This window comes from Uloborus diversus, unplaced genomic scaffold (assembly GCF_026930045.1).
Source record: "Uloborus diversus isolate 005 unplaced genomic scaffold, Udiv.v.3.1 scaffold_1101, whole genome shotgun sequence".
NCBI classification, from domain to species: Eukaryota; Metazoa; Arthropoda; class Arachnida; order Araneae; family Uloboridae; genus Uloborus; species Uloborus diversus.
In genome coordinates this window covers 1-64511 of record NW_026557768.1, presented here as the reverse complement: position 1 = coordinate 64511, position 64511 = coordinate 1, and the positions used below count along the sequence as shown (strand labels likewise).

General features: G+C 32.8%; 2 protein-coding genes across 2 annotated transcripts; one reads left to right on the top strand and one right to left on the bottom strand.

The window, feature by feature from the left end:
• Nucleotides 1–12605: 12605 nt before the first annotated feature.
• On the top strand, nt 12606–21230 carry LOC129232229 (glycoprotein-N-acetylgalactosamine 3-beta-galactosyltransferase 1-like; the record flags this gene model as incomplete). Its single annotated transcript, XM_054866444.1, has 3 exons — nt 12606–12921; nt 14599–14956; nt 20767–21230. Coding segments are annotated over 3 exons (908 nt in total), but the record flags the coding sequence as incomplete, so codon positions are not given.
• Nucleotides 21231–33891: 12661 nt separating this feature from the next.
• Nucleotides 33892–64297, bottom strand: LOC129232228 (VWFA and cache domain-containing protein 1-like; the record flags this gene model as incomplete). Its single annotated transcript, XM_054866443.1, has 16 exons — nt 33892–34292; nt 35740–35742; nt 37128–37364; nt 39274–39419; nt 40242–40358; nt 40441–40556; nt 42434–42520; nt 42606–42671; nt 42778–42876; nt 43827–43926; nt 44013–44135; nt 44964–45158; nt 50715–50812; nt 50977–51119; nt 53924–54111; nt 64174–64297. Coding segments are annotated over 16 exons (2243 nt in total), but the record flags the coding sequence as incomplete, so codon positions are not given.
• Between the last annotated feature and the right edge of the window lie 214 nt (nt 64298–64511).

Genomic DNA, 64511 nt, shown 5'->3' with positions numbered 1-64511 from the left:
TTGATTAGAATAGAAACGTGTAGAGGCAGAACTTTTATACTATTTATTTTATTTCTCTTCAGATACATTGCAGTAAGCAGTTAATTATATTGTTACAAATTCTGTAAATAGTAATTATTCTTGTGATTAATTTGTTGTAATCTAGTTAAATTTGGCGTTTATTGCATTACTTTTCTTCGAAAATTATCTTATTTACGTAACCTGTAAATAGTTTCTTGTAATGCAAACACGACCCCTTAACATTCGACTGAAGTATATGGTCCCCGGATAACATTTGTGAATGGAATAAAAAGAAAATACGAGGAACTTTTCGAATTTTGTCGAAACTTCTCTAGGATTTATAAATAGCCTATGCGCGTGATCAAGTTTTAGTTTTGTTTTTATAAACTGTCTGAGCCGTTAGCTTTGTTATTGTGCCTGCACACTGTGTTTTTCGCGTATTTGGACGTAAATACGTGTGTAACCGTTGAGTTTACGGTGTTAATTGATATTTGCCTTATTGGTCATTGCTATGGTTGATTTAGCAGTTGCAACTACATTTCCTGTACATAGCTGTAAATAAATCTCCTGTGCTCTTCTCAAGAACTGTGTCGTCAGTTAAAGAAAGTTTGAAGTTGTATCACGAACTCTTAACAATGTCGTCTTTGCAGCCATTTGTATTATTTACTTTCTCATACTGCCTACTTATTTGAAAATTTTTAAATTTTCTGTCGAAATTCTATACTTTCTTTTCGAGACGTACCGAGTACTCGGTAACTACTCGGCACTCGGCGTATTCGGCCAATTTTTGATCAGATACTCGGCCAATACCGAGTAGTTGCAAAAAATTGAATATTGTCCAAGACAGATATTAAAATTTATTATATTAAGCATATTTAATATGCTGCAATCATTTACAAGTCAAATTTAAATTTTGAGAATAATGCAGTTTTTAATGCTTCAATGGAATAAATCTTTATTTTAATAATGTCCCCTTAGTTAATAAAACTTATTTATTAAAAATTGTGCAAAAAAGGTAAGTATAGAAAATATGGAATTTTTATATTAAAAATAGATTTTTGCTACAAACAAAAACTAGTTATAAGAAATATAAAAATTCCTTTGCTTAAAAAATAAAAGGAAATAAAACAACGTTAAAAGCATAGTGCAGGAACACTGCAGACACGTGTTTTGGCATTACAGGGAATTCCTTTTTCAATGCATAAAATGTGAGCTTGTAGATTTAAAGGCATCCGACAAAAGTCAGATTTTTTTGTCGAATGTCTTTACATTCTTTAGCTTACATTTTATGCACTGATAAAGACGTTCCTTGTAATGCAGAAACACGTGTGTGCAGTGTTCCTGCACATTTGTTTTATTCGCTTTTAAAAATTATTTATGTTTGACGAACTAGAACTAAACTATATTGTTATAGTTTGTCTTAATTCCAACTTGATTAATCATACCTTTTATTTATTTATTTTTAATTTTGAAAATAATTTTTTTGTTAAATGTTTGACATAAACAAAATTTTTTGAATAATGCGAAATTAAATTTCAGCAGGAATTTAGTTTTAAAAACTTTTATATCGACAAAAAGGTCTATACTACTATTCCAATAAGTTCAAAATTAATCACGTGTGTGTCCGTGGTTCTTCTTAAAATATAATTGGTACTCAGTAACTCAGCCGAGTAGTAAAAGGCTGAGTACTCGGTAACTCGGTACTCGGCTACTCGGCCAAAGTGCTACTCGGTACGTCTCTACTTACTTTATTTTTCTATGGTGTTTTCGAATGCTCCACTCAATCTCGCTCTTAAATAATGTAGCCAATCGCCCCCCCCCCCCAGAACTCTTATTTCTCTAATAGTATTTCATTACATTTTTTTTCCTTTTTGAACATCAATCTATTGATTATTCTTATATTTCTATGAAATAGCAAAATGTAACTTTCTCTATTTCTCTCATCTGTTATGTGAACAATTGTTGGTGGCAATGGAATTCATTAGTCAACAATTTACGTCCTTTGACGCATAAAATAACTGTTTTTTGAATCTAATATAAATACATACATCCAATGACATAATTTATGTCTCTTTGTATTCAATGCGTTTCCGTTTGACCTTTACATTCGGGGCGTATTGAAAGCGATCGGACAATCCAAAATTGTAACTGCGAGAAAACCAAGGGCGCGTATTTATTAGACAACTCATGCCGGCATTTCTATCGCACTCCACGACAAATGAGGGTGTAACGCTCGCTTTATTTAGCAAAGAGCCCTTTTTTCGATCTATTAAAATAAATGAAAAGGGAGTGAGTTGTCGATGTGCGTCCGCCCAGAATGGTGAGCAAAACTTCTCGTCCCGGAAAACGGAACTGAAGTTGTCGGATGTCTCTTTCGATGGCGGATAAAAACGAATTGCTGACGAATAGATTTGTGGCCCCAAGGACAGGCGTCAGGTTGTCAGGTGAAATGTCATGAAATAGCAGGAAAAAAATAAAACAATAAAAAAGAGAAAACCTGTGTGTGAGGATACTGCCGTGCATTCCCGAACACGTTCGAAATTTAAAAATTGCTTCCATATTCAGTTTACTTTAATTATTTGGAGGACTTTTTCCTCATTGTAATTTATCTTTTAGTCTTGTTTAGAGTCTTGTTTTGTTTGAAAGTCCATTAAAAAGGTGAAATAATGTGTGCTATCGCCAGACAAGAAGTTTCTATGCAACTTTGATCAAACGTAAAGGTAATGAACAAAATGAAAAATACATGAAATACACCGACAAGCTCAGTCATTCCAGCCGAGGACTGCCGTTTCGTGCTGATTAGCACGTCAGACCCGGTCAGATCTGGTCAGTGCTACAGGCACGTAGCTAGAACTTTGTTAAGGGGGGGGGGGGGTCCAAGGTTGCACGAACTTCAAAAGAGGAGGCATGCTTAAGCAGAATTAGTAGCTGATAATTACACAAGACTAAGATAAATCCAATTAAAAATCATTTAAATATGATAATTAGCTAAAATTAATTAAATAATTGAAATTAATAGAGTCATTAGTTAAAATTAATTAACAAAAAGTTTATGTTAAGTGGTAAATTAATTATTGTCAGTTTGTAAATTAACATTAAACTGAAAGTTATCACATACAAAGTTTCCAAATATTTGTGAACCTCTGTCCTCCTGAAAATAAGTGATATATTTTCTATTAATAAAAAGGGCACAATAAAAGAAAAACGGAAAACGAAAACTGTTCTAGAAATTACTTGGAAAATGCATGCGATAATTTAATAAAATATTAAAGCTTTGTAATATATTTCAACAAAATATGTACATTTGTACTTATGCCATTTTATTTGAAAACTAGAAAGTCGTGTGACTTTCTAATGCAGTCAAGGCATGGCGGGTGAAAATTGCTTCAACTCTTCTTTATTTGAACGAAGCAATTGCCTGTTTGGTGATATTTAGATAGTTGAAATTTTAACTCTAACACCAGTGGATTAACCCTAAACTCCAGTAGATAGCGTTCATTGTTTTCGTTTCTTCATTCCTCTGATATGACACAGTCTTACCAGTAAAGCTGTTCAAGTTACCGGATCGAGTTCAGCCTTGTCACAATAAAGCCTTTCCTTGCATGTTAAACATTACCAAAACATATTATCGAATTACATATCATGCGGTGGTGCGAATTCATTGTTGAAACACGCGGGTTACTTAATCATCGGCGTTATTTATATGAGGATAAGTAAATCTATATCTATGGAGTCGAATGTATAACTATATGAATGTTACATAACGTAATCCTGTCCGATTTGAACAACATTTCAGGCAAAATCCCACAACTCTCTCAACGAAAATATTAACAAGGTTTCATTTAAAAAGCTTGAATTAGTTTTTATTTATTTACATTTATAATATTCTTTTGATAACACAAAATGGAATGATATTTCCAATCTTATCCGTTTTCTAATTATCATTCCTAATCATCAATTAAAAGCTTGAACAAACTATTGACTCTTTGAGTGACGGAGGCTTCCTTTGTTGCAACCATTTTTTATATATATATTTTTTCTTTCTTCAACCAACTGACACAGTGATTTCAGTTAGCTGAAAAAAAAGAGAAGCAAGAAATAAATGGTGTTCTCAAGTAAAGTCGCTATTCCTCAAAGGGTGAAAGCTGTTCGAAAAAATTTTAAATATCAGAAAAGGCATATTGCCGTTTTTTATCATTATTTTTTTCTTTCTAACGGGGCTGTGTTAGAGGCTTTAGCCTTTTGTGGAACAAGTGCGAACCAACGGTATGGCATCCAGTCATTCATATGCCACCATTAAGGCGCGGATGTGAATGTCACAGGAAAATTTGATGCCCAGTTTCCACCAGATGGAGACACCTGAGCTCTGTAAAAGGAATTTAATTTTGTCAAGAGTATTCACAGTCAAACGACCTAAGGAATCTTTTACATGCCGATTAATGGAATGTATACCTAATGAATTAAATTAAGCATCTGTGTAATTTTATTTTAACAACATGTTGTTAATTTTAACAACAATACATGTTACATTTTACGACGCAGGTAATGATTTTTTTTCTTCAATACGATGTTAGCAAAACACTCTATTTCAAGAAATAGTAAATGTCTTTAGCTTGAAGAAAATAAGTGTTTAGAAAAAAAAAGGCAATATATAAAAGAAAAGCTCAAAAACATTTACCTCGTATTCACCTTTTTAGCCTACTTTCCCAGTAAAAGTCAGAAAAAGAAGAAAAAAGCATGAAAGAAGGCTTAATGCATCTTAAAAATATCGTGAAAAACAAAAAAAAGTCAAAAATAAATAAAATAATTAAATAAATATTGAAAAATTAAAAATTGGAAAGTAGGGTATTGAGATGGGGAAAAATGTCTGTCGGTCTGTCTGTCGGTCTGTCTGTCTGTCGGTCTGTCTGTCTGTCTGTCGGTCTGTCTGTCTGTCCCCCCCTAATAACTTTTGAATGAATAGTCCGATTCGAACAAACTTTTTTTTGTTCGAAAGATCTCGGCGAGGACACCTCATTCCCATATTTCACTTTTTGATTTGAACTATTTTTTGTTCAATTTTGAACAGTTCAAAAAAACTTAACATTAGCGCCTACGGGGAAATTCAAAGCAATTCCGAACTGTGAGGCGAATTTGCTTCAAACAAACTTTGTAGGAAAAAGCTTTTGATAAAAAACTTGTATATAAGATATCTTTTTGATTTGAACAATTTTCCGTTCAATTTTGAACAGTTCAAATCCCTTAACATTAGCGCCTACGGGGAAACTGAAAGTCAATGTAGATTCCGTACTTGAAGGCGGATTTACTTCAAACAAACTTTGTTGGAAATAGCTCTTGACGACCTACTCCCGACTCCGACTCCGAGAATTTAGGGGGACCTGACACCGACTCTGACTCCTGTTCCCGACAATTAATCGGACTCCGACTCCCCGACTTCGACTCTGACTTCGTAGCTTTGGCAAACATTTATACACGGAGGACAAATGACTGACTCCGATTCTTGGATATTCGACTCCGACTCTTTTATCCCAAAATGAGATTGACTCCGACTCCGACTCCGCTGCTGTGATTTTAACTGTGAAATAATTATTGTTGATATGATTTGTTTTTATTTTCACGCTAAAGTTTTAATTTAGGTATTTAGTTTTCGGTGAATAAACTCGAAAAATATGCGCAGACGATTTTTTTTTTTTTTTTTTTGATAATGAAAATTATTTCTTTAAGTTGACATTTTATTGTTTTTTTTTATTTTGGTAAGTGCATTAATTCGTTTAAAAAATTATTTTCGGCAACAGGGGAAAAAGAAACGATTTTTTTATATGATGTATTTATTTTAATGAACTTATTATTATTTTTTCGTTTTGAAAGCTGTTAAAAAATGTTTTTAATGGAAAGAAGTGTATTAGCTGCTTTGTTTAAAAGGTGCTGCTATTTTATTTGTTCGTTTTTTTGAAGAAAAGTGAGGAATATTTTATTCCTAGAAATCAGCTTAAAATATTTAAAAAAATATGTTTGAAAAAATTTGCGATTTTAGCTATTTTTGAGAATATTGATCAGGTACTAGAAAGTAGTATGGGTATGCGGGAAAGTAGGCTCGTCTAGTTCTAGACGGAACTTCTTGTTTGTTTCTTTGCTTGTAACGCAGTAAATAGCGGTAATTTTCACCTAGTAATTTATAGTTAAATGCACATGCCTGTTTTTTGTTACGTTTAATGCTACCTTCACAATTTACTAAAGATGGATGCATAGATGCTAATTAAATAACTCCTTAGTACAAAGCCAGTGAATAACAATCAGAAAATGTATTCCAATGATGCAAATACAAATATGTTTTATGGAACAACATCGAATAAGATTTTTTTTCGTCAATTAAAAACTGTTTTTCTTTTGGGATCATAGAATCACAATTCAGTAAGATTTAAAAGTAATAATTTCTAATAAATTACTTATGACATGCGTTAATATGGCCGAACTTGTAATTTCATAAACTGATCACAGTAAAATATTCAAGTAATTCTCAATTTAATTTTTCTATAAAATTTTGATACCGTAAAAAGTTTGTTACATCAACTTCAAGTTTTATTTATTCATTAATTTTATTTATTTTACCTTCAAACACGAATTTATTTATGGGCATTTAATATGTTCCATGATCATGCTTAAATATTGGTGGGAAAACATCAGTAAAAAATCTACGTAATTTGTTACTCAGAAAGAGGAGAGATGTTAAAAGTAATCTAAAAGTTCAAATAAAATTTTTATCAAAATATAAAATGAATCTGAAATGAACCATGCCAAAAATATAAAGTTAAAATGAAAAAAAAAAAAAAAAATCAATAATTATTTTTCTCATCCTCAAACACACGAAATGTGTAGAATTTATTTTTTCGCTGCTGGCTTAGAATCTGAAACTAGTTTTTAAATGAAAAACACATTAACACGTAAAATTGCTCGTATTATCAAGAAAACTTTAAAAGGGAGCACTGCGACTTACCTAGTTCGAGTAAACTTAATTTTCTTTTGCATACAATTTTGTTCAAGATATGTTTCCTATAAGTATGACGTAGATAAAAACTGTGTGTTAAAACAGAAAAGAATCGGAATTCAATTACTGATTCACCAGGAACGCACCTCACTCTGGCTGTCTTTCGTACAACATGCGCCTACGAAATCCACGAAAATCCAAAAAGAAAAGAGAAAGAAATAAAGAAAACCACGCCAATGAAACTGTGGGATACGGCGGAAGTGGCAATAAATGCTTGTTTTTACTTTGCCAATGGCAATTTGATGGACCAAGGAGAGGGGCTGAATTTCAAGGTCACAGGACCCAGCTGGTTTGAAAGTCGAAAGGGACATTTCCCCCGTTTCGGACGGAGTAGGTGACACAGCAAAAAGCAGACGAAAATTGGGAAACTGCAGTTGTTGCACGAGGTTCTCGTGTTCTGAATTGACTCAAGCGCTGAGAGAATTGCCGATTACGGGGAATATTTAAGGATAGAGAATGCTGCGTTTTATAAAATCAGTATCTTTCGGAAAAATTTTGTTGATGCGAGATGCAACAACTGAGAAAGAAGGAGAGGGGTCTTTCGGGAAGGGGGTGGGGGGGTGGGGGGGTTCGGACCCCATGGACCCACCCCTTGGCTACGTCCTTGAGTGCTAGTTCTATATTAGCTACCAGTTTGTTTGGCACTCTTGGCTTCCTTAAGAGGTTTCCCACCTCCAGCTCAATCACTTCCTATGCCAGGCTGATGAGTGCTAATAAGCACGAAAGAGCAATCCTCAGCTGGAATGACTGAGCTGGTGGTGTATTTCATGTATTTCTGCCTTAGCCCTGACTGTAGGGCGGTAACTTACTGAAAATGAAAAATGTTCGCGAAGATTTGAAATGGAACCCTGGAAAAGTACGCTATTCTCTAACTTCATCGTACTTTTATGTGTGTAGAAATTTCTTTCTGAAAAGCTATTGATTTAAGAATCATTGCTTCTGACGTGCTTACCTGAGTACTCTAACTCATTATAATTCGAATTATTTAAATCATCTATTTAATAGACGTAAAAGGAAGTATGTAATGTGTTGTCGTCATCAATTTTTTCTTCTTTTTTTAATTGTGAAATCCATATGCAGTTTTAACTTTTAATACTTAATACATTTTTTCAGAAAGGCAGTTGGCAATTTTAGTACAAAACTGTGCGTCCATCTTTAAAGTAATTATTGCTCTCAGAATTTTACACAAGTGTTCTGTTATAAATATTGAATTGTTATATAATTCCTGCTTCAGACTAATTAACCGACTTCAAAAAGGAGGCGGTTATCAGTTCATACCGTATGTATGTTTTTTTTTTTTTTGTTTGTCCACTCATAGCGTCTCACCTAGTGAACCGATTTTGATGATTCTTTTTTTAATGGATAGAGGATGGCTCAACTTAGGTCCCATTACTTTGTTTGACCATATTTGTTCTTTAGATAAAAAGTTATGGGCAAAAAACAGTAAATTTCCCTATTAAATGATTAAAATCATATTGTAGCGAAGTTCGCACTTTTCATCCGTGGATAACGGTGGCTCAGTGGTAGAATTCTCGTCTCCCGCACGAGCAACCCGGGTTCAAATCCCGACTAGGACAAAGTGATTTTTACTAAAGTTTCGTTTTTACTGTTTCCCGTATTTTCTCGAATGTTCTATTAATTTCTGTATCTTTCCAAGTCTGGAAAGTTCCAGCACTTTTTCAAGTTGTATATAAGGAGATGTAACGTTCATTCGTGATTCTGAATAAAGATCTCGAGTTGAGACTAACGAGTATTCGCTTCATTTGGCTTTCACATTGCCTTCGCTATCTTCATCTACGCGACAATATGAAACTCATTGTTATAAAAGTTTAGTGCCATATAACTGTAACATTAATAGTAATTGTAATGATAATTTTGAATAAAGACTTTTCTAAAGCAATACAGTGATATAGAGCCGCACTTCTTACTAGGTAACTTCTTACTTTTACTGAAATATCTACATTTACACTAAAAAGAATGAAATAAAAAAATTTTGAAAAAAAAAATAGAACCGACTTCAAAATTGCTCTAAAAAGTGAAAAATAATTTTATTCTTTAAACACCTTTGATAATACTTTTAAACATAATTTTTGAAGTTGGCGCAAAAACAAAAAGTAAAATCCATTGTAACCATGCTTCGTTCATATTTTTATCAAAAAATCATCCAAACTTAGGAACGAAACATTTATATCGTTACTCAAATATGCTGTCATCAATGCGTAATGCATGTGGTAGTGAAGAAACTGGACCTGGTTAAATTTATACTTGTAGTTGAGTTATGGCTGTGAATGATTTTATCGATCGTTTTTGCGCCAACTTCAAAAATTATGTTTAAAAGTATTACCGATGGTGTTTAAAGAATAAAATTATTTTTCACTTTTTAGAGCAATTTTGAAGTCGGTTCTATTTTTTTTTTCAAAATGTTTTTATTTTTAGATTTTTTTCCATATTATTTTTAGAAAAATGAATATAATTTTGATTATTATTTTTTAATTTTACTTTTATTATTAAACTACGATTCGTTCCGCGTGCACTTTTTGAAATTTAACAATTTCTTCTCTTGCTCAGATTTTTTTTACAAAACTGCGATTCCTTCCCATGTTCTGAAACTGTCAGTCATGGACCGATGATAGTCTTAATAGCATGATATCTTTCAATTTAATTAGTTCCGTGTTCATATACCGTTACTTCAATCTCAAATTTATCTTCAGTAAACGTGATATGTTTAACTTTGTTTTGACAGTTTTACAACTTGTGAATACAGTCGGATCCCGCTACAGCGTGATCCGACTTACGCGAAGTGGCTGCGCGAGTTTTTTTTTTTAAGTAATGAAATTTTTATTGCTGACGCAAATTACTCGCCTGCGACTTGAATTCCTTTGGGAAGGAGCGGCGGAGAGTTAAAATGTGTTTTGTTGACATTAAAACAATAAATATTTGTTTTGTGAATGGACTTTCATCTTTTTAGCATCACTGAAAGCGGAAGTTCACACACAGTATTATTCTAAACAACGCCTTGCTTTAGTTTATATAAATAACTGCTCCGATTCTAAAAACGCTCCCCCTCCCCCCAAGATTCTCGATATGGTATGATTGAATCGTCAATACGTACAATTAAAATTCAAAAATAGGAAATCCGTAAAAGTTCAGAACTAGTATTAGTACTGAAGCGCGCATAGTAGCGTCTGAACAAAATGCAAACATCATGAAAATGGAAGCTGCTCTTTCATTGTGACTTAGAGGCCAGAAAGAGGGGTCTTCCCACACTGCATAAACCATCATCTTCATCATTATAAAAAATAAAATTAAATTCACGATATCTATTGTTCAGTGCTATTATAACGTAGTAATGTACTTAATGTAAGTACGTACTGTTTTAATTCATGTTTCTCATTGATCATTGATTTTGTGCTTCATAACAGGAATTTGTTAAATAGTAAAGCTTTTTCTTAAATACAGTAAAAAGTCAGTTCTTCATAAAAGATACGGTAATGTATAAGAAAGGGTTTGAAACAATTTGAGGGTTGTTAACACATGTCTGAAATAATTGGATATGTTTATAAAAAAATTTTAAACATGCGTTGTTCCGCAAACGCGAAATTTCAGCTTGCGCGAGGGGTGTTGGAACGCATCCCTCGCGTAAGTCGGGATCCGACTGTACAGTGAAGCACCGTTTACAGGCGACTCGCCTGTACGCGAAATGCGGCTATAACGCGATTTTTCCCCAGTGAAGAATTTTAGATCTAACGTGAATTCCTCGCCCGCAACACGAAAAGTTTCGGAAAGGAATTGCGGTGTGTAAGTATCGGTTTTGTTATTAGCTACTAAAATTTTTTTTCCGTGAATGGACCTTCATTTACGCTTCATCCCTTTAGCATCACTGAGAGCGGAAGTTCCCACTCCATACTAGTCTGAACATCGCTTATACAAATACTCGTCATTTTTCACTTATTTTTTTCCTTTTAAGTGTGAATGTTGATGAAATATAATGAATCCTAAAAGCGCTGTTTCATCTGAAGTTTGTGAAATTAAAAGAAAAAGAGAAAGTTTCTGATAATTCAAGAAAAACGAAAGGTTATGAGCATGAACAGCTATAAAATGCGTTGAAGGTAGCACGACAATTAAGGTAGGAGTATGTACATTTGTACAGTTAATATTTCACCATTTCACTTTATCCCACATTCCACTACATCTTCAATGGATTCCTTTGCTCGTGAACATCAACGGCAACAAAGTGTCTGGCGAAGGCAGGATCTGAGCCTATGGTCTTCTACTTCTTTCCTTCTGCGCCGAAATATACTTCATCAAGTGATCACCGGTGAAAGTCGACATTCTCCAATTTCGGTCTTTCACCCTAACACTTTCCTTTTATTTCTATGTACCACAAAAAACGTAAATACATCTGCATCTAGAGGCAATTAGCTCTTTTCAACGCAATATTCGTGTTTTAAAATTGTATACTTTTCATTAAAAAGTAATTTCGTTACTGTCCAGTGTTATTGTTATTTTACTCTCGTTCGAAATATATTTCCTGCAAAAGCAAAAAAAAGTGCTTGAACTTAAAAAATGCATAAATGTTAGTTTTCAAAATAAAAGCTTTCTTATTATTTAGACATTACAATAATTATTTTCTCTTTTCGAGAATAATTTAAGGAGTTCCTCTCGTTTACTATACATGTTAAACTTGTTTTCCTTTCTCGAAACCTAAAACTTTTGCTTCGTTTGCTCATTGTTGAAAAATAAATCCCCAAAAAGCAAATTTTATTGAAGGAGAAAAATATCATTATCTCAAAGAGAATTCTGAAAAATATTTCTTTCTCCTGCTTAAATGCTAGTTATTTGAGTAACTGCTTCGGTATTGTAAGCGGTTTTTATTTTTTAATTTTTTTGAAGCAATCAACGAAACGTTGATTAAAGCTTGATCGGGCGGATGACCTTGAATAAAAAACATCATGTGTATTATTTGTGATTGGTTGTTTGTTATAATATGTTTTCAATAGATCGGAGCAGCGAGAACGCGTCTCTTACTACTCGGCGCTTTCTGACTGATTCTACCTATCACAAATGATGTTTCCGCTTCAAAGTTATCCACCATCTCTCCGTGGTCAAGTTTTAGTTTCACTTAACCGCAGTTGATGTTCTTTTGATTTTTATAATCCGGGCCTTTGTGAGCACCACTGTCCACCAGCCCTTGCAGGTGCTGGACCACCCCTCTGGTCTTGGGCCTACGCCAGCTCACTCTCCTCCTGTCTCCGCACCTCCTGGGTCCATGTCCTAAGCACACACACACATACGCACAGCACCGTCCAGGAAGAGTTTTTGTGTACTGGATGCTGATTTTGTCTAAAGAGAATTGTGTAAAATCGAGAGGGTCGGGAAAAATAGAGTCGATTACAGGTGGCATCCTATTAGTAGAAACGAGAAGTCCAACGAGTAGGGTCCAGCCGATTGTGAAAAACATAATTTGAATTCAAAATGTCAAAATTCAAGTTATTATTTTGACTTAAAACTACTCAGTTTGTTTCAGCTGTTCACTATAAAACTGTTTCTTTCTTCTTAGGAGAGGCCGAAGTTGCCGAGCAGTTGGCCCGCAAAGTGAGAGTTCTATGCTGGATCATGACTGGCCCGCAGAATCACAAGCGGAAAGCGAAGCACGTGAAAGCGACCTGGGGACAGCGGTGCAACATTTTACTTTTCATGAGTTCCAAAGAGGACCCCAGCTTGCCGGCAATCGCTCTCGACGTGTCTGAAGGCAGGGATCATCTGTGGGCCAAGACGAAAAAAGCCTTCAGTTATGTCTACGAGCATTATCTACATCAGGCAGACTGGTTCCTGAAAGCAGACGATGACACTTATGTTGTTGTCGAAAACTTGAGGTAGGAATTTGGATGTGACCCTTGTTCGTTTTTTTCACTGTAATCATTTAGGGTAAGTTTGAATTTTGGTTGCACTCCATTTATTTTACATCCAAAGAAACTAGAAGAATCAATGGTGTTTTCTGCTAACACGGTTATTACATCAGCTTTCTACTTTTTATTTCACATAATAAGTTGGTAGCACTGTATACAGCCAATTGCATAATCCAGTCATTCAGAAGTTCTGAAGTGAAGTGTTTTTTATACACTGGGAAATTTTAGATTTACGACTCAAAATACTTTTAAACAATTTGTTTGGCTTTACATTTTTGACATGGTTCAAATTTATCCTAAGTCGCAACTCACTTTGAACCAGATTGATAATTCATTTAAATTTAAAATGAATTTTATCGTTATTTATTCTTAATATTGGACAACTATATATTTCTTTTCAGTTTTATGACAGTGGATATGCAATAACAAACAAAATATGACTGAGTCAGTTTGAAACAGAAAATGTAGAATCAAGTTACCCTGAATGACTGTAATGACTCGTATAAATTCTATTTTGTTTTTCTTTCTGTTCATATAAATGTTGTCACACTTTTTTTCAACAAGTGTAACACCCCTTGTCATTTATCATGCTTTTCATAAACATATTGTAACAAACAAAATGTGATCTCACACTTCTTGTTACCCCCCCTCCCTCCCGTTTATCACAAACGTTGAGGAACCTCTCCTCTCCTCAAAGCGTGATATCAGTTGAGGCAGTGAGAAGCTAAGGGATGTAAGTATCAAAATTAAAAATTTGGAGATAACCACTAACCACTACGAAAGTAGATGAACATCTCTTCCGTTTTGGGGCAAAAGATAGTATGCTATGAGTCCTGGTAGGGGCTCATACAGTGTGATTTAGAAAAAAAATTCTATGAAAGCCTACCCAAGATCTGAACTTTAAACGTGTTTTACTCAAAACTTTAAAATGTCCATCTATACTGTCCAACCACGGATTGTATGGAATTTTCAAACGTATAGATAAGACGAATCTATCTAAATGAGAGGGGAAAAGTAAAAACACTTGAAGCCAGTATTCCGCTCATTTGAATGAGATTCTGCTTCTGCAAAAGCTGGCATCACTAAAAAATAATAGATTCGTTCATTTTCGACTGTAAAACGGATGTTTGTCTTTCCATACAATCCGTGGTCAGACAGTATATCCCTTTGCGCCTCAGTTGTGGACGACATCTAAGTTGATCACAGGTGAGCGTGTTTCGTTAGTTTTGAAGAAGACATTTAAGGCCTAAATTTTTGTTCATTACTTCAAGTTATTTGCATGCAAATTCGTGGTTAACATAATCTGAACATGACTCCTTTTACGTAGGTTATGTAGCTCTTCTGTAGTGGCTCCAGACGTTTAACTAAAGATTTTTCGTCTGTAGGCAAAAAGACATCCTTTCTTCTTCAGTGGCTCAGCAACCCATAATGGGCCTTAGCCTCCTCAAGAAACGCATATTTTTTTTCTTTCATTTATTTAACGTCCCTGATTTTATTATTTTCAATATTTACTTCGATCATGATGCTTCCACCAACTACTACGATTTATCCGTAGTTTCTACGAAATGTGATGTCTTACTTCGGACTACTACACAAACGATCGCGACGGTTGTTGTTGCTAATTTCCTCTTCTTTCTTGTTCAGGTATTTGCTGCAGGGTCGAGATCCGGAGTCTCCCATCTACTTCGGCTGCCGCTTCAAGCCGTTCGTAAAGCAGGGCTACATGAGCGGGGGCGCAGGCTACATACTCAGCAGGGAGGCCCTGCGGCGCTTCGCCGAGCAGGCCCTGGTCGGGGAAGCCGAGTGCCGCAAAGACGACGGGGGCGCAGAGGACGTGGAGATCGGCAAGTGCCTCGAGAGCGTGGGCGTGGAGGCGGGAGACAGCAGGGACTCTCTGGGGCGAGGCAGGTTCTTTCCCTTTGTTCCTGAGCATCATCTCATTCCTGGACATGTGCCAAAAAGTTCTTGGTACTGGAGCTACATCTACTACTCATCACAAGAGGTAAGAAATATTTCAGTCAGTTTCTTCTCATTGGCATGAACCAAGGACGGATTCAAGGGAGGGACGCCCCTCCCTTGAACGATCGCAACAAGTTCAATCGTTCCGAATTTAAGTCCTGAAATGCAAGAGTAGGCTTTGATGCTGGTAAAGAAATGTATTGTGCTCGAATATCCCCTCCCCGGAAACTTTTCGGAATTGAAGTTCCGAAAATGCAATTTCAGGCAATCTTTGGTAATGTTAGGCGGAGGAGTTTGGAAGTTTTCCTCTAGGGCATTTTGCAGAATTGAAGTCTTAAAGACGTGATTATAGACATCTTAGGTAGTGTAAGGGGAAGGAATGTATTCAGTGACTTTCCTCCTGTAATTTTTCGAAACTGAGGTCCCGAAAAGCGCAATTTCTAAAACGCTGTTTTCGAATATCTCTTTCGAAGGAAAAAGAAAGAAATAAGTTCGGGGACCTCCTTGGATAAATCTCTTAACTTTTAGTTGTTTTTAATTAAAATGATGTACCTCCTCCCATTATGTAAACCAGATGCATAGTAAGTGGTAAGTCAAAAAATCAAACGCCCCCTCCTTGAAAAAAATTCTAGATCCATCCTTGGCGTGAACTAACTACCAGCATGAGCTCGAAGGTCAGGGGTCTGGACAAAATTCTGGATTTAGGTCAAATCGTATGAGCTCAGATAAAACGGTTTGCTGCACTTGCATTGGCAAAAGTTCGGATGCGACGAGGATTCAAAGTTGCTAATTTATTTAGCTTCAGAAATCCATAGGTGTTTTTCTTTATGGTGAACTGTTTTATCTGTTTCTTGCTTTTCCTGTGTAGTATGGGCCAATTTAAAGCATTCACTGCAGAATAAATTCGCTTTCTCCAACTTTGTACTGAAGAAAAAGTTGCAAAATGAGCTGGCAGATATTGTTCTGAAACATCCAATTCCAATGGAAACGCCAATGTATTTTTGTAACCGAATAATCAACTTTGAACCCCCGTTGTAGCCGAACTAGGGCCTGTGCAGTCAAACCGATTTTCCTGGGCTCATATCCGGTACGTATTAGTCCAAATTCAGATTTTCGTTTAGATCCTCAAGTTCGTGCCGTTTAGTAGTCTATGTTTATAGTTGCAAGTTCGTCGCAATTATATACTTTACTATGCTGATGGCTTAACCAGGGGCGCCACTAGAACTTTCTTCTGGAACATTTTCCCTTAACAATAATACTGATGCTCGGTGGTCTTAAAGTCCTGATGACTTTAAACTTGTTGCTGGTGTGTGAACAATCTACCACTTTTCCCGCACTTCGCGGGCAGCAGATAATAATCCTAGGGATTCATGTTAAAAGAAGGGAGTTGTTGGAGAAAAGTAGGTAGTCTACTTGAAATGAAACAGAGAGAGAGAAGAAGACTTATAAAATTAGAGACGTACCGAGTACTCGGTACTCGGGCCGAATTTTGATCAGGTACTCGGCCAATACCGAGTAGTTGTAAAATTTTGAATATTGTTCATCGCAGATTTTCGAATTAATAAAAAGTACAAGTATTTATATTGACAAAAGAAATCCGACTTTTGTTTGGAAGTGGAGGGACTTTCAAGATTTTTCAATAGCAAGTTTTAACTATCTACTCTCTCTCTCGCTACGAGGGACGGATTACCAAATAGGCAACTAAGGGAGTTCCGTACGGGCCCCGGGAAATCCTAAAAATGAAAAAAGTTATCTTTTACAAATTCCAAAAAATAAAATTTTCGGCCCCCTTTTTTTTTCTTCTCGTTTTCTTTCCTTTCCTCTTTCTGTGTTGCTGTTGAAAGGCTTAGTCCCCCGTGCATTTTACACAGGCGGTTCGTCCTTGTGATTCAGACCTCCTGATTCATTTTCATTGAAACAATAAGCGAATTCGCAAAGAGTGTTTCTCCAAGTTCTTGTAGAATCAATAAAATAAGAAAAGTTGAGTAAAATTTAGAAAAAAAAAAAAATTCGGACAAAATGGATATGCAGTTTCAAAATTAAGCATAATTAAAATTTTTTGACTTGTTCAAGATTCGTGAACCTTAAAGATATTTTTTGAATAAAATTAAAAATTTTAAAAAACCCCGACTGAGTTGAAACTGTAGAATCAAGAGAGAAAATTGAAATCCTTTTAAAAGCTTTATATTATTAAAAATCAATGTCAAATATTTTATTTTCTATTAAATAGAAACTGGCAACAGATAAGATTTTTAAATCATTACGTTTTATTTCCTTGTCGGCCATAGAGTAAAGAAATTTCTTTACTCTATGTTGTCGGCCAACAATGAATTCGGTTATCAATCGCGTGAATAAAGGCTTAGCCGTTATTAAAATCTGCTTTAAAAAAATGTTATAATTGGAATTCTATGAAACATGAAAATTCCAAACACATTCTATCAGACGCGGAAAAAAATTCTCTTTATTTTTGGTATTAAATTTTTGAATTTAAAAATTTTTAACTATGTTTTTCACTCAAAAATCGCGAAAAACGTTTTAGAGGTTTTAGTTAATATCTTCGTTAATTAATTTCCTCCAAAGATGCAACCTAGCTAAGAACATTCTCGATCAACTCTCCTTTCGAACTTTTTTTTTTTCTTTCAAAATCGGTACATCCGTTTCGGCGCTAGAGTGCCACAGACAGACATACAGATACGTCGAACTGATAACCCCCTTCCTTTGTGTGTCGGGGATTAAAAATAGGTGACTTTTACGTAAATTACTTTAGTGCCTCAGCCCCTTTTGTTTAAAGTAGTAACTGGGAAAATTGAATGCACGTGGAAGCACTTCCGTGGGGTTGAGGGATGGAGCGCTATTACCTCTCATTTGATCATCGGACATTGGCCGTGAGACTATTCCACGTGATGTTATTTAATCTGCAATCTAAAATCCATTTCAGTAAGATAGTTGAAGTTTTGTGAAAGAACGAAATACTATAAAGATGAAGCAGAAAATTTATGAAAATTTAATGTAATATTTGTAACTTAAAGTTCAACTGAACTCCCCCCCCCCCCCTCCTTTCTCGGGCTCTTTTTCTTTTCTTAAATGATAGTTACAACTCTTTCTTTTCAATCACAAGCTGAGAATAATTTAAAAAAAAAAATCTTTTAAATGTTACACGTTATATCGCGAAATGATAAATTTGTTTTTAAACATACCGTCATACTTCGAGCAAAATCCTTTGAAAACTACAACATATGTTCTTGTCCGTGCTTAATAATTGAACAGATTTGTCAATCGAAATGATATACTTTTTCCTTTGGTTGTTAAAAAATGTGTCTAAACATCTTCCGTTTGCTAGCATTAAAGTTGAGGAAGGAAAGACCCAGCAAGATACTACTAATTTATTTACCTTATACAAGGCCCTCGCCGATTGAGGGAAGGAGGGCATACACACTCCCCCATTTTCCTCAAAAGGAACTGCCAATCTCATTTTAGTGATGTAAAAATAAATAAAGAAAGAAAATAAAAAAGGAAAACCTTTGCAGCTTGTAAATTGAAAAAGAAAAATGAGTAAAACATTTGGAATGTACGCTCATTCAGGGGTTAGTACGGTACACTGCTCCCGGCAGGAAAATGACGGTTTCTAAAGTTTTTCGTTTTTCATCATTTAATTTTACTATAGTTTTATTCTAAACACATGATTATTTGGCTTCGCTGAAAGTCAAGCTTTTTCTTTTTTTTTTTTTCCAGTAGCCTAACTTCAAACAACAAAATTTTAATAATGTTTGTGAGAAATCAAAAGCGCGTTTCTTCTCATGCCTCTAAAACTCTTTTTTTTTTCTTGTGGTTAGCTGCCATTGACCTATCCTCGTCAAAACATACCATACCACGTTGATTGTTTACGAAAACAAACATATTTAGACTTGGAGTGTTTCCATTTTGATTTCATAGATGCGGTTTAAAATAAACATCGAAATAGCTCCTTTCGTTCAAAACAAACAAAATCAAAGAGTTCGAATAAAATACCCAGACTGCAAAATTAGTTTTAATGGAGCATTTATATATCCCAGCTTCGACATTGAAAGGCTTATAATAAAAAAAAAAAAAAAAAAATCTGGAGGCGACAGACCATAATAGGTTCTATTTGAGAATCTAGAATTCAATTCAGTCTAACAAAAATTGTAAACAAACTTCGTTGTTGTGGTTTAAAGAAGGTTGTGACTCGGAAATTCCTGGCGACGATGTTTGAAGTTCTCAAAAACATTAAAAAATATTGAAAAATTACTTAGCATCAGTTAAAAAAAAAAAAAAAAAAGTTATGAAAAACAAATAATTAAAATACCAGAAAGCATAAGAATGAATGTGTTTACTTTTCTCATAGCTAAAATAAAAACAGCAAAGTAAAAATCACCATTATAGAACAGTTTATGTTCACATACAGTTCGATTTTGTAGGGAAAGAAAAAAGAGGAAATAAATTTTATTTTATTTTATTTGTTAAATCTGAAATTAATGTTACTTTTGCATGGTTGTTTTAGGTACGACATAAAGATTAAAAACTCATGGGGGAGGGGAGGGGTCGTGGCTTGCTGGATCCTCCCCGTGTGTGCGTCACTGCTATATACTATTATTGCTATATACTATATTGCTTTATATTATAGTGCCTAGAAAGAGCCTCTTTCTAGGCACTATACTTTATATACTGTATTGCTATATACTCTGATTTCCGCTTCTAATTCTTACAATATTGCTTTAATTATTGAGGAATATTTTAGAAATTTTTTGACTGATTGAAAAAAAAAAAAGAAAGAAAGAAAGAAAATCGTTTTTTTAAACCTTTTTAATATTTACGCGGAAATAGAGGCGAGCTCCCCGGAAAGTTTAATAATTGCAGTTCTTGCAAATGCAGTTTTAGACGATCTTGATGGTGGATGAAGAGGGAGGGGGGGGGGGATTTAGGAGTTCTCTATTGGAAGATTTTCGATACTGGAGTTTAAAAACGCGATCATAGACCATTGTGTGACGCGAAAAGGAATGATGCTCAAAGACTTTCTCTTGGCAATTTTTTGATGAGTTTCAGAAACGCAATTGTAAACGATCTTTGATGGTGTTTGGGCGGGGGGGGGGGGGAGGAGAGAAGGGTTCTGGGGCTCTCAACCGGGAAGTTAAAAACGTTATTATAGGTTTTCTTTCGTAACGTTAGAGGCCGTGCAATTTTTTGAAATTGAAGCTCAAACAACGTAGTTTTATACGTTCTAAATTTTATTTGGAAACATGTGTTCAGATTCCCGGAAAGTTTGCGAAATTGAAGAATAAAAAACGAAATTTTAGACGATCTGCTATAAGTTTCGTGGGAGTAGTTGCATTTGAAGTTGTTGCCTTATTTTCAAACAGACTTGAAAAAAGAAAAAAGAAAAAAAAAAGGGGGGGGGGGGAGGGTGTTAGAAAGGGTAAAACTGACCAATATTATGAAAATTGTAGAAAATTTTAAATTTGAAGGCTTCTTTTTAAAATAGTTTAGAATTTTCCCCATTTTTCCTATGAAGGTAACTTGTTTTCCTAGGATGTGTTCTTTTCTTCTCTCAAGTAAAAGGCATATTTTTGAAAAAAATTCAAATCAGGTATTTTTTTGGAGGGGTCTAGCCGCCTTCTTGGTTGCGCTTGTGTCATTATTTTAAAGAACATAAATTGAAATGAAATGTTGTGCATTGATTATGAACATTAGTTTTGAATTAGCTGTAAGTTTTCAAAATTTCATGCAAATTAAAAATATGTCACATGTATTTCAGTATACTGTTACAAATTAACTGAACTTAAAAGTATATTATTTTAGCTGTATGCTATACATAATTGAAAATTTCCTTTCTTTTAGGGCATGGACTGTTGCAGTGACACAGCCATCTCTTTCCATTACGTTAGTCCTAACATGATGTATGTCCTAGAATATCTCATTTACCACCTTCGTCCATACGGCATTAACAGTCATCTAGTGAATAAAGACTCTATACCATTGTTAACTAATTCAACAGCTAGTCCTATTGCAGTTACAGTCAAATCCAAGAGGCCATTGAATGGAAATGAAACACATAAGACCACTGAGTCTTAGTTCTTTGAAGACAAACTGTTTTACCGTTTTCAAGATATTTTTTGGTTCCTGTGATATAATGTGTGTTTTTGTACAGTAATGTATTCTGTAAACTAAGAAGCTGTTTACGTGTTTTCAGAAATTTCTTCCTCCCCGTTGTAGAGGAATGAATGAAACAAGTTTCAAGTAAGTTTATGATGTGATTTATAGCAGAGCTGTGGAGTTGGTGTCAGACTGATTTTGAGACAAAGGAGTCAGAGACTTTAAAATTCCAGGAGTCTGAGTTTGTCATCATCCTCTCCAACTCCATAGCCCTGATATTTAGTAAACTTTTGACACACATTGGCTGCTCAATGTATTATTAATGCTCATTTCTGACAAAAAGCTGGTAAAATAACTGACCCACCAAAACTGAACAGCCTGTAAACCTTAATTTAGTAACGGGCTGGACTTCTCAGCTGTGTTGTAGTCCTGAGGGAAAAAGAGAAAGAGGGAGAGGGGGGGGGGGAACCAGCATAAGTTAATAAAGTTAAAAATGAGAGGAACGCTTCTGTTAAAAGTTAAAACTGTGGGAGAACCCTTGTGTAAAATTTAAAAAGTAGGAGAGCGCTGTAATCCTGTGTCCACCCTCAACTACACCACTGCTTTTCAGTCCTTATTACTGTGTATATTTCAAGTCCAGCTCTGTGCAATTTTTTGAATTGTTGGATGGCAGCACATGGGCATTCCTTTTTAAAAATTTGTTAGACGGTATAGTGGAAAGCCAAGCAGGAGACTATGCAAAGCCAAGATTGATAGAAACTTAAAAAAATATTCATTGAATAAAATTTAAAATTTACGCCTCAAAAATTCCTTTTATTTTTCCCACTGTTCTACTTCTATCGTTTCTATATTAGAAAAATGAGAAAGAAATGTGATTAAATAATTTACCCTTAATCAGAGGTAGCCCGAAGAGAGCTCTTGGGAAGTTCCTGTGACCTCCCAAAAATCTTCCTTATTCGGTGAGTTTTGTTTGGCAATTTAAAAAGTATTGAAACTTTTTTTTTTTTAAATTTCCAATGGCTGGCAGCAAGGAAAGAAGTTTTGAAACAGTATTGCAATATTCAGCCCCCGACCCCCATTTGTGATGTCGGAGTCGGATGCCTCTTCTGATTAGATGTAGGTACGTTTGTATGCATGTATGTTCACTGGGTTCGATCTTAGCTGGTGGAAAGATCTACCGTCTTCATTTATGGTGACTGGAGGATGTTAAATATGCTCGTGGTCACAAAGTCCTCCAAGTGAAACGATAACCCTGTGCAGGGCCGGATTTGGAAGTGTGGAAGCTCTGGGGCAACGAAGGAGTGGAGGCCCCTAATCAGGGTTCCAAAAGATCATCATATTTTCGAAAATATCCGATACTGTGATATATATCCGAATATTTTGAAACATATGTATATATCCGATATTTTCAACCCGTGAAAGTTAGGATATTTTGTAAAAATTTTATTGTGGGTGCCCCTTTGTTGTGGAGGCCCCTGGGCAGTAGCCTTGCCTGCCCTCCCCTAAATCCGGCCCTGCCTCTGTGGGTGCTGAATCGAGGATTGCTGGGTTATTGGTCTGGATCAAAACATTGGATGTTTTCAGTGTCCCATTCAACTGGCTAAAACACAAATAGTGGTAGGTACGGGGGACCCTGGAGTGAAAAGTGTATGTATGTTCATTATTTTTCATTCTGTAAAATTTAGAGTCAATTAACTGAAAATTTACCCGACCCCCCCTCGAACAATTCGAGTCAGGGACGCCCCTACCATAATTCTTTTCAGAGATATAGATTATTAAAAATTAGTGGACTTCATCGGCTAGGCGCACAATGTTTGAGCTTTGGTAAAGGACTTGTCAACCATTTGGCAAGATGCCCTTAAATCAGGCTCCAACCAGTCGTCTTGGTGGCATTGTCCTGACAGAATAGATATGCAATAATATAGAGGTATTTATAATAAAACTTTTTGCAAATTTACTGTAATATTAATTTGATGAAGAGGTTGAAACTTTAAAGAAAAACCAATTTGGCAGCTGTATATGTTATCTATTTTGGACAATATTTTCCAAGCCACTTTTGTGTGCAGTTGAAATTAACTGTTTTGTGTAAAATAATTAGTAATTTAAGAATGAATGTTTTGTCCTCAAAATCTACTCTTTGTTTTTCTATTCAATTTGTGCTACTTTGAACTGCTAGTTAACAGAGTAAGCTTAACGCTATCACATGTCTTGTGAAATATAAATATAATAATGTGGTCAACTATTTCTTTTAGGAAAGGAGTACAAATAGAAAATAGAATTTCATTGGACTATAATGATGAGAGTTTTTGAGGTGGATAAAAGAAACGGTTCCTGTTTCATTCTATCATCTATTTGTTGAATCACAACGAATGATTCTTATATTTTACATTTACATAAATTTTAATTGAGTTTTATTTTTTATAATTTTTTTGTGAAAATTATTTGAATTTTCTTCCAAAACTTTCATTTCAGAACAACCAACTTGTATTTGGCTTACACAATTTTTTCATGAAACTGTGACAGTTTGTGATCAAAATGAGGGAGGGGGTGACGAAAAGTGTGATATCAGATTTTTGAAAATGTTCATGAAAAACAGCATGAAAATGTGACCAAGGGGGAGGGGGAGTAATGTGAGATGTGACACTTTGACAAAGGAAGGAGGGGTTCAAAAATGTGTGACATTATTTATGGACACACACACACACACAGTCTCTTGGGAGGGAAAAAGGTGAGGTATGAGAATATGTGACAGGGGGAGGCGGGGGAGGGGTTCAAATAGGATGGAAAACAAGTGTGACATCATTTACGGACAGCCCTTATATATATACCACTCTAGAAAATCTGCCAGGGGAGGTTGATTGTGCTGCCATCTACTAACATATATTGCTTTAAATTTTATTGTAAATGAGACTTCAATATTATTTAGAGATGCATAATGTAATCTCTTTTGCTGTGAACTAATAAAACCAATACTTTTATTCCAAAAGCTTTTAAAATTGATCAAAACTAAAAGTTAGTACCTTGGATTTTAAAGTAACAAATTTTAATTAGTTTTTAAATGTGAATTCATCAGTATTTCTTTTTTTTTTCAAATAAATTATCTTATGCAGCTAAAACTTACAACCTTTTTTTAATATTAATAAAAAAATGCTTTTCTCCTGAATATTTTAGATTGTGAGTTTAAATTTAACATCTAGTCCTTATTATTTGATATAATTTTTTCACTTTTGTCATTAAAAATAAGACGAGATTCTGTGAACATTTTCCATCTTGTCATTTATACATTTTGTATGGTTCATTTGGAAATGTGCTTTTGTGTGCATGGAAATGCAATGTTTTGTTGTACATGTAATTCATTATGTTGTATTTTTATGATCTAATAGTATTTTTGAAGAATTTAATGTACTTAAGCCGTGTAAATGTGTCGAGCAATATCCAGAACCATGATGTGAAGCTTATAAATGTTAAGAAAGTTTCACAGTATCTGAGAAGTTCACGCTGTAAAGTCAAGTTACAAAATTAATGTTTTTTATTAGATTAACTTATAAAACTTTTAAGTTTGGGAATTCGATCAAAAACGTATTGAAGGAACATTTTATATACGTTTCTGTTTTGCTTAACGATTATGAACATAATTTATTTCATTATAATTCACAAAAATCATAACATATAAAATAATGCTTCAACTGCATTGACTTTTGAGTGACTCATGTGAGTCTTCTAATGGGTTAAAATGCTGAAAATAATTTGCATTGACTTGTAAGCGACTTGTATGAGTCTTCTAATGGGTTAAATTGCTGAAGATAATTTGCATTGACTTTTGAGTATCTCATATGAGTCTTCTAATGGGTTAAATTGCTGAAGATAATTTGCATTGACTTTTGAGTATCTCATATGAGTCTTCTAATGCATTAAAATGCTGAAGGTAATTTGAATTATATTCCTTTTTTAATTTTTATTTTGAAACATTTTATTTTCACCAAACATTTGCAGTGGTACATTTTATACATTACTTTCGGTTGACAACATAATATCATTCATCAAGACGATTAGCAGCTGTTAAAATTAGAGATAGCACAAATCACAGTTTGGCCGATGCATGGAATAGCGAAGCTTATTGTGCCTACTTTGTTAAGTTTTTGTGCCATTAATAATGTGTTATTTTGTGGTGCGGAGCATTGTACGAAATCTTTGAATCAAGTATTGATTTTTTTTATACACAGTATTCTATTTCACTTCTGAAAACATTGTAAACATTCCTAACAAAGACATGAAGTGTGTGTGAATAGATGTTTGACTTATTTATGTTTAGTTATTTATAACTAACTTCCTATTTTATAATGAAGTTATAAGTTCATTTAGAAAAACTCAATTCCTTAGTTTCTGTCAATTTAGTTTTTATATTTTAGTTATATCTTAATTGATCGTAGTTGACTTACTTATATATTTTTAAATATCCTAATAGCAGTTAATATTTGATGACTGTTATGAAAAATAATAGGTGTTTACCTTTTCTTTTTTTTGAAATGAAACAATTTGTTCATAAATGAAACATATTGTGAGAAATCAACAATGTATATAAAAGCAACTTTAAATTAAACAATACAACAGACCTGTGGTCTCGGTGCTCGCGCTCGTTTCAAGCGCCCCCCTTTTCACTTCAACTTTAAATTACAAAATGAATCAAACACAAATGGAAAAACAAATAATGAGACAACTCATCAGTGATGGGATCCCTTGATGCATTAATTTTTCTTGGTTGGATATTTAAAAAAAAAATATTTACTTAATTTTGTACATTGCTTCAGTTGTTAATAGTTAAGTTATTGGTTTTTCTCTATCGAATTGATTGCAAATAAAATCATGTTGGCAATTTTCATGTCCTTTTTTCTCACTTTTGCTATTAAATTCACATACATTAATGTTACAATACATACCTTTTTGTAATATTACAGCAAAGGAAAAAGTTTTCATTCATTAGTATATTTTATCTGCATCTCTTGAATTTAGATTTTAAAAATTAAGATTGTGAAAACTAAATTCTTTTCATCGTAATAATTCATTCATAAAAATTTGTGTAACATTAAGTTTAATGATAAGTGTACAACCAAGTAGTGCAGCCAGAAATTTACTTTCTGGATGGAGTTTTCTTCATGACCCCACTGTATTATGAGTGGCATTATGTTTTAAAACCAAGGGGGGGGGGGGGACCCCAAAACCTCCCCTTTTACCTGTAACATGAGAAGTTAGTGATGCATGTAAATAGCAAGCTATTGATACTCCTTTTTGTGTCTTGTAAGTTATTGCTTATTAATTGCTTAGGCTGAAATAGTTTTATAAATTCTACTTTTTGTCCTACATGTTTTTAAATTCCTGTGTTGTTTCCCAACTGTACTATAATTGCACTCTCAATACAAATCAGGGTTGGTGTTTTGTCCGCTTTTTTGTAAAAAGTCTATAGCGCCAGAAGAAATTGGACAAAATGGAAACTCACTAATGTTTAATGCATAAAGTTATTGCTATGATTTTGAGTACGAAAAATTTCTGAAACTGCTTAGCTGTTAATAGAAAGCACCAAATTGGCCAGGAGTGAGACATAAATATTACAAATTAATTTCACAAGCAATTAAAAAAAAAAAAAAAAAAAAAAAATAGAAGTATTATTTCAAATATTTACTTTCAAAAATAATTAATGAATTAACAGACTACTGAAATAGTTTACATTTTATTCATAAAGTGCTTCAACATAATGGAGACCGATATTATTTTATCGATGGTTTAGGGGGGGGGGGGGGTCATGACCCTCCTTTTGTATCTGCCACTGGCAATGATGCAGTAGAATTAGTACATAATTCAATTAAATTATATTGCAAATGTAATATTTGTAAAATATTTTTTAAATAAAATGATTGTACATTAATCATATTCAAAATAAATGTATGACGAAAATGTTAATTACGCTTTGGTACAAACACTTTTAGGCAATGATTTACTGCAAAAGTTGGTACTCAAATTCAACTAAATGAAGCAGTTGTACCATAGTTGCATTGCAATATTATTGCAAAAAAATAGAAAAGAAAGGATTAATTTTTTTTAGTAGAAATATTTGAAAATAAACAACATTAATTAATAATTTAATATTTATAAACACTAATAATTGAATTTATAAATTGAAAATGAGTAATCTTACATTAGTTTCTATGAATCATATTTATTAGAATATTAAACCATCTGCATTTAATTATTTAACTTTAAAATTTTATTTTGCTTTGAAACAAAGCAATTTGTGTGGTATCTAAGATACTACACAAAGTTGTCATAACAAGTACAGGCTGCATTTCAATGTAGTACATTGTGGCTATTGAAGCTAGACCTTGATTATGTTTATTCTCTTTTGTGATAATGGGGAACCGGGGTGTGCACAGAAATTTCGAAGCCCGTTACAAACGACTTTTACAGGCCCCTCTTCATTGTTTACCCCTAAGTCCCTATATATATTTCACCCTTCATTTTATAAATCTAAGGCCCTCTTTAAGCTTGGGCCCCGGCCAACAGCAGTCACTTCTCGCCCCCCCCCCCCTATAGGGAAGGGTGATTGGCACCAAGTTGAGTAGAGTTGCTTTTGTAGAAGTTTGCGAAAGTATTAAAATTCAAACCTGTGCAGCGATGTGCCCTATTTTCATAGCACTTCTAGAAAAGGAAGCATTGTCAAGCTCCAACCTATCACAGCCACACAATAACATTTTCTTTGTTAACACTAGAAAGACGGAGGGGCCTGTGTGACGCCTCGGGTGTTTGTTGTTCAATCACTCGAATAATATCCAAACGAGCTAAATGAAACTTTCTGACTTTTCATCATGTCACTATTTGAATGATTGTTTAATCATTTAACGATGATTCACCTCATAGTACTGTAAATACTGATCCTTATACCTAGAAAGGCGGGAGGGGCCACAGTGGCCCCTAAGCTATTTTACGATAAAAAAAGATAGTTTTTTCCTTTCAATTAATTGTTGTAGCATAAAACAAATGCTATTTACTCTAGTTTAACCTTTAACTTTCTCTTTATGCAGCCGGTTAGATATCCAAATGCTATAAACAGTACTGATTGCTTACCAGCCAAATCGCGGCCATAGCTCTTGGAAAGATAAACTAGTTCTACCTTTTGGCAAGTAAAGACAGAAAAGCTGAAAATAATAATGCATTAAGTTCTTATTTAGTCATAAGAAGGTGGTTAATCACGCATGCGGACTCACTTAGGAAGAATTTTTAAAAGAATTCACCCAAAAAATGGGTAGGGGCCACACTTGCCCCTTGTCTTTCTAGGTATACAGAAATTTTCAGTCTTTCCGGTGTTAATGCACTAATGTATGTGTGCTATTTGGACTTAAAAGCTGTTCCTTAAATGAAAAGAATCAGCATATTTATTTATTACTGTCAGTTCAACAGTTTTAGAACTTTTAACGTTCTGAAAAAAAAGTGGACAAAATGATATTTATGTTTGGGGCTTTTTTTTACTCGGGTGGGAAAAACCAGACAACCCTGTTACATCATGTACCAACCCTGATATCTTCATAATGCTCAAAAATGTTTTAGTTTTATTTACAAAAAGGAATCCCCCCCCCCCCCCCAACCCTCACATCGTGCAATTTCTATGCCCTGGACAAAAAAATGACATTTCATACATAGCTATGTATCTAATATTTGTTATATCATACATGAGTAGAACTTCATTAAATTTTATTTAGTAATTATCTTGGTTACAAATACCGGGCAACTAATTCTTAAGTCCCATCACACTGAATTTTTCTATAAGGTATTGGAAATATTTTGGCTGTAACCTAAGATTTTGCAGTTTTTATCAGACTCTGTTTATTATTTTGCTTTGTTTAGTTTGAAAATTTTAAAACTATACATCTGGCGTTTTGTGCTAGTTTCGACTTAACCCTTGTTAGTCATAACCGTTTATGAGTTTGGTATGCTGTACTTTTTGGCCTACATTCATGTATTCCTAAAATAGATAAAAACCTTAGTTTTTATAAATTGACATTACTCTCAGATACTCAGTTTCCCCTCTATTCATCATGAAAATTTTCGCTTTTGTGGCTTGTTCACATTAAGAGCAATATGATTCATTAATGTCTAGGTATGTTGGCTATGTGACTAATAAATGGTATGCAAAGTAATGCACATAATAAATAAAATGGCTGTATTAAAATTTTAGGAATAACATTTCAAATTGATTCTTGGGTTCTATAAGATATCTGATAATTGTGTATTAAGTGTTCACAACGAAATGGCACTTCGCTTCGCCTTCTTAAATGCAGAGTTCAGCTTAGCGCAGGGGTGATTTATAAACATATTCCCTGTGCTTACAAATGAGACAACTTTAACTTTGGCACACATTTAATTGTGCAAAAACGTCTTAAGTGTCCTCTACATCTCTTGCTTCGCTTGTCTGCTGTTAATTTCGTCATTCCTAAATTTAAAAACAGCTGCTTTTACAGCAAAATGCAATGATTATAAGCCTCCTTCAGAAAACAGCGAAATGTGGGATACCACTTGACATAGGCGAAGCCAAGTGTTATTGTTCCTGGTAAACAAACAATATGGTTATGGCAACATTTTCTGGTTTTATCTAAAGACGGCTTTATAAATGTAGTAACAGAAATGGACCTATTGCTTATCAGTATGGGCTGCTATGATGAATATATCAGATTACTCTATAGGAAGAAGTAAAGAAAAATTATCACACCTTGCACCATTTGATTTGTAATGGCGCATTATAATTAAATGGCCAAAAAAAAGAATGTTTTAATTTTCTGAATTAACTTCAATTACTGAATAAAATATTTAAAGACATAGGAAAATTAAATTCTCCATAATCCTCAAACTGGCAATTTTTGGTAATGAACTGCCTCATGTTACACTGCAAAAATCAAACATTTGCTTACAAATTATATTATAGCAAGCATTTTGAAACTAAGTATTTTTTGTTGTTGATATGAAGGTAAAAATTAGTTTCATCTTATGTATAAATATCTAGTAATACTTTCTAGTTTTTCAAGTAGGACGGATAAATGAATCTTTTGCAATAAACATATTTTTAAAATGGTTAGTAGTAAAACCTGGATGTTTACCACTGTATAATCTAACTATATTTAAATATTTTTGCTGTGAATGTGTTTTTTTTCTATACATGAAACAAAATGTATCATCACTTGCCAACACATAAAACAATAGAAGAATAAATTATGTTGAAATACTTTTGGTGTAGTTTTATTTCTTGCCAAATGCGGTGTTGAGCAATGAAACAAAAATTTAGAAAAAGGCACCAATAATGAGATAAAAATAATTAGTACGAATTCTAAGGAAAATAAACTTTTGTAACCAAATTAATAACCACAAAGTTTAAAAATATATTTTATTTCTTGCAACTAATGAAGTATGTAAATTTCATTAAAAATTCCAAACAAATATAGAATTTCCCTGGTTTATCATTTGAAATAATATATAGCTGCAACAACAAATTTGATGCCATTAAAATTTCATAACTTTAGTAACAAAAGGCTTTTGAACATCGTACAATTGTCCTTATGTAAAGAAAACACACATATTTTAAGAAGCCTATACTAGATCATTATATACATTTCTAACAGTATAAGTATTGCAATGTACAAAAGTAGCTTTTGCCAGCTACTATTTAAACAATACAAAATTTCAGCATGAGCGTTAAACAACAGTAATTGCATAGATTCAAGCATGCCTATATTTTGCAAGTTTCAAAGCACATTAACAGAGTAGGAAGGCATAGATCATGATAAATTGTGTATGACAATTCCTAAATTTCAAATCAAATGAACAGGAACTAATACCAAGTTAACCTTAGTGTTCAATTATTGGAAAATGGAAGACATTCAAAGATCAAATTGTACATACTTTTAATTCTTGCATGGTTTTAACTGATAAAATATGACAGAAAAGTTTAATTCAGCCTTATAACAGCAGGTGGATCTCTTTTTTTAAAATTAACACAAAACAGTGCTTGAAATATGTATCCAAAGAATGAATAAAACTTAGTTATAGACTAAGCCAGTGTCGAGCAACCTACGTCCCGCGGGCCACATCCGGCCGTGAAGCTGGTTCTTGCGGCCAGTTGTTTTGTTCCATGTTACAAATCGAAAAGCAAGATTAGTGACAATGTCGGAGGCAAATTAGGTTCTGCAAGAGGGCGCCAACCTTGGCATCTAAAGGGCTCAAAAAAAAAAAAAAAAAGACACAGGTTTACAAGTTTAATGAAAAGAAGAAAAAAAAAAGCAAAGTGAAGTCAAACAGGTCTGTGAGCGGAAAAAAAAAAGAAATAAAAATAAAGAAGTTGCAAAAAATAAAGAAAAAGTGTTCAGACTTGAGGGCACATCAGCCTGCGAGGAGCCGATGGGCCAGTTTGCCCTGGGACAATTCACAAATTTGGAGCCAAATATTCAGAAATTGGTTTGTAATTTTCTTTCCTTTTCCATATTTTCTCATGTTTTTTTTAATTTACAAAATAATGAAATATTCTGAATTTAATGTGGTGTGGCCGGCGAGAATGATCTTGATATGAGGTCTGTCCCCACTGGACTAACCAATAGTTTTTGAATGTTTAACGCAACTACAGAACCGAAGGAGAAAGCCAGATTCAGAAAGTTTCTTTTTGGAAACTAGATTAAAAACTACTAATATCCAAATTAATAACTAGGCCACCAATTTCATATAAGCAAAATACTTTGTGGCCTTCAAATCAATAGAAGATTGAGTATAAATGCAGAAAAATAATTGCACAGTTGAAGCATACAGACATTATGTTCTCTTGTGTAGGATAAGTAAAAATAAACATACTATACACAATAATAATAATGAATGATTCCTTTTACAATGTTATAATACACTAAATTTTACAGTAAGTAGAAATGCAATAACTTATATAATGCAAAAATATGTCGTTATACATACATTTAAAAAATACTACACAAAAACTATAATTTAAAGACTGGGCTATTTGCATAGAAGAAAAATCATACTTTGTATGTACAGTTTCATGAAAGATTTGTAATAAATTAATGAGTAAGCTGCCTGCAATGATTTATATCACAAATAGAGAATTTGACACTTAAAAGATTTGAATATGTTTATGGAAGTTACTATGAAGTCCATTGAAATGGTTCGAAAAATTCTTATTCAATTATTTAAGCAATTATCATAATAGGACATTAAACAGGGTAGGATATTAGATAGCATGGCAGGGAAAATTCAGATAAAATAATGTTTCCTATAAATTTTAAAACCTTACCAGACAGCAAAACATTTTCCGTGCGTATTTCAACATAACTGATAATTTATCAAAGACGCTTTATTAAATATAAGACTATTGCACATCTACACTAAATTGTTAACCTAATAACTATGATTGAAAAAGTTGAGGACAGAGGGAAATTCCTTTAAAACAAAATGCTTATGTTTTAAGCATTATTTGCAGCACACAAAAAACACCATTTGATGGTATTTTAAAATTCAAGTTTTTTTACCATCTTCTTTGAAATTTGTTCATACAACAAATTTGGGATTAGTATAAACGTATTAAAGATTTGAAACATGAAATAACTGAATATGAAGTACAGCCTAATGTCATGATATGCATTTTCATTGAATTCAGTTTCATGTTACAGAAATCAATTTTACTAATAACCCAGAAACTGTATGGTACTGTTTCTCCACTTTGAAAATTAATTGAGAATACTAATTCAAAATGTAACTAAAATCCATTGGAAAAACTTTCGTTCTTAATATAATTCAAATTCAAAAATAGTTATTTTTTGAAATTGATTTCATAAGACAGTTTGGTATATGTTTGTGTCTTAGAACTGATGAATTAAAGTTTTTAAAATTAAGGATAGTCTTAGGAACATGGTAAAAATACTATAAGTTTTGTTCCACAATTAACATACAATATATATATGCAAAACAAAACAAGTGAATTTAGAATGTACAATGAACAATGTACTCAAAACTAACAAGTATTTATTTAAATGTAATATATAAAACAAATGATTTAAAAGGAAAATGTCCTCAATAGCAATTTCAATACATAATTTTTGTGAAAATTAAAATTGAAACTATAACCACGACTTAATATTAAAATGTTGTGTTGATTAAAAATGAATACAAAATCATGTTTTAGAAACACATGCAGAAACACCCTCTAATAAATTAAGCTAATATTCAAAAAAGTTTACAAAATGAGTGTCACAATTTGAAATCGATACACATAAAAATTCTTGTAAACCTAAGATTAAATATTCTTGAAATATGAAAAATTGTGCCAGAAAAGGAACTTAATTTCTATAGTCTAGAACTCTCACTCTTAACAAATACTCAACTTTAAATGATTTTGTAACATAACCAGCATGTTACAAGCACACACGTTTAAAAAGGCATATATACACAAATATACACACTAGTGATGGGTACAATCGAGATCTCGGGAATCGAGTACTTCTCATAATCGAGTGCTTGAAAATCAAGATCTTTTGAAATCGAGAACTGAAGCAATTGACTTCTCGACCATTTTAAATCGAGATTTCAGGATCTGATAATCGAGAACTTGAGCTGTGATATTCGAGATGCGACAGTCGAAAACCCAAGATATGACAGTCAAAAACTCCAGATGGGACAATCGAAAACTCAAGCTCTGATGATTGAGAACTCAAGATCTGATGATTGACTTCTCGAATGATCTTGATTGGTCAAGTGATTTAATTATGAGAACTTGATTATACCCATCACTAATACACACATATATATATTTAAGTAATGGGGATGAAATATTTAAAATTAGTCTATGTTTTCAGAATGCACTTGAACGTGAGCAAGTACATATGAGCCCCGAACTTTGTCCGCTTTGCAAGGAAAGTCTTTATGTGACAGCCACGATGGCACAGGACATTCCATCTTCTGCATGGAGGGTGAAACAGAACAGGCTGCAGATGGAACACAAGACACGGGGGAGGAAGTTCGGCTGTCACTACTCAGAGAGTTGTGCGAGGAAGGGTGAGCAACCCTGTCTTTCCCAATAAGTAAAGGTTCAAAATAAGGGACCAGTTCAGTGTCTTCGTGGGGCGTCATGGTGCTGTAACCATGATCACTGTCCCCTCCAGGTGGCCTGCGATAGTTTGTTGGAACACGGTATGGCGAAACTATATTTTCCATGTGAGGTATTAGCTGACACATTGGAGCTGTAAGACAAATGAATATAATTACACAGGATAAATGGAAAGGAATGTATGCATACATAACTTATAAATATAATTTTATATTTAAAACATGGAAATAGCTGTAGGTTTTTTGACTGAAAATTATTATGAAGGTAAAGAGCCAGCTCTTTGTAATATATATGTTGAAAAATGTTTTAAAAACACATTTCTTTTAAAAATGTTACAATATATAAGTTCTTTCAAATAAGGATACTTCCTTCAAAGTTTCTACAATAGATTATACAGTACAACCTTAATTTAATGTCCCCAATGTTTAAAGTTTTTTCACATTGATCCGAAATTTATTCAATGAGTGTTTTTTGGAGCTAACCTTTCTGATATATTACAATTCTCGTAATGCCAAATTCATTTTTTTATAATGTCATAACATTTATTTTCAGATTGAAAGATATGATTTAAATTACTTCTCCAGCTCTACCATTGTTAACATGATAGAGCTGTCTCTGAAAACAGGCAGGAATCAAGGTTGTGAATGCATTCAGAAAACAACCTGCTAAAAATTGATAAGAGTTATTTCCTTTATTATTGGATGGGGAATCTGATCAAGAGGTTAATACACTTAAGTACTAGCATATAGGATTTTCTGGACTTTGATTTTGACAAATTCATCTCAGATCAAATAGAATCACCAGACAATGCATGTGTGGAAATCAAATTCAGAATTGCACTTTCAAATGATGCTGCTATAAAAGGATCAAATGATTTCAAGTTCTTTAAGTAAATATAGTTCAGAGGAAAAATAGTGACAAAGCCTCTCCTTGATGAGGGTTCTTTTTGAGAATAAAACAAAAAATATAAGTCAAGCAAAATTACCGAATTTTAAAAACGGCTAAACTGGCATTCTGTAAGTCTGTATTAGATAATATATGAAATCAATTTCAATATATATTAATACATCAAACAACTAGTGCAGCCAGAAATACCTTCTGAAGGGGATTTTTTCTTCAAAAATACATTCAGAAGGGTTTTTTTTTTTTTTTTTGATCAAAACAGCCCTTTCATATTCATAAACTACTGTATTAGAATTTGCATTTATGTTAAAACTAGTGATTGCAATACCAGTATACTGAATACCGGTATTTCGAGAAAATTTTCAATTTCGTAATACCAGAATTTGTTGAGATAAATACCGGTATTTTTAGTATTAGCTGAAAATTTTAAATAGTTTCAATTAAAGAACTTTCAATATTCAATTATCTATTTATATTATAAATGTATATTTTTTCCATGATACAGAACAAAAATCAATCTATTGATGTAAAAACATGGCTTCAAAAGCACTAGCTAATAGAATATCATTAAACAAAAGTAGTGGAAAGATTGCAAAATGATATTTTCATTATTAGTTGGTGAGATGAATCGCATTTTTGTGCACCATGTTTTTATTTTTTTCTATTTCCCTGATCACTCACTTTCCCTTTTGTTTAAGTTAATTTCAAGTGTAATTTCGAATGTATTTGTTCCATGAATAATTTATTCCAACCATCAATTGCAGCAATATGATATTCTCTTTACATATTTGTTTCAATTGCACTGAATTTTGGCAAAATACTTTTTCTTGTTAGTAAAACATGTGGAAATTTGTTGTCACCGGTACTGGTTTGTTGTCATGTCTCACTTTATACTTGGCAAGATAATATTTAGAAATTATATAGTTCCTTGAAAACTTGCATAGAGGTTAAGCACAATCCTTTCAACCATATTTTGAGATATTTACATAATTATAATTGTAAAGAATTTTGAAAAGAACGCAAAAACAAATAAGAGAGCAAATTTAGTCTAGTTCATCATAAATTCCAAACCAAAGGGCTAATAACAAAAATTAAACACAAACCTCTCCTTTTCAAGAGAAAATGATGTTAATATTGGAAAAGTATCGTCTCTCCGAAAAAAATTGCAACTAGCTATAAATCTAAAAAAAATTATAATAGTACACACAATACAAAAAAAAAAAAAAACACACACACAAAAGGATTTTTCAAAAAAAAAAAAAAAAATGCAAGAGACTGAATTATTTGAAGATGAAGAACTTCTAGACAATTACAGGAGGTGTATCACGCATTGTTAACAGCATCACCAACCTGCGTGAATTCAGAAAGAGTATTTTCAACTGTAGGAGAGTTGAGCATTAAATGAGTTCCAGGCTTAGAGACAATTCAATAGATGCATTAGGTTTTCCACTATTATATATTTTTTATTATGAGATTTGCTCCATCATTTTATATTTGTTCGCAATACGTTTTCATAAATAATATTTTTTGCACAAAATTATGAAATGTGGCAAATGAAACAATATGTTTTCAAGCATTTTTTGAGAAATTTCAAATACCGGTATTCCTGTATCACATTTTAAAAATACTGAATATCGGTATTGAATTTTCGGTCCGAAATTGCAATCCCTAGTTAAAACCAATGGCTCTGGGGCGTGTTTTTCACCCCCCTATTCCCTCTGCTGTGCCACTGTATCAAACATGTTTCTTCCTGTTTGAATGTTCTTTCAAATTATTTTAGATCAATTAAGGAAATTTTGGTTGACCCCTGTATGTAGTTTTCTTGCCGTTAAGTTTTTACTCCACAGTCCCATTAAAAATGTTAAGCAGCAGTTCCACTGTATTAGAAATTGGAAATTTAAAAAAATTATATACAATGAATTTGCAATAACTCACATATTCCTATATCTTGCATTGGAACTAATAATAATTCAAAGGTTTTTGCTTGTCCCATGGACTTCTAATTATTGAGAGTTGGCTGTATATCTTATGTTTGATTTATAAAAAGACAAAGAAGTACACATACCAGAATTAATAGGTTCTTGATAAGGATCGGATTCATCTGGCTCATTATTCAACTGAGTCATTCTAAAATTAGTTTCAGGGCTTGAAGATCCATAATGGGATGAGCTACTTCTTAGAACATGATTGCGGTAACAATATACGCCAAGTGCAACCACTAGGAAGAAAACTATAAATCCGCCAGCCACAGGACCCACGGGAGTGCTTTTAATCACCAGGAATTCTCCCTCGGGTAAATGTTCTGAAAAAAAGAAAATAAGGTCTAGGTAAAACAAGCATTAAGTAGAAGGAAATAAGAAGATACTTTGTTTCAACTGTTGAAAATCTTTTTTCAGTAATCTGGCTATGCACAAGTATTTTTGTAATAATTCATGTATAATAATCAGAATTCGGTCTTAGTAACAGTAGGATCTTGCTCAAAGATCAGGTTCACTTTCTCTCTCATTTTGTCATTAACAGATACAATTTGTTGTATTGCATCAATAATATTGTTACAAGTTGACATGTGAGGGAAATAATCAAAGGAAACACAAGTTGAAAACTTAATAAACATACACTGAACTGAACACCTTATAAACTAACGGCAGAGAAATAGTTCCAAATTGCTGTGGGTTTTAAATTTTATATTTTTGAATAATATCAAAAAACAAGACCAATACAATATGATGGCTGCTAACCAGCACTGTGAAAACAAAATACAGGTTCAAACCAGGTGGGTTTTATTGGGTTTTCTTTTGTGTGTGTGGGGGGGGGAGCGGGGGGAGACTAGTAAGCATATGTTTAAAGATAAAATAATCTTATCACTAACATTACAACACCATACAGTGCTAGTTTCAGATGTATGTGTAACTTAAAGCTTGTTTAAAAAAAGCAGTTTAACAAATAATATCATTATACAGCTTAGATATAATTTTTATTAGATGAAACTAGACAAAATGAGGTTGTTTTGTCCCTTTCAAATTATTTTTTTCAATTTGAATTTAATTAAAATTCATCATTTCAATATTTTAAAGTGATTTCAGAAACATCATATCTTTCTGATGCAATAGAATATTGAAGAGATTTAAAAGAAGGGTGTGAAAAAATGATTGATGGACACTTCCTTTTTGAAGTATAATTAATAAGAAGTATAATCAAGGCCTTATTCCTTATATAGTTCCCTTCCTAGTATAATCAAGGCCTTATTATTAAAATGCAGAATTCTCATAAAAATTTAGTAATGATGGTGTATTTAGCAATTCACAAAGTTAAACAATTTCACAGTATCAATAATCTGCATTCTGTAGTATATCAGATGACATATCACTATCCAAAAATTTGATCCTTCTATGCCTAAAAAAATTTATCTGATAAATAATCAATTGATTCAACTTACCGTACATACTTGCTTAAAAAGCAAATAATTCAGAAAAAAAAAAAGAAAAAAAGAACCAATGTTATACCTTGGAATTCCACTAATTATGAGCATAATTCCTAAAAAATTTCCCAGTCAAATGGTTGGAATTAATTTTTTTCTTTTTTGTAATTCCAAATTTTCAGTATAGTTCACAGTGACTACCATAAAAGCACTAATTTTCATGAGTCTTAATTTTCGCAAAAATGACGATGTCGTGATTTTGTGAGCTGAAAATTTTGCCGACTTCGTATTTAAACAAACCCAAAAGTTGATTAAAAAAAAAAAAAATCATGCATCTTAAATTTTCACAATTAAGAGAGAATTGCAAAAATTAAAGCCTTGCAAAATAAGTGCTTGCACAGAAATTACTCTTCATATTCCATCAATATTTTTTTTACATCTGTTATAAACTAAAAATTTTAGCAATGATTATAAACTATTTACAAAGCGTAAGTCCTTCAATAGAAGACTTTTGTCAGTCACATTTCAAAACAGTTATCTTCTGGCTGATAAAAGTTTATCATATGCTCCTTAAAACCCTTTGATACGGATTCAACAACTGGGCCTTTATATTTAAAATTCTTGTTTTCATAGTATCTAGTTTTTAATACTCACCTATAATTTCATCTGCGTATGGGGTTCTTGCTGATAAAAGTTTATCATATGCTCCTTAAAACCCTTTGATACGGATTCAACAACTGGGCCTTTATATTTAAAATTCTTGTTTTCATAGTATCTAGTTTTTAATACTCACCTATAATTTCATCTGCGTATGGGGTTCTTGCTCCTAAAATCCCACCGAAACACTTTCGCTGATCCGTACAGAATTTCTTTTGAAGAGGTGTAATACCATCAGATGATAATTGGCACCACTCGCAACCCAACGTACCAAAACAATCACTGAAAAGAACAATACATATGTTTCTAGTTAATTTTTTCATGGCAGTTTGAAGCATAACATTTAACATTCAAGTCAGAATTTTATCATTTATAGACTTGATTTTATGAAACTAACAATTTATTTTGTGAACAGCTTACTCTGTTGAGATACCAAGTAGGTTAGAGGTGCAGTGCCCCTACAGCCAACTCTTTTTTAAGAGAATTAAAGTTCAATGTTATCATCAAAAATGACTTCTAAAAAATTAAGTACACAGCCACAAAAAGGTGGGAAGGATGGCAACAGGAGACTTCCTTTCTTCCAATTTAAAGCTCCATTTTAATTGTTATGAAATAATAACTTGAGAAAAATGTAAAACCAAATCAGTTCTTCATTCTTAAAACAATTGAACTGATCAATTTTATCATTTTTTGATCGATCTTTAATTTTGAACTTTGAAAAGTGGAGAGGCAAAGCTCCTATACTTTTAAAAGTGAGAGCGCAGTTGTCCCCCAAACGAGCCACCTATAGTACTTACTAAAGATATTTAAAAAAGAAAAAAAAAATCTAGAGATATTTAATTCTACACAATACTTTTCTACAAAATGATGAACTTCTACATCTTAATTGAGAACATACATTGACTCAATAAAAACAAAATTCGTTGTCTAAGAAAATGGCAGGTCAACATACAGCAAGAGAAAATATTACAAATAACAATATTGAGATTAAGAAATCTATTTTTTTTTAACTCGGAAATTTCCTGTTTGCTACATAACATCCATTAGAAGCAAAATATTACTGAAAATTCTTAATTAATTTCTATAACAAAACGAATTACTCACTTAAGTGTTGTGCGGGAAGAACAGTGATATTCATAGCAAGGTGGCAATGCATCAAGAACATTTAAATCTACGACCGGCAAATTTGGCAATTCAGATAAATGCGGACAAGTAGGATACCTATTAAAAATACAATTTTAGACTCACACTTATAATTTCAATCAAATTGAAACATTTGACTTTGAATATATTTACTGCTTACCAATTACTTTCATTTATAAGTTGCCCAGTACACAAATCCATTTTTAGTGGGCATTCACAAGGACATTCACATTCTGTAGGTTCCATACGGTGACAATTCAAACACAATCTGTCAGTCTAGAAACAAAAAGATAAATGTTTGTGAAATATTTAAAGCACAACATTTTTTTTTAATGAAAAATCAGTTGCACACAATTAAGCATCAATTGAAAAATGCAAGACTTGAATTTTGCAAATCCACAAAATATTTAATGTTTTAAAGGGGCTAAAATTCAGGGTAGGATTGACGTAAGTAAAGGTGGAATCGACCACTGGCGGAAGATTCATTACAGCATACACAGATTGAGTATGCTAAGGCTGTTCCAGCTATGTCATCAAACCAAGGGCACCAACTCAGACAATCTCTCCACAATTAAAAGCTCCATCAAGTATTCATCTTATGACTCCGTTTCTTAAGCCACCTTTTGAATTCTATGTTTAGATTGACTATGTTAAGGCTGTTCCAGCCATCTCACCAACTCAGACAATAACTCTCCACAATTAAAAGCTCCATCAAGTATTCCACTTATGACTCTGCTTCCTAAGCCCTCTTTTGAATTCCATGTTTGAACAGCCAGAACTATTTTCAAAACCCTGGGTCACTGCCTCAAATCAAAACTAATCTATGGTGCAACAAAATGTATTTTCTTATTTTTTTGCTGTACTTTTATGGCAAAAATATGATTTAGTTATTGTAACGATTGGCAAATTGCATAATAATAAAAAGCAACATCCACTGGCCATATGCGTCTGCAAATTGTCTCTGACTTTTGTTTTAGGATAGTGAAGTATACTCTTATTCAGATTGTTCAAAAAATATAAAAGAAATTTAGCCCGAACATTAGCAAAACCAGGAAAAACATGACAATTACTGCAGGACAGGAGAGTTTCCACTATTTATTGGGTTAAAATCCAAAATTCGGAAGATTCTGAAATCCGGAAAAGTCGCGGCCCTGAGCATTTTGGATCTGGGGTTCCATACTGTATTAAATTCATAGTACAATTTTTAATTTATTATTCCCAATTAAAATTTTACTATGTGTATATGTATTTAAATATTGTTTACTTTTATCAAAAATATCGCTTATATACATGAAAAAGCTTGTTATCTATACTAATATGAAGCTGTGGAGTTTGTTTGTTTGAACACGCTAATCTCAGGAACTACCGATTCAAATTGAAAATTTTTTTTGTGTTGAGTAGTCCATTCAATGAGGAAGGCTATAGGCTATATAACATCACGCTATGACTAATAGGAGTGGAGCAACAATAAAAAATGTTATGAAAATGGAAAAATTTATATTATGGTATAAAATGCTTGGAACGCAAAATATGCATAGCCAGTGTGGTTCGATCTGAAAATGTCGGCTTCACGATCCAGTGGGAGTAAGTTCGAGTCAGGCATGATGTAAGACTCGAGGGAACTTTTCAGAGAAAATCCTAAGCGATGCTAAAAATGATTTGTAAAAAAATAGATATATGCATATCATTGTCTTATTTTTCTTATTAATTAACTAATAAAAAAAAAGCTGAAGAGTTTGTTTGTTTAAATGCGCTGATCTCAGGAAGTACTGGTTCAACTTGAAAAATTCTTTTTTTGTTGAACAGTCCATTTATTGAGGAAGGCTATAGGCTATTTTTTAAATCAGATTGACCATAATATTTGTAATTGCAAATTAAATGTTTAATAAATTGTTTAGTTCTATGAATTCATAATAGATGGTGAGTTAAGTTTAGTTCTATGAATTCCTAATAGATGACGGTGATGTTTAGCGAATGATTTTAAATTCCAAAGAGACTTTAATAGGTCTTTTGAAAAGGTTTGCACGCATTTTAGTTGAAGAAAAATGATCATTTCACATCTGTTCAATGGACTTCCTTTTACTTCTTTGCAGGGGCATTGCCGTGCAGGTACTGCTAGTCGCTGCATAAAGAAGTAATAGTATAACTCTTACCATACTGCATGGACAAAAAGCAGTTATTCCATCACAGGTTCTATTTACAATGCCAAGGAAAGTGTTAGTACCAGGTACAGCCATGACCTAAAAATTAAAATATGGCAATATAACATGTGTAACAGAGGGAAAAGTATCAAATACAAAAAGAAAAGAAACCTTAAGTGCTTACTTGATATTTGGTACATTGTTCACCATGAACAAGATTAGTAAGGACTGCATCTAAACTTATGTTCAACTAAAATGAAACAATAGTTATACAATCAATATAAAATAAAGCTAATGCACAACTAGTAAGAACAGAAAAAGAGCATTTATTTTAAGTGTGAACAAGTTTAACTTACTTGATAAAATCTCTGAATTGTTCTATCACTGTAGCTATTGCACACATTTTTCGACACAAATGCTCTATGATTAAGTAAGTCGTTTGCAACTAAGGGCTCCTATTAAAAGTTTAAAACAGATGTTAATAAGCTTTTTTTAAAACATAATATGTTCAATTTATGATAAAATACATTTTTAAACATAAAGTTGCAAAGTTTTTTTGATACTGAAGATGGGATACATAAACGTTATGATTCAAAATGTGATTATATTTGGGGTATTCACTAGATTTTTGTTTTATCAGAAAACTAGAGCCCATTTACAAACAAGGGTAGGGGAGACTAGGGGTACTCGTTCTCTGGGGATACATGATCCCTCAGCCAAAAATGTACCAAAATCATTAAGTAGAGCTTTGAAACCTGGCAACAATGTTAAAGTTGTACTTGTACACAAAAACTGGCAACACTTAGTATTTCCAGCTGTTTGGTTTTAGTTCAAGAAATGATCGTCTGAATGTGTCAAGGGAAACTTTAAGGGCAGCATTCTGAAGTTTACATTGTTGTATACAACTGAAAAAAATTAGCGAAGTGTAATTTTAAAGTATAGACATAGACAGTCTTTAATAATTAAGACATATTTTTAATAAACAGCGACTGATTGTTAAAAATAAAACAAGTATCTTGAAACAACTGATAAGTTTATTCTTCAACTCAAGTAGATTCTTCCAGACTAAGAGTTCGTTCTTATACAGACACTAGAGTAGATTTTAGTTTAATGATAAAATGTTTTGGTTAAAGTTTAAATTTGCGTAAGTAAAGATTTTCCAATTCCCTTTAAACATAAGCATCGGCAACATGCCCAGCATTTGCAAAAATAAACTCACTGCTAAGGATTTTAAGTGTAATTGTGATCATGATTTTCTTGTGTGTGTCCAACACAATCACTGATGATAGCACTCAACATGAGTGCAGAGAAGAAAAGGCAATGCCATAATTTCAGGAGAAACTCACTAAAAAGCTAAACAATAATCAAAAACTGAATTAACAACTCTAATTTTAGCCAACATTACCTTATGAGTAATATGCTGCTGTTCCACAGGTCCTTTACCACTAGGTTCAATTAAATCTGGATGTGAAACTAAATATCCTTTGTCATCCAACAGAAAACAACTGAAAATAGTTTTAATTAATCAACCAACCAAGCCATAGTTGGAAAAATAATCAGTTGTGAGAAATATTGGAAACATTTTACTTACATAATATGGCCTTGCTTGCAAATGGGTATTTTTTCTTCCAAATATTTATAAAAGAAGCCAAAAGTAAAATCCATGCCCATTACAGCTACAATATTATCAGCAGAGCTATGCAATGCAGCTGGCCTAAAATCAAAAATATAAATTAAAAACAATATTTTTTAAAAAGGTTTACAATTTGTGCTAAATAATTGCAACTTATCCCAGCAACTGTGTCAAATTAATATTACTGGTGAAGGCCATGTCAATCCAGGCAGGGGGGGGGGGGTACCTCCATAGCCTTGGAAGCTTTTAAGTTTAAAATAGGTTAAAATCCTTAAAAGCACAAGTGACAAGCATATTTTTGTTTTTTCCCCGAAAACAATTCTTGGCCTAAGATACAGTTCACCAAAGATAGAAGCCTGCACACAATTTCTCACCTTTGATTTTTGACAAAATTTTGAAACTGCTTTATCTGGGGAACAGTGGGCATTTTGTTGCATTTTTTTTAAAAATTATTTGAAAGACAATCATTTATTCTTTAAAACTATCACCATTTGGAAAAATTTGTTCATTTTTTCTTGCTAAATAATGAAAAAAAAAAAAAAAAAATGCAATTTCAGAAATTTTGATTTTTTTTAACTGTCAATCAGTAGTATTGAGTGCTATGTCACCTGAAAAGGAGAGGTTCTCCTCTTGAGTTTATAGGTTTTAAGAGGCATTTGTTTGAAAAAAATGAGGGTGTTTCAGAAAAATTCAAAATTTTATTTTGCAGCACACAAATGGCCAGAAGATACTTTTAATTCAGTTACAAAGCCATTTTCATTGCTAGTTGCCGTTTTATCACCAATTGTACTTAGATGTCAGTATAACTGTCCTATAATAATTAATTTAATATGTACTGTTGATTTATTGATGCATCTATGGATAATATATTCAATGATAATAAAATATTACATGAAATGGAGTACTTACTTTCCTTCATATATCGTATGACTTAATGTGATAACATATCCAGCTCCGCCGACATCAAGGTAAGGTGCTGTCAAAACAATTCTGCCAGGATGTTCCAAAGCACGTGTGAACCAATCACGTCGAGTGGCATCATATGCTTTGTCAATCAAGGTTGCAGGATACATAAGAAAAACACCATTTTTAGTAGCAATAAACCTGCAAGTGAAAAAAGAGAAAGAAATTGAGTTGGTACAGAAAAAGGTCAGAATAAAAAACTTTGCTGCTTTAAGCATAGTTTAAGTATATTTATTAGCATAGTACCATATTACCCCGCATTATCCAGCATGTTGTGGAATTTGAGGGTCACAAGATTTTAAATAACACTTGCCTGGTCCCTTCCGGCATGGCGGAAAAAACGAGGTTTGGGAAAAAAATTAATACTATAGAAAATATATGTTCAGCTAAAAATGAATATAAGTTCTATATATATCTTATTAGTATTAATAAACAGTTTAATTTTTTAAAAATATTTACTAACAATGTCATTTGTTATTTTAACAAGAGAAAGAGAGAGAGAAATATTATTTAATAACGAATAATTTTTTAAAAATTAAATTATAACTAAGTACTAAGTAAGCAAACATTTAAGCAGTAAGTTACTGCCCCGAAACCAGCGTTAAAGAATTTACCATAGCTATTCAATAAATAAAGACTAAACTTACCTCCCTAAAAGAAACCTAAAAAAAATATATTATTTAAAAAAATTATGATCAAAGTGCAGTTAATGATGATTGCTTCTGAATTGATTATTTTACTGGCATTTAATTAAATCTATTAATAATGACCTACCATAAATAACAAGCAAATATTAACGCAATGTATTTTTTTTTTTGAAAGATGGTTACTTTCAAAAAAAGGTATTTTCTAAGGTATTTATTATTATTTTTTTAATTACAGTGGTTTGCTTTCTGACTGGAACTGAATGAGGAAATTTACTTTTGTTTTGTTGTAAAATAAACCTCGAAATATGCGGCATGCTGGAAAATTCGAATTTCCTGGCATGCTGGTTTTCTAACCTTCCTATATTTTATTGTTGTTTAGTGAGGACTTGCATGCTTTTTTTATTATTATTATTTAGCCTTAATGTATACCAAAGACATTGTTAAAGTAAAAATGGTGTAGTTAATGTAATTAATTTTATATAATTTAAAATGTTGAGGTTGGCGATAGATTTTGATAGATTTTTGTATTCAAGGGACTTTCTTCTGCAAAAAAATTTGGCAGAAGTTGACAACTATGCAAGAAGAGGTACTTTATGCCTGTCTTGTTAAACCAAACCTGAGAATCAATTGTCTGGGTTACAACTGAAACATTGTATTACCCCGCATTATCTGGCATGCCAGAAAGCGGAATTCCATTTTCTTTTATGAGTCAAAAACTTAAATGCTGAACTGATGGTTCAATTTTTTTTTAATTTATTTATTTTTTTTTTTTTTGATTCAACTGTGTCCAGACATTAATGATATGTTTATCATAGGACACTAAAATGCAATTCTAAAATAATTTTTTCAAAAATATTTATTTTACAAACCTTTTTTATATTTTGAGGCTTGCAATCTCTTTGCATCCGCTATGGGAATCTGATTTTTCGAATTTTCGATGTTTAGTACGATTTCTTAAGAGGTAAACAAATAAAATATTTTTTTTATTTTTGTAAAAACCACAGAGTTTTTGAGTTTTAAACGAAATTCTGTGCTCTTTAACAATGTCTTGGTTTAAAAAGTTAAATGCTGAACCCCTGCCTGAATTTCTTTCTTATAATTATTTTAAATACTATAAATATAACATGTATAAAATAATTTAACATTATGTAGAATGGTAAATAAATATTGATACTTGAGGGGTGCCCACCTCCCAGAGAGTGATGCCGCCCTCCTGTACCCCAATACTCGAAAAACATTCAAGAATGATATTCTCAACAGAAAGGATTGAAAACACTCAACTTTAAGTGTCAATGATGCAGTTTGCGCTATTGCAAAACTCAAATATTGTTTTTACAAAAAAAAAATTTTTTTTGGTGCAAAACTGACACGTAAAAGTGTAGTAACCAGGGCTTGAGGTTTTTGAAAAAAACTAGTAGCAGAAAATTCTGGTAGCCAGCAACCCCCCCCCCCCGCTTTCAAAGTCGTCAGTTTTTCAGCTACATTTATGTTACTTTAAAAAATACATGAGAATCATATACTTACAACTTGAAATGACATAACTTGGCAGGAAAATAAATGTATGAAGCAAAAAAAAAAAGGATGCAAACAGGTTTTAAGTTTTTTTTGAATTTTTCCTCCAGTCATTGGTTTGTTTTCTGCTTTTTCATCACATGTCCTTCTGTATGTCTTGATTTTATGGATTTGAAAAACCATTTGTCCATAGCTCTTTGCGGGTTAAAGTCTTGAATTGAAGGACCATTCATGTGAACCATCAGAAGGTCCTTTAGTGTAGATGCTTCCATTGAAGATCGCATGTCTGTTTTAATTAAGTTCATGTGACTAAATCCACGTTCACAAGATGATGTTGAAGTTGGTAGCACAGCAATGATTTCAAACAAGTGGCTAAGATGAGGAAATCGTTTGGAATTCACAAGTATATTTTGTAGCAACTCTTCTATTTTTAATCCTTGTCCCAACACTTTAAATTCATACCATTCTTTTAATAATGATTTCAGATTTATTTCATGTGGAATTCCATTGTGGGAGAAAAGATGTTTTAAGAAGTGCTTGGCAAGAACTGTGATTTCTGTTTTCCCGAAATTTTCTAAAATTTCTTTCGGCCAAGTAAAGGTGTCAAACACTGAGGTAGCTTTTTTCAGTTCAGTATCATCATCTACAAATCGTTCCTGCAGATAAACTATTCGACCATTGATAATTTTCTTCCTATCAGACTCAAATATTGTGGTGTCAACATTACTTAGTTGAATGTCTAAGTAATTCTCATTCAATGTAACCGTGTTTTTAAAGCGATTTTCAAATGAGCCTGGTGTAGATTCTAATTCCTGAAGTTCATTTAGAGCATGTTTAACATACAAACTAATTTGACTAAACAATAATTGTTCTTTCTGAAAAAGAAGTGATAGTCCTTTAAATACCATCAAAAAATCAAGTAGGAAATGTAGCATTAAAGCAAATCTGAAGCTTTTCATTTTTTTTACTAGTCCTTTTTCTACAGATGCATCATTTCCTTTCTCATGTGTTACACTCTCTAAATGCGTTACAACTGAACTAAAGTTGTTTGCTACTGCAGTTAGTGCTCCAATTTTACTGGCAACCCATCGAACTTTATGTAAATATTGGAATTTCAACAGCTTGGACTGTAATATTTCTGCAACAGCACTCAATTGTCTCATTCGTTTGGGCGAATTTCCATAAAATTTGCACAAGCTTTTAAGTACTGTATCCACTTCTTCCAGGTATTTCACATTTTTTATGGAACTTAGAACACTTAAATTCAACTTGTGGGCAATGCAGTGTTGAGAGATGATATCATGAAGGTTATTCTTCACTTTTGCAGCAAGCCCATTGTCTTTTCCAATCATATTTGCTGCACCATCTGTTCCGAGTCCAACTATCCACTGCTCTTTAAGCCAATGAATTCCTAAATTTTTCATTTCTGCATCTATAGCCATATAATAGCCTTCAGCACAAGATGACTGTAATGGTACAAGAGAAAGGAAATCCTCTTTCACTTAGTTCTCTTTTATGTATCTGATATATATCATCAGTTTTTCAACAGTGGACTTATCTGTTGATGAGTCAACAAGCAGTGTTACATGTTTGCATTGCTTGATTTCCTCAATTAATTGTAGCCTAATGTCTTCTGCAATATAGGAAATAAATTCCTTGCACTTTTTATCATTTTGATACTGCTCTAAACGAACATTTACATCAAATTTATTCATAAGCAATATCAAATTTTGGAAATATGTAAATGGTTTGTTATGTTTTGCAATGTAATATGCTGTATTGAATAATTTATTTAAATGGCTAAACATAGCATCATCCATTCTTTTACGACACACTGCTAGCGGCGTGCACTCGGGCTTATTTACAGCTGCATTGCGATCGAAAAAGTTAGCGCGTGTTTTTGATTTATCGTGTATCTTAAAAGTTTCTATCTTAAAAGGTCCTTGAAAACCTTTAACTATTTGCGAGTTTTTATCAGAAATTCCTGGATATTTTGCACATACCTTACACGAAGCCACATTGTTTTCATACATCAGCCAGGGAAATTCAGTGCACCACCTATCTTGAAATTTTCTTTTTCCACTCGTCTTACAACTTGCATTTTGACTTGTTAACACTGGATTTCTTGGTTTTGTTTTTTCACTTTCTTCCAGGCTTTCAGTTTGGTGTATTCCACTAGCAGTTTGAGATGTTTCAGGCGCTGTTTGTCGTTGGAAAAATGATAAGATACTGTTTTGCTCCATCGATGTCCAGCTAAAATCCGTCGGCTGAGATAAAATAATCTTCAAACAACGTGGTGAGGGAACTACACGCAAAGAAGCGCACGCACGCTCGATTCGATAACAACACGTGGTGGCATTAACAGTTTGCAATTAATTTTCCTTGAATCCCTTCCATCCAGCAACGATCTTATGCATAACTCCCTAGATGGCGCTTTGGCTTTCGAACGAAAGCTCTATCGAGGGTGGCTGCCATGGCAATGATACTATGAAGCCGAAACACCTTTGCGCGGAGCGCTTCCCCTCTCCCCCTCCTACTCCCTGCGCTAGTCACGTGAGTTGCCTGTTCGCTCTGGGAGAAGGAAGAAAGAGCTCTCCTGTTTAGCTTTTGAGCTGCTGGAGCGTAGGAAAATGCGACCTTAATTTCTGCGGATGCGATGTCGCTGTCGCGGGGGTTGCTATTCACAAACCAGACTGGAAAAAAAAAAAAAAAAAAACATGGGAAAAAAAAAGAAACTGAAAAGCTGAAAACATAGTCGCCAGTTTAAAATCTTTGGTCGCCAGTGGCGACCGGGCTACCGTATATCTCGAGCCCTGGTAGTAACAACTATATATGCGTAAAATTTCACCTTATGGATAAAGGCAACTGCTGAAAAGGTGGCAAATTCAAGTGTTGCACCAACGCCTGGATTCAAGGGGGGGGGGGGGGGGGTCACAATCCCTTAGAAAAGATCAAAGAGAGTGAAAATTACATTTTCAAGCTTTCAATTTTGGAACATTTTCTAGGAAGAGCCTCTGATCTGGAGGAACTTTTATGACATCACAAATTATCATCCTGGGTGACAACTCTTGCTAGGTACAACACTGGACAGGAGTGAAAAATGCATAAAAAACACTTAAAACCGGGGTGAGGGAGGGGTTTAGGGCTATGTTAAACATGAGCATCAAGAAAAATTTTGTATAATTGGATAAATTCAGGGAAATAATGTACACTGAAAATGAAATTTCTTCAGTCAAAATATGTGCTTGTTTGAAAATAGAAGGCTTTTAGCGGTGAATAAGTTGGCTCAGAATCCATTAAAGGAAAATTAGTTTAATAAAATGTTGATAAATGCAAGAGGTGAGCCTTTTGTGAGGGTCAGTTTTCTAAACAAAGTGATTTAGCCCAGAGAATTTTAGATGTTTATGTCAGCATTAATCATATCAACATATAAAAAATACTTTACAATTGATTTCTTATAATTAAATACATAACAAGCATTACTAAGGAAATAGTTAAATAATGAGAACATAATTAGGCCAATTGAAAGACAAATTACCTTCGGACAATGTAATTTGAAAATTCCTTATGTTCTGCTGCTGCCATCCAAGTAGAAGCAATCTGAGATAAAGCTTGAACTTCACTGCGAACAAATGGCTGGAAAATATTAGTATGACTATTAGTATGCAATTTATCTTAAAAGACTTATTACGAACATATATTAAAAGCATTAATATTAGCTCATGAAGCTGACTTTCAACTTGAACAGCAATACAAATTAATGTGAATATGATAAAAATTAATATTTTCAGGCAATTTACCTTTAATCCTGGGTTAGCAATCAGTCTGGTAGGATCTTTTAAGTAAGCCATGTAATTCAAAACAGTCTGAAGAGTTTCTTCTTCCATTAAATGCTTATAAGGTGACCAGAAGCATGAAGCCGAAAGAAAAAGAGCGGTTGTATCTGAAATTCAACAAAAGAATGAAGATCAAACTTTCTCGTATTAATGCAACACTCAACAGAATTAGCAAAACAACGTAAGCAACATTAAAGTACAACATGATTTTGATGATAAAAAGTTAAAATTTTTAATACAGCTGTATATTATCATCTTAATGCTTCAAAAAATAGGCTTTCATGGTAGCAATCACAGCATTAGATGATTTTACCACTTACATCTTGAACATTTTAAGATTACAAATTCAGACTTGGGGATTGTTTCATTTGCTAACTGACAATTATGAAGGAAGGAAAAAGAAATAAGGGACAGAAACTCTTGCTATTTTAATGTAGCAGGGAGAGAAAACGAAAAATTCAATTTTGTATCTCATTTGTATCAGTAAAAATGCCAATCTTGTATCAGAAAGATCAGTTTTGTATCAAGTAAACCCACGGGTTTGAAATATAATCTTTACTGTTGTATAAGCTCACTACACAATTTGAAGCAAAAACAAAACATTTAAAATACAGAAAACTTTCAAAACCAAATTTGGTAGCTGCATTTAAAAAAGTACGAAAAAAAAAAAACTTTCGTAAGAGCATAATATCTTTATTTAGTTGTTTTGCAGTTTTTATTAAATATATATAACATTTTTATTTAGAGCATCACACGACAGAGACAACTGCAAAAAATGCTTGTAATGTATACAGGGGTCTGTCCAGGATTTTTCACAGGGTCCGTTTTTTGTGAAAAATAAAATAATTTTGTGAAAAATCAAATAATTAAAAAAAAAATTTTTTTCTTGTAAAAACGGAAGTTTATACTCTTGAGATGGCGGAAACTGCATTATTGACACTTAGTTGAGTGTTTTCTCTCTTTTCTGTTGATAATATCATTCTTGAGTGTTTTTCTAGTATTTGGGGAGAGGGGGGAGGCATCGCTCCATGGGAGATGGGCACCCCTCAAGTATCAATATTTATCTACTATTCTACATCATGTTAAATTATACTAGAAATGTTTTTTGTATAGTATTTAAAATAACTGTAAGAAAAAAAATTAGGCAGGGGTTCAGCATTTAACTTTTTAACCCAAGACACTGTTTAAGAGCACAGAGTTTCGTTCAAGCCTTTCCGTGATTTTCACAAAAATAAAATTTTTTTATTTGTTTACCTCTTAACTAAGCGTACTAAACATCGAAAATTCGAAAAATCAGATTTCCACAGCGGATGCAAAGAGATTGCAATCCTCAGAGTGAAGGAATCAAAAGTATAAAAACGGCTTGTAAAATAAATATTTTTGATATAATTACTTTTGAATTGCATTTTAGAGTCCTATGATAAACATATTAATATCTGGACACAGTTGAAGCAAAAATAAATAAATAAAATAAACCATCGATTCAGCATTTTAATTATTGACTCATAAAAGAAAATGAAATTCCCCTTTAAAAACTTGAAATAAGTTTTGTTACAAAAATAAAGAGACTTTTCATTTATTTGCATCCTAATAAAGCGAAGTTAGCTTGAAAAAAAGAATAAAATATGATTCTCATATCGGATGTAAAAAGATTGCATTTTTCAAAATGTAGGCATCTATAGAAAAAAATAACGGTAAATAAAAGTTTATTTAAAGTTAATTATCCCTTTTAGTATCGAAAAACCAAACCCATATAGCTTTCTCCCAAAATAACAGTTTAACATCGCACCACCAGACACTAAGTGGCGATAAGTTTGAATATTGTAACCCTATCTGAAGCAATCACATCCGCCCCACCCATACTATCCTTTGCAGTTCTAAATTCATTTCGCTGTATATTATTGATGATTAAATCATGAGTGGGGAGAAAAGTGCTTACTGCGCCTACTAGAATGTTGACGCTTTTCCAAAGAAGTTTACAACAACATTGCTGCATAAAACAAGCAAAATTATAAACCAAACTGACTTTCAGCTGTTAATTTCTTTCAAAGAAACCAACAGGCATTATATTTATTTCGTGGTAGTAATTATTTATGACTTGCAAAAGCATCACAAGAGTGCCGATTTTTTTTTTTTTGCAAAATTAGCTGATTTTGTATAAGTTGATTCTTCTAATTTAACTTTAAATATGCTGTATTATTTTAATTTGAGATTTGCTCCGTTTTTGTTTACCAGAATTTTGTGAAGGGTCCGTTTTGGTTGATCGGATTTTTGTGAAAGGTCCGTTTTGGTTGATCGGATTTTTGTGAAGGGTCCGTTAACGGACCCAAATTTGCTCTGGCCAGACCCCTGGTATATATTCTGATATTAAACGTTAAAGCGTGGTACCTGCAAATTGAGTTTTTCAGGTAAGAAATATGTTTCATATTCCCCATTTACAATAATAAAATGTTGGCATTTGATTTTTTTTTGTGCTTTAGGTTTTGGCAATCAATAGATTTCAATGATAAAAAATGAAGGCAACTATTTATTTCCTTGTAGTGTATGTTTTTGGATAATAAAATCCCATTTTTGGCGCAAAAATCATGAATTTAGCCTTTTTCTATCAGTTTACATCTGACTGTAAAAACTAACGTAATTGGAGCTTATTTTCCACCCCTGATGCAGAAGAAAAATGAATATGGATTTTTATTTATTTATTTACTTTTACTAACAATTTCTCGATTCTTTTTTTATCTTCAGTTCAATTTGGACCTTTCAGTTTTTTCCCCAACTAGCAGAAATAGTACTTTCTTTACATTAAATAACTAGACTTCTATTTCAAGAGCACAGAAGTAACATTGCATTGACAATTCAATAAATGTTAGCAAATATAAGAAATTTAATCTTGGGTTAAAAATATAATATTTACCTAATGATGATAATTGTTTCATATGTCTGCATGAAGTTGTTGGGGGGACCAAATCTATTCGATGGTACACAAAATTTGTGTTATCAGAATAAATGTAATTTTTCAAAATCTTTTTTCTTTTCGCAGGTTCAATTGAAACAACACATACAATATAAGGTGCTCCTTCAATCTGAAAACAAACATATATCCTAATAAATTAATCAAACAAAATCTTTTTAAACATATAGCAGCAAAGTAAATGCTATTCATTCCATAATATATTTGTAACTCCTGCTTAAAAAAATAGTTGAAAGTTTATGAAAGAAATATGCATTGAACCAAGAAAGTAAAAACTCAATGTCTCAAAAGGAATTCACAGAGCACATTGGTAAAACATATAGATATACTAAATTAAGAGAGGGGGAAAAAAAACACACACACACACTCACACATTTTCTGAAAATATGGCCTGGTTAGGATATTTTTATTCAAAGTTTTGATTATTAAAATCTCTATTTAATTACTGAAGATGGAAAATATTTCAATTATATTAACACTCCTGTTCAACCACGGATTGCATGGAATTTTCAAACGTCCAGATAAGACGAATCTATCTGAATGAGGGGGAAAAATAAAAATTTGATGCCGGTATTCCGCTCATTTGAATGAGACTATGCTTCTGCAAAAGTTGGCATCGCTAAAAAATAATAGATTCTTCTATTTCTGGCTGTAAAACGAATGTTTGTCTTTCCATACAATCCGTGGTCAGACAGTAATAATAGCAATAAAAACAGTAATTGATGATCATAAAATCTTTAATTTGATTTGAAAACTTAAAAAATTACTTAAAATTTTGTAAGCAAAAATAAAAGATTACCTTCATCCAGTGATAAACAGCAGTTTTCAGAGTCTTTACATTTTGCTTACTACCTTTGGATGGTTTTAATTGCAAGGCTCTTTCCCCACTTGGTTCCCTATAGATGATGAAATATATGAGTAACATGTCTGTCAAAATGGAACATTAACCACTTAACTGTTTTGTTTACTAGTTTATATTTTGCACAAAAAAGGCCTGTTTTCAACAAATAATTTAGAATTTGAATCAATTACATGAGTCTGATGTTTCAAGTATTGCATTCATTAATTTATGTTCATTTTTAATTATAGTTATTACTTAACACAATCACATTTATCTAATCTTGAAACTAGTTTACAGTAGTTTTCTGGTCAATACCTTACTGAAAAACTAATAGCTCGTATTCTAAAACAATAGATAACCAGAGACAAATCAATGAAGGGTGTAGAAAAATTGTAGTTTGCGCAGCATTCGGTTAAATTCCGAAAATCCCCTTTTGTGACACCTGGACAGTGTTCCAGGCAAAACAGTTATGTAATTAAGAGGCAAGTTTTTACAAATTAATTTCTTAACTTGCAGCAGGAAAAAAAAAAGTGTTTCACATAAAAAGATGAAAGAAACGATGCCCAATACTAAAAATACGGTCTCATATACACAAAGGCTTTTCTCAGGGTTCATACACTTGTGGTTAAAAAAAAATCCCCGACTTTTTCAGGTTATTTTTTAGAAAATTCCAGGCTACTTGCTTCATTCAAAAATAAGTTTAAGTAACTTTATTTTCAAAATAATCAAAATTGTTCAAAGCAGCAATGCACAAGGGGCCATTCATTAATTATGTAAGGGTTTCGAGGGGAAGGGAGGGGGGGTTAAACAATCTCTACATAAGCTTAATTTAGGGATGGGGGGTCAAAAACAGTCTCACGTAATAGTTTCAAAGTCGATATTTTATACTGGACATTGTATGGTCTAGTGGTTTTGTAAGGACTATATTTCATTTGCATTTGGAAGGTAAAAAACGTACTTTTGTTGGGAACTATTGAGAGGCAAAAATGGCATCTGTGGAAGTTGGAAGTTTTTTTTGGGTTGCCTTTTTTTAATTGCCAGCATCATTATGCCTCAAAACTTTTACAATTTTTTTCAGGAAACATCGATAAAAACGAAGATTAGAACTCATGGTACAAAATTCCCCAAGAAAAAATTGGAAAAAAAAAAGAGGGGGGAGGGGGAATTGGAAATTTCCCTGACATTTTCTTAGACTAGAGGTTCCCAAACTTTTTAGGCCACGGAACCCTGAATAATTTAAATTTATTCAAAGGAATCCCATTTTTGTTTGTGACTGAAAGACAAAATGTTAACAATCTACGAGTCAAATAATAAAGATGAAAAATGATCATCTTTCGATCACTTTCTTCTGCATAGATGAAACATTTGATTACGCGAGAATTTTCGTATTTTGACAGATTAACATGTTATAAGGTGCAGGGTTCATACCCTTTAGGCAGAAAAAAATTCAAGCACTTTTCAAGGTAAAAAATTTTGTTTTCAAGGCAATATCATAAATTTGTACTAAAAATATTGTATGCAGATTTCATTTACTACAAACACATGGAAATAAGGCAATAATACAAAAAGTATAGGAAAACAAAAATGCTTTTTCCACAACGAGAGACGCTTTGATGAAAGATCTACTGCGTTGAAAGTTTTTCTGAAAATGTTTGAAAAGTTTGGTCATAAAGAGAAGCAGATACCAAGAGGTTTAATTTTGAGGTTTTTCAAAGCTTGCAGCAGTCAGAGGTTTGTATATTTTCTATAATCAGCAAATTAAAAAAAACCTTTCATAACTGCTTTTAACTTTTATGGGAAGACTAAAATACCCAAGTTCAATGGCATTGCCAGAGAGGAGTTTTTGAAGTCCCCCCCCCCAGGTTTCAACATTTATTTCCAATATCTATACAGTGGTTTATTACAATATAAGGGCGTTTAGGACAAAAACACTACCCAGAAAGTTATTTCAGTTTGCACTATTAAGTTATAAAAATATTAGGTTTGAAAATCATTTATAAGTATGCAAATCAATTATTCGTATGTATTTATTAGCTGTTCAGCCAATAAGGCATTTCAACTGTCCTCGAGTAAATTTAAAAATTAGGAAGTAAGAAAAGTTTATGAAGTCCACAGTCCAGTCTCTACTCCTCAAAATATACAAAAGCAGCTTAAGCAGTGATAAATACTTTGAATGCAAACTTGAGCCTATCAGCTTTCATTGATTAACTTGCAATAGAGAATAAATATGCAAGTTCAGATTTATAGAGCCATATTTCGAAATTGAAAAGATTCACAAGAAGTTGACATATATTATGACAAAAGTAGCTTTATTTTGGGAAAAAAATGGGTTATTGTTGAAATTAGAATTTTAATTTGGAAAGGCAATAATATTCAGGTTCATTACCTGAAAGTTTCAAAGAGCAAAATGGGGCGAGGGGGGGGGGGAATAATTTTTAAAACTAAGACCCCTATTACTTGAATATACATATGTACAACAATAACTTTTGCTATGCATACAATTCATAAAACAGTTTATTAAGTCAAAATATTCTGCATAGAAATACCATGCCCAGTGCCTGTTGATAACCAGCAACAGGCACTGGGCCTAGCTAGGCTGGTACTGGTCAATTTATTATATCCAAATGAAGATGAATGACCCTCCTTAAGCTATCTACCCCTTTGCTGATTAAAGCCTCTTTCAGTAAGCTCCAAGTACTCACAATCTTAATAAAGTAGTAATTTTGAACATTTGAGGAAAAGGGGAAAATTGGAGATATAGGGAGGTAAAAGCATAAAAACGAACACTACTGGATTTCAAGTGAATAATCATAACACAACCACCCCTGTTATGCACCTTATTTATTTTAGCAGACATAAAAAAAATGATGTACTTATAAATAAAATTATATAACTCAACTTTATATTTAAGATACAAACTTTAAGTTAATTTGTTAGGTGCTCAACTGCTGAAATTTAAATTTTTTCTTAAAAAATCTGTTATGACCAAAATTTAGGTAAAGATAATGATTCAAAATTGCAAAAATAAATAAGCAAATAATTAAACAAGACCAAGGTAATAAATTCTTTAACTCTTTAGTTATTAAAATAAAAAATAAAACAAGCTAATCTGATGTAGCAGTGTCAAAATAACTACTAATTGCCAAAAATATAAAAATATTTACAAAATGCAAAAGGATTGAGATCTCAAACAAGGGAAGCAAATTTTCGCGAATTAAGTTTAATGTTGTCATGTTTCCCATAAAATAAACTTATATTTTACCGAAATTAAACATAAAATATGCTAATCTATGGTAGCAAATATGAAAATAACATCCGATTAGTGAATATATTTAAATATTTGCAAGATGCAAAAAGATTGAAATTTCAAACACGAGAAGCAATTTTTCGCAAAGTCTGAGTTCGTTCGACGTGGCATGTTTCCCATGAAATAAATTTATTTGTTTTTTATTAAAATTAAACAAAAAATATACAAATCTAAGGTAGCATATGCGAAATTAACATTTGATTAGCCAAAATATTTAAATATTTGCAGGATGCAAAAAGATTGAAATTTCAAACACAAGAGCAATTTTCCGCGAAACCCGAGTAAGTTCAATGTTGTCATGGTTTCCAAATTAATTTCTTTGTTGATTAATGAAATCAAACAAAAATAAACTAATCTAAGGTACCATATGTCAAAATATCTTTCGGTTGTAAAAAACATCAAAATGTTTACAAGATGCAAAAGGATTGAAATCCCAAACACGGAAGCAATTTTTCGCGATGTTGCATACTGAACACATGTTCAGAAAATTGCATTGGTGAAATACTTTTTTAAAACTTCTAAGCACAATTCGTATATTTTTGAGAGAATTTAAGCACTAAGAAACTTTTTCAAGGTTTTCAAGCACTTGAAAATGAACTTTTTTTTTCAAGCACTTTTCAAGGTTTTTCAAGGGCGTACGAACCCTGAGGTGCTCTTTGCCAACCTTAACCACTTTTGGAAACTATCTATCCGTCTGTTTGTGTTTCGCATGTATTTCTTGAGGGCTATCTAGCTCAAAGAGTAAAATATGGAATAGAAAGAAACTTAGTTTGCATGAGTATCTCCATGGGAGCTGGTTATGATTAGTTTTGACACTAATCTCTTCAGAGGTTGACACAATCGAACGTTTGCCACTTTTATCGTGACTGCTATCCGTCAAACAATAATACAAGGATTTGCATAAAAATTGGTAAAATTAACGTGAAAGATGCAAATAAATTTTTAACACCAATCATTTCAAAGGGTTGACACGACAGAACGATTTTCTCCTGAAGCGTTACTACTTCTATCTTGGAGAATAATACAAGAATTCAAACAAAAACTGGTATACAAGGGGACTTTTACTTAAAAATTTGTGGATTCGTTTTGGTTTTGGCGCCTGTTATATGGGTAGGTTTGCCAGTTTTTAAGGGGCCCTAAAGGCAGCTTTTTTTAAAAACCTGACCAGTGGGACACCAGTCCACTATCTCCATAGGTATTGATTTGGGTTGGAACTTTGGAAGACTTCGACCACAACTGATTTAACGTGCACAAGTCAAACTAGCGCATATGGTGGACTTTCAACCGTTGTCAGTATCGAACCTGTGACCCATTAGCCATGCACGCAGTGTTTTACTGAGCTCGGACCGTTTCCCCAGTATACTATTTAACTATGTACCGAAAGCAACTATTTAAAGATTATGAGGCAGTATGAATAAAAATAAAACCTTCAATTTCAAATAAGACCTATTTATGGAATCATCATTTTCCCATTAAATCGTTACAATAGTTTTATTACTCTCCCTGCAGCAAATTACATTGATAAAACAAAGGAAAATAATTCATTGTAAAACTGATAATAGCTGTAAAGTTTTTGCTTTACGTCGGAATGTTGAGTACTTACAGCAGGAGCAGAATTCAATAACTTTTTTTTTCTGTGTATGCATAACTTGTTTTGCATTGATAAGTTGTTACGAGCAGAAGAAATTTTGAGATACAGCTTTTTTACCCAATAATAATATTCATTTTCAACATCAAACTAAAATTTCTGAGTGAAACTGAATCTGAAAATTGGTTTCCAGCAGATGAACATTGAGGTGCAATCATGATTCATACTTGGGCATGGACAGTGTCATAGGTTCCTCAAATGAACAGAAATGGCTTTTAATATATCACAAAATAGTAGTTGCGCAGCATTTTCTTCATAGAAATTGTTTCTGGCATTTTCAGTTGTTCTTTTTAGACAGGGAACACAAAAATTCAGCTTTCTTTTTAATGCTGTTATTTTGTCTCTCACTACAAATGTGGTTAGTTTCCCTTGGAGGCAGGGTTGGCAAAACCCGGGTTTTTTAAAAAAAGCCCATGGACCCGGGGTTTTTTTTTAAAATAAAACCCAACTAAAGCTGGGTTTTTTAAAGAAACGTGTTTTTATTTTTTGTCTTTTTTTAGGGAAAATGTCGGTACTTGTAGCGTAAGTATATGGACAAAGCACAAAATTTGTTTGGGGTAAAAAAAACTGGAAAATTTAGTGTTTTCTGAAGAACAGTATATAAGACGAAAAGACGACAACCAAGAATGGTGAAGTTTCAGACTTTTAGTTTCCATGATTATCAACAGTGGCAAAGTTACTTCTCGAGTGATAAAATCTATTGTTCATTTGTTCGTTTTTAATTATTACATTTTTCTTCTTTTTGGAATTTTACTTTATTGTATTTCATTTTGTTATACAAAACTACTGTAGAACTTCAAGTAGTTTAAATCCCTTTTTACTGAATTCCAGCTTAATCAAGACATTTCTTAGAATTTTATGTTGCTTGTTTTTCTATTTCTATATACAAGGTAAGAAATATTCAACTTTTGCGTAAGATAATGAAAATACTGTACATCCTATTCTGTTTTCTGTCCGACTGTTTGTAAAAAACCTGTTAATTTCTAAAAAATATAACTAGTTTACTCAAGACTTGTGACGTGTTGGTTTGCAGAAAATAATTGAAGGGCCATGGGGAAGAATGATCATAGTCCACAATGCTCAAATTTCCCTCATTATGTTTGTGAGCTTGAAATCTCGAATCATTTCCAAGTTAGCCTCATTCTTCCCTGTTAAAACTCACTCAGTATGATGATTCTTGCCTGAATAATATTTCTCTTGAATACTGTAATAATCTACGTGTTCCCATAGGTTAACCAGAGTTTTTTTTTAGAAAAATGGACTTTGATCATTCTTCCCAGTAGCCCTTCAATTCAAATGAAAGCCTTCTAGCTAGAGTAGTTTCCTCTGTACAATCTACAAATATTGAGAAAATCAGACGTGACAGGACTTAGTCAAGATAATTTGAGTTATTTATTGACCAGTTAAAGAAAAAAGTTAAACATATTTATTTAAAATCTTTGAAGTTTTTTTTTAAAATTCCGTTAAGAGTTAAGAAATACTATTAAAGTTCAAAATTCATTTTTTATGTCCACTATCTATGGTGAAGAACAAATAAAAAATAAGTTTATATTGTGAAAGTATTTGAATACATTTTTTTAAACTTACTTCTCAGAAAATTTTAAAAAACCCAAAAGTGGGCTAAATAATGTTTTTTTTTTTCAAAAAACCCATTGGGTCCAATCCGGCCAACCCTGCTTGTAGGGAAAATCGTCACTTCGTTCAGTTCACAAAAAGTCGACAAAATATTTATAAGCTGTCGTTCCTCTTGTAAAACATTGAAAACAGCTAAAAATATTGATGCTTTTTGCTCCAGTTGAAAAAGCCTCATTTCATCTGGAAGTTCATACAACCTTTTAAAAACTTTTGTTTTCAATAGCCAGCGTATTTCATATGGAAAAGTAATGATTTGTACTGCCTACCCATGTCTTCACAAATCTTGCTAAATAGTTTTGACTGAGGAGAAAATGAGATTTGACAAAACAAACTCTGAAGCTTCATCAAGAACATTTCTGAAATCAGGTAGCATTTACTTAATTATGCTGGCATGGCGATCAGGGGTCTGGCCAGAGGAAATTTGGGTCCGTTAACGGACCCCTTCACGAAAATCCAATCAACCAAAACAGACCTTTCACAAAATCCTGACCAACGAAAATAGACCCTTCACAAAATTCTGATAAACAAAAACGGATCTTTCACAAATTGTTTATTGGAGGAGCAAATCTCAAATCAAAATAACAGAGCATATTTCCAAAAATAATGTTTGGAACCTTTATTAAAGTTTCATTAGAGGTATCAACTTATACAAAATCTGCTAATTTTGCAAAAGAAAAGAAAATTGGCACTCTTGTGATGCTCCTGCAAGCGATAAATAACTACTAAGGCCAAATAAATATAATGCTTGTTGTTGGTTTCTTTGAAAGAAATTAACAGCTGAAAGTCAGTTTGGTTTATAATTTTGCTTGTTTGTTTTATGCAGAGCGGTGTTGCTGTAAACTTCTCTGTAAAAGCATCAACCTTCAGTCAGTGTCAACCTTCAGTCAGTCGTAAGCACTTTTCTCTCCTCTTATGATTTAATAAACAATAATACACAGCAAAATGAACTTAGTATTGCAAAGGATAGTAGGGATGCGGACTGGGGGGAAATGTGATCGCTTCAGATAAAGTTACCAACTTTAAACTTATCGCCACTTAGCATCTGGCGAGGAGCGATGTTTAATTGTTATTTTGGGAGAAAGTTCTATGGGTTTGATTTTTCGATGCGAAAAAGGATAATTAATTTAAAAAAAACTCTTTTATTTATTGTTTTTTTCTTTAGGTGTCTACATTTAAAAAGTGCAATCTTTTTGCATTCGATATGATAATCATATTTTATTCTTTTTTCAAGCTAACTTTGCTTTATTAGGATGCAAATAAATGAAAAGTCTCTTTATTTTTGTAACAACGCCTATTTTAAGTTTTTAAAGCGGAATTCCATATTCTTTTATGAGTCGAAAACTTAAATGTTGAACTGATGGTTCAATTTTTTTTTAAATTAATTTTTTTTTTGATTCAACTGTGTCCAGACATTAATGATATGTTTATCATAGGACACTAAAATGCAATTCTAAAATAATTTTTTCTTAAATATTTATTTTACAAGCCTTTTTTATATTTTGAGGCTTGCAATCTCTTTGCATCCGCTATGGGAATCTGATTTTTTCGAATTTTCGATGTTTAGTACGCTTTCTTAAGAGGTAAACAAATAAAATATTTTTTTTATTTTTGTAAAAACCAGAGTTTTTGAGTTTTAAAACGAAATTCTGTGCTCTTTAACACTGTCTTGGTTTAAAAAGTTAAATGCTGAACCCCTGCCTGAATTTCTTTCTTATAATTATTTTAAATACTATAAATATAACATTTATAAAATAATTTAACATTATGTAGAATGGTAAATAAATATTGATACTTGAGGGGTGCCCACCTCCCAGAGAGCGATGCCGCCCTCCTGTACCCCAATACTTGAAAAACACTCAAGAATGATATTCTCAACAGAAAGGATTGAAAACACTCAACTTTAAGTGTCAATGATGCAGTTTGCGCTATTGCAAAACTCAAATATTGTTTTTACAAAAAAAAAATTTTTTTGGTGCAAAATTTGATTTTTCACAAAAAAAAACGGACCCTGTGAAAAATCCTGAACAGACCCCTGGCGATGCAAATCACTGTGACGACTACTACTTCAATCTGGATCATCATTTTAGACCCTTGATTTGATTATTTCATTTTTCTTGAAACTAGTGGAAAATAAATTTATGCAACGACTAGTTCGAGTTGGAACCCTTCCTCTACTTCGGTAGAACCCAAGGATTCCGCGGAACACACTTTGGGAAACGCTGTCCTAGACAATTCCAGGTTTTACCATAGCCTTTGAACGCTGATTCTTGTCCTGATTATTTCACATAAAATATTTAAGCATTATTTTTTTATTTAATTTTGTATCTAATATAAGTTAAAACCTGAACCATTAAAATAATTCTTCCATATTCTACAAAACACGTTTTCAGTAATAGGTTTAATAATAAATGCTGCAATATTTCAAAAAGCTATATTTTCGAAATGGCAACATACTAAGACTTCTTTCCTTTTCAGACACTACTAAACATCCATACAAAGCAACAAGTAAAGTTTTGACTACTCACATTTCTTCTACACTCTTTCAACATGCTTTTCTCAGGCATTTTTTAACTTAACCTTTAAATCTATTTAATTAATAATAAGAAGAAAATAAATTATGACTGAACCAAATGTCAACGCTTATTGTTTGAGTTGGATATAAAATCTTTTGACTAATGCAACATAATTTTCCTGAGAAGCTTTTAATTAGTTATTGGAACAATTTCTACAAATTGAGATGAAAATGATATAAAGCAAATTACTTCAGCATATCCTTGAAAACACTCTGGAAACCAGGTTTGTCCTCCAAATGCCAAGCATAGGTATGAACAGGATGCCAACTTGCATATGTAGGATGACTAAATGATGGATGAGTTAATGCAATGCCTAATAAAACAGAGAAAAAACATTAATTTAAGCTAAATGTTTTTAAAATACATACATTGTCCGTTTTTCAGCAGTTGGCACTTGGCCACGCCCCCAACACGTGGTAGCGGACAATTCTGTATCTGTTTTAGGGTGAGGCTCCAGACCAACACTGAGAAAGGTTGCTAGTTGGCCATCCTTATTGTGCTGGAAGAAGACGAATGTTCTATAATTT